Source organism: Capricornis sumatraensis, chromosome 16, assembly GCF_032405125.1.
Source record: "Capricornis sumatraensis isolate serow.1 chromosome 16, serow.2, whole genome shotgun sequence".
Taxonomy (NCBI): domain Eukaryota; kingdom Metazoa; phylum Chordata; class Mammalia; order Artiodactyla; family Bovidae; genus Capricornis; species Capricornis sumatraensis.
Window position 1 is genome coordinate 80864374 of NC_091084.1, and position 68408 is coordinate 80932781.

The 68408-nt window shown below is 53.5% G+C and overlaps 3 protein-coding genes, 1 non-coding gene and 1 pseudogene across 8 annotated transcripts; 3 read left to right on the top strand and 2 right to left on the bottom strand.

Moving 5' to 3' along the window:
- Positions 1-1655: 1655 nt before the first annotated feature.
- TRNAC-GCA (transfer RNA cysteine (anticodon GCA)) lies at positions 1656-1727 on the top strand. The gene has a single exon. It is a non-coding gene; the product is annotated as a tRNA-Cys (tRNA).
- Positions 1728-4022: 2295 nt separating this feature from the next.
- Positions 4023-7120, bottom strand: TIMM10 (translocase of inner mitochondrial membrane 10). 3 transcript variants are annotated; one of them, XM_068989194.1, is made up of 3 exons: positions 7075-7120; positions 6475-6591; positions 4023-4405 (listed from the first exon to the last, which is right to left on the bottom strand). In XM_068989194.1, exons 2-3 carry the CDS (start codon positions 6543-6545, stop codon positions 4204-4206), a joined length of 273 nt encoding a protein of 90 aa, XP_068845295.1. In that variant the 5' UTR covers positions 6546-6591; positions 7075-7120; the 3' UTR covers positions 4023-4203. The 3 variants fall into 3 exon arrangements, with proteins under 3 accessions (XP_068845295.1, XP_068845297.1, XP_068845296.1); XM_068989196.1 differs by lacking the exon at positions 7075-7120 and adding an exon at positions 6714-6762; XM_068989195.1 differs by lacking the exon at positions 7075-7120 and having other exon boundaries at positions 6475-6658.
- A 6570-nt stretch (positions 7121-13690) lies between these two features.
- LOC138092287 (large ribosomal subunit protein uL4 pseudogene) lies at positions 13691-14955 on the top strand (annotated as a pseudogene).
- Positions 14956-21806: 6851 nt separating this feature from the next.
- On the top strand, positions 21807-31363 carry SMTNL1 (smoothelin like 1). The gene is made up of 7 exons (XM_068989424.1): positions 21807-22397; positions 22691-22823; positions 23023-23074; positions 24736-24894; positions 25045-25159; positions 26190-26341; positions 31219-31363. Exons 1-7 carry the CDS (start codon positions 21807-21809, stop codon positions 31361-31363), a joined length of 1347 nt encoding a protein of 448 aa, XP_068845525.1.
- A 2295-nt stretch (positions 31364-33658) lies between these two features.
- Positions 33659-47068, bottom strand: UBE2L6 (ubiquitin conjugating enzyme E2 L6). Of its 3 annotated transcripts, none has more exons than XM_068988419.1 (4): positions 46119-46212; positions 40934-41029; positions 37448-37634; positions 33659-34295 (listed from the first exon to the last, which is right to left on the bottom strand). In XM_068988419.1, the coding sequence occupies exons 1-4, from the start codon at positions 46119-46121 to the stop codon at positions 34144-34146; spliced, it is 438 nt and encodes a 145-aa protein (XP_068844520.1). In that variant the 5' UTR covers positions 46122-46212; the 3' UTR covers positions 33659-34143. The 3 variants fall into 3 exon arrangements, with proteins under 3 accessions (XP_068844520.1, XP_068844522.1, XP_068844519.1); XM_068988418.1 differs by lacking the exon at positions 46119-46212 and adding an exon at positions 47004-47068 and having other exon boundaries at positions 33660-34295; XM_068988421.1 differs by lacking the exons at positions 40934-41029; positions 46119-46212 and adding an exon at positions 47004-47032.
- Between the last annotated feature and the right edge of the window lie 21340 nt (positions 47069-68408).

A 68408-nucleotide genomic window follows, 5' to 3' on the forward strand; every position in this document is an offset into this window, starting at 1 on the left:
CATCTCCTGCATAGGCAGGCGGATTCTTAATCAGCTATACTCCAATGCAAAATAAAAAGTTTAAAAAAGGAAAAAAAAATCCAACAATCGAAAGCCTCTCTGGAGGTTGGGTGCACAGTGGAAGGAGATCACACAGGGGGTGAACAGCAGTGAGCAGAGTGGGTGGGTGGTTAGGAGCCACCCTGGAGACCGCCCGCTCCCGCTCCCGGACAGGACGATGTGTTTTCTCATTCAGCGTCCGGCTCGGCTGAAAACCCAGGGAGCGCAGGGTGCAGCGCAAAGGCCTCCAGGGCAAGCAGCTGCCGAGGAGGGGAGACACGGGCGCGGGAAGGCTCGCTGGGCGGCAGAGGCCCTGCCCATCCTCCAGCAGACCCCAGCCGCGCAGGAAAGCAGGCGGACATGTCAGCTCTTCTAACCTTTCAAAAGAAGCCGAAGTCCTGGTTTTTCACGAGACACTCCTCGCTTTGTAAACCTGACAGTCTAGCGAGCGCGCATGAGGATTGAGTTTTTGACCCTTCTCTTCGTCTGAGAAGGCGGGCCTCACCTATCCCACCACCCTTCACAGGTCTGTCCACCTCTCCACGCCTCCCCTCCCACCCCTACACTGTTCACTGAAGGCAGCGTGCGTGCCAGCTCATTCAGTTGTGTCCCACTCTTTGCGACCCCGTGGACTGTAGCCCGCCAGGCTCCTCTGTCCGTGGGATTCTCCAGGCAGGGATACTGGAGAGGGTTGCCATTCCCTCCTCCAGGGGATTGAACCCACATCTCTTACTGGGATTCCTTACCTCTAGCATCACTTGGGAAGCCCTCACTGAAGGCAGGGACCTAGCTAATTCACTTTGTACACTTTTCTATAGCTCTCTACACGTGGCAAGGCAACGGTAGATACTGTTGAATGAAATATGACTTTGCTGGCATACACTGCATTAAGGAAGACTCCCCAAGTCCACCCTCACCTCTACCCAAGAGGAGTGGGTAAAAGTGGGCTCTGAATTAGCTGCAATCCTGCCACTTGCTTGTTCTAGGACCCTTAGCAAGTTACTTACTTTTTGGAGCCTCAGCTTCTTCATCTATGAGAACCACAGTACCTGCTTCAGAGCTGTTATCAGATCCTAATGAAATAATACAGTCACTAGCACAATGCGCAACAATAGGTTGTTGTTTTAATTTCTTGCTTTTTCTGGCTACGCTGGCTCTTCGTCGCCCTGTCGCCCCGTGCAGGCGCTCTCCAGCCGCGGCCGGTGGGGGCTCCTCTCTGCTCGCAGCGCCCGTGCAGGCGCGCTCGTAGCGCGTGGGCGTCTCCTCACAGTGGCTCCGTGAGGGCTCTTGGTGCCCCATGGCATGGGGGATCTTCCTGGACCAGGGATCGAACTAGCGTCCCCCGCATTGCAAGGTGGACGCTAAACCTCTGGACCCCCAGGGAAGCCCTCACCGGGTACTTGTACTCGAATCCGCACACACACCCATTTTCTCACTGGACCCTTGGCATGCCTCCCCCGAATCCTCGTCATCCATCTACCGCCATCCACCTGGCTGGCAGCTGGAGGGAACCTGTAAAATGCAGACCTGTCGTTTTCACCGCCAGGGTTCACCTCCTTCCAGTTTGCTGATGCCCTTCGGAGAACACCCAGCCTTTTAACACAGCTCTTTAGGCTTCCCTGGTGGCTCAGAGGTTAAAGCGTCTGCCTGCAATGCAGGAGACCCAGGTTCGATCCCTGGGTCGGGAAGATCCCCTGGAGAAGGAAATGGCAACCTGGCAACCCACTCCAGTATTGCTTTGAGAATCCCATGGATGGAGGAGCCTGGTGTTCTACAGCCCACGGGGTCACAAAGAGTCCGACACCACTGAGCGACTCCACTTTCACTTCCAGGCTTTGGAGCTGCGCTGGCCGGGCCTCGGACAGGGCTCTTCACCACCCACCTCCCATCCCATCCCACTCCAACATGAGCTTATCTGTAGCTGGAACCTCTTCTCTCCACCCCTACAGCCCCTGCTTCTAATATACGTTTCAGCGATGCACCCTGGGAACTCCCGACACTGCTGCTAGACCTGAAGGCAGGCACAGTCTGTTTTCCTCACCACTGACCCTTCCCAGCACAGGCCCCGCTGAGCACCCGAGGAACGCCCGCGGACCGGCCCCGGCGGGCGGACTCCCATGGGCGGACGGCGCCACCTGCTGGCCCACACCGCCACTGCAGCACCTGGACGCGGGCTCTCAGCCCACCATGCAGGTGATTTTTTAACAATGATTTTTTAACTTTTCTGGGGCTGTTATCTCATGTCTCCTTACACCCAAGTTAACAATTTTTTTAAAAAGTTAACATTATGAGTATTTAACATGGGAAAGGGAGGCACTTTCCCAAGTGCCTTAGTTATTATTAACACATTTAATCTTAACGACGACTCGATGAACTGGCTTTATCACTTGATAGGGTAACTGAGCTGGTTGCTGGCCGGGAAGAACCTGCCTGCCAGTGCAGGAGATGGAAGAGACGAAGGTGCAATCCCTGGATCACGCGATCCCTGGATCGCATGATCCCTGGAAAAAGGGCATAGCAACCTACTCGTCTCCTTGCCTGTAGAAGCCCGTGGACAGAGGAGCGTGGTGGGCTGCCGTCCATGGGGTCGCCAAGAGCCGGACATGGCTGAGCGTGCACTCAGCTGAGGCAGAGCGGTCAGATGCCTCCCCAGGAGCACACAGGCTGGAACTTTCACCCCAGGTGGTCTGACCTGAACCTGTTTTTTCCCAGATGCTCCGTGCAGTTTGTGGGATACTAGTTATCCAACCAGGAAACGAACCTGGGCCCTTGGCAGTGAAAGTGACGTGGCCCAACCACCGGGTGGCCAGGGAATCCCTGAGCCTGTCCTCTGTAAGCCTGACACGTGCTGCCACTACTTGTCCTGCACGCCCAGGGGCCTGGTGAGGTTACATGCCGGACGCCAACCTCTGCTACCACGGCGGCATTGGGGTCACCGAAGCTCCCAGTGCAGAGAGCCGCCCTTTCTGAGCTGCAGTTCTCCAAGGGCACCGTCAGGACAGGAGTCACTGCGGCCTCTCCTCTGTGAGGCAGCACGTGCGGCAGTCCGTCCTGGCCTCCAGGCTACCGCTCCTCTCCTGTGACCCAGAAACCACCACCTTTTGGAGGCCCCGTTTCCAAAGAGGGCCTCTAGCCTGCTGGGTGGATCAGACCGCAAGATCCCACCAAGGGTGAGGAGTGCGGTCCCCAGGGTGAACTCAGATGGACCCCGGATGGCTAACAGCGGTTATCACTCAGGCCCTTCCCTGGATCACACACCGTGCGTGACGCTGGGTCCCTTCACAGGTTCCGCTATGGCCGTTTAGCACCAAGACGTTGTGGCTACTTAAGTTCCATCTCCTTCCCACCCGCTCCTCTAAATAATTTCTTTTCCATCATTTGGGAAAATGATGTGCCGGCCTGCACTTTAGTTGTTAAACATAAGAGGCTGGGCTTCCCTGCTGGTACAGTGGCGAAGCAGCCACCTGCTGGTGCAGGAGACGCGGGCTTGATCCCTGGTCTGGCAAGATTACACCTGTCGTGGAGCAACTGGGACCATGAGCTGCAGCTGCTGAAGCCCCCGTGCCCACAGCCTGCACTCCACGAGAACCCCACACGCCGCAGCCAGAGAAAGCCCGCTCCCAGCAACGAAGACCCAGCGCATCCAAACCAGACAAAGCGCATGCTCGCTACAGAAACAGAAGTATCTCGGGAAGCTTCTCTGGCCCAGTCACACTATAAGGGGTTTATTCACGTGAACTCTCGCTACCTTCCCCCAGCCCTATGACCGTCCCCCACTTTACACATGAGGAAGCCAAGCACGGTGAAGTCAGGCTCACGCAGCGAGCGGCTGACAGGGACTGCCCGCTTAAGCCCCAGGACCGGTCTCTGCTTTAAACACGTCAGACTCCCTCTGCCGGTAGAGGGCTGTGCCTGCCGCCTTCACTCCCAAGTGCCAGGCACACTGCTTTGCACACCGTGGGTGTCAACAAATTTGTTTTAATATATAATATATATATACACACACAGTCACAGGGCCCGCCTGGGAAAGGGCTCCATCACACTCCAGCTCCTGGAGACTCTCCAGAAGGAGTCCAGGCCGGGCAGTCTTCACAGATGCCCAACGTGGGCGCTTTCAGTAGACGGGTGGAGGGTGGGGTGCACCTCAGGGTGCGCCGCCGCGCCTCACACAGGCCCAGAGCTCTGCTGCGCCCTCTTCATCAGCTCCTCATCCTGCATAGACAGCTCTGTCAGCTTCTTGCCCATCCGCTCGTGGATGTCCAGGTACTTGGAGACACAGCGGTCCAGGCACACGGACTCGCCCTTGGACAGCTCTGCTTCCCTGTAGTGGGGAGGCACGCACTTCCGGTGGCAGGCGCTGGTCATTCTAGAAAGAAGGGTAAGGCTGGATCAGCAGCCTGCTGTGGCAAACCAGGAACTCGCGACCACTCCTGCCCTGCTACCCTGATCTCACCTGCCAGGAAGGCAGTGTAAACCCCCCGTCTGCGCCTCCGCCGTCCAGGGAGGCCCTTGTCTGGCCCATGGTCACCCCGTGTTTCTGACTCATCAGACAGGAACCATTAGGTGAGTACTGGCTACGTTCCAGACGTCATGCTAAGCGCGTGACGTGGATTCCGCCATGCAGTCCTCGGGATGACTCCATGCAGTCGGCACGATCGTTACCCCCATTTTACAGATGAGGGAGTGAAGGAACAGAGAGCCTCAGGATGACATAAAGCTGGGCTACGAGCCCAGGGGGCCTGACTGGGGGCTCCCAGGGGGCGCAGTGGTAAAGAACCCACCTGCCAACGCAGGAGACCTAAGAGGCGTGGGTTCGATCCCTGGGTGGGGAACATCACCTGGAAGAGGGCATGGCAAGCCACTCCAGTATCCCTGCCTCGAGAATCCCACAGACAGAGGAGCCTGGTGGGCTACAGTGCATGAGGTCGCAGAGTCGGACGCGACCGAAGCAACTCACACGCACGCATGGAGCCTGACTCCACAGCTCACTCTAGAAAATCATTCTCACAGACAGCCTCCAAGACAAACCCAACTAATCGATGGAGGATACCAGACAGTTTTAGCCAATAAAAATAGCAAATATGGGAGGGGGATTCAGGATTGGGAGCTTGTATACACCCGTGGTGGATTCATGTCAATGTATGGCAAAACCAATACAGTATTGTAAAGTAAAATAAAGTAAAAATAAAATTAAAAAAAATAAAAAATATAAAAATATAAAATATAAAAAAAAATTTTTTTTTAAGCAAATAATTGTTGACTGCCTACTTGTGTTGGGCTTGATAAGTCTTATATTTTAACATTTAATATTTATAATGTCTTTATGAGGAAGGTACTATTCAGTTCAGTCGCTCAGTCGTGTCCGACTCTTTGCGACCCCATGAATCGCAGCACGCCAGGCCTCCCTGTCCATCACCAACTCCCGGAGTTCACTCAGACTCGCATCCATCAAGTCAGTGATGCCATCCAGCCATCTCATCCTCTGTCGTCCCCTTCTCCTCCTACTCCCAATCCCTCCCAGCATCAAAGTCTTTTCCAATGAGTCAACCCTTCGCATGAGGTGGCCAAAGTACTGGAGTTTCAGCTTTAGCATCATTCCTTCCAAAGAAATCCCAGGGTTGATCTCCTTCAGAATGGACTGGTTGGATCTCCTTGCAGTCCAAGGGACTCCCAAGAGTCCTCTCCAACATTACGCACCCCATTTTATAGCTGGGATAACCACCAGTCTGCAAGTCCAAGTAACTTGCCCAAGGCCAGAGTAGTAGTGGTTGACGTGGCTGTGATTTGTTCCCAAATCTGCCCAATGACCCGTTAGGAGTCAGACTGAAGTCCTGGTCCTGGCACTGCTACCGATGAGCTGTGGACCCTGAGAAAGCTGTTGAACCTCTACAAGCTTCAATGTCCTCACCTTAAAAATGGGACAAGGGAACTCAGTGGAGATTATAAAAAGATAATGCCTACAAAGTGCTCAACACTGCTAAACGGGTTATGCCGGATCTGTCAAAAGGCAACTGCTCTGCTGTCCCCAGAACCCAACCAGAGCCTGGTCTCTCTTCCTGCACAGCTCCTCCATCATCAATTCCATCCCAATCCCAATGTCCAAGTCATTCTAGTGAGTCCACACTGCGGCTGCATTAGCCCTTAACCACGGAGGTGGGTGGAGAAGGAAACGCAACCCACTCCAGTCTTACCTGGGAAATCCCATGACAGAGGAGCCTGGCCGGCTGCAGTCCAAGGGGTGGGAAAGAGTCAGACACGACTCAGCCACTGGGCATGCATGCATGCTTGCATGGGGGTGGAGGTGGGTGCTGGGAAGTATGGACCTCAGTTTATCCTAGATTGAGACGAAGATTTTTCGGAAGTCGCCCACCTCTGCCCTTGGAGAGGATGACTTGGGAGCAGTCTCTAAGACGTGAGCAGCAGGACCGGCCTTACCTGTTGTACATGTCGGCCATCATCTCTACCTCCAGCTCTGCGGCCAGCTGCTGGGCCCTGAGGGGGTCCATCTCAGCCCTGCGCCCCGGAAGAGATCTCCAGCGGGCCTCCTAGTTCCTGGGTTTGGGGGTGGGGGTAGACATCACGGTCAGCACCCAGCCCGCCCAGCCGCTTTCCCGTCCAGGGGCTGCAGGACGTGGAGGAATCGCAAGGGCATCCGACCAGGAGGGGCCGCTGACCTCGGCAAGCTCAAGCACTCAGCGTCAGACCTGGGAACCGAGGCCCCGCCCAAGGTCGCAGAGCCGGCGACGGCAGGCCTGCAGAGCGGGTCCCGGCGCCCTGACGCCCAGCCCCTCAAGGTGGCGTCTCTCCGGGAGAAGAAGCGGGGGTCCGGGACGGGGCCCCGAACGGCCTGCACGAACGCGCGGGGCCCTGCGGATCCGATGCGACGCGGCCCTGCGGGGCCGGGCCCGGGGCCACAGCCCTGGAGCGGCGGCGCCGTCGTCGGGGTCGCCGCGCGCTCCGAGTCTCTCCCCGAGGCCCGGGCCTCCCCCTCACGCCCCCAGGGCCCCCGGCCTCAGGCACACGCCACAAACTCACCGTGCGCGCTGCTGCGGCAGGGCGGAAGCACGTGGGGCGCGGCAGGCGGGAAGTCCCGCCTCCCTTCCGCTCAGGCCGCGCTTCCGGCGTGAAGGCCCCCGCCGCGGGCGGCGCCGGGAAATCCGCCACCATAGAGAGGGAGCGGCTGGCTCCGGCCGGAGGCGAGGGAGTCCTCCAGGTGCTAGAGAGGACTGCAGGGTACCATAGAGGCTGCGGCGGGGCGTAGAGCGCCCGCAGCAGGTAGTGTCAGGGTCCCTAGCGGGGATGGCTGAGCGGCTTGAGTTTATGGGTTCTGTCAGAGCGGGCAGGGGTACCGAGCTCGGTGAACCTCACCCTCCGCGGAGGTCGGAGTGCAGGTCTGGTGCAGAGAAGGAAGGACGTCCTCAAACTGCAGCTCTTAGATGCATGTAACCCCACCTGGGCCGCCTAAAATCACCCCAGTGTCCAGGGCCCACTTCGCACCAAATAAATCAGAATCCCTGGGGCTAGGACCCAGGCATCAGTATGTCGTGGGAGTGTGTAATTTCCTCGGTTCTGTCTCGTCACAGCAAGAATTTGAAGCGACGGAGGTTAAAACCCTTGGATAGCTCCGTGTTACAGCTCTGTTGTATTTAGAAAATAAAGGAAAGCCAACCCAAACGGCGCGAAAAGGGGGGAGAGAGCGCCCTGGCCCTTGGGCCCCTGTTTGTGTGTGTTTTTCCTCCCCTGGGCCTGCCCTGTGTAAATTGGGCTCGCCAGGACTGCTGTCGGTGCTGCCTGAGGCCCTCTGGTCCTCGCACCTTCCTTTGTTCTATTTTCTTGGCCTTTTCCGTTCCTTGTCTTTTAGCCACTGCCATCCTGGGCTCCTTTTTCCTGTTCTAACTACTTAACATGTCCATTGTAGAATTCCCCTGCGATTCCCCTGTGCAGGCAGGTTTGAGAGCCAGAGTTCAGGAGGGCTTTCCGGTGAATACAGCTGTGAGGAGATCCCTGAATTGTCTCTGGGGTTGCAGAGACCAGCGAGGCGCCTTCTTATAGAAACAGAAGTCCAGTATACAGTATGTTTTATTCAGCTTCTGTTAGACCACCCCCCCCCCAATCACAGACAACTACCCAATCTGATCACACCGACCACAGCCTTGTCTAAATGAAACTAAGCCATGCCCTGTGGGACCACCCAAGACGGATGGGTCATGGTGGAGAGGTCTGACAGAATGTGGTCCATTGGAGAAGGGAATGGCAAACCACTTCAGTATTCTTGCCTTGAGAACCCCATGAACCGTATGAAAAGACAAAAAGAGGACACTGAAAGATGAACTCTCAAGGTCAGTAGGTACCCAGTATGCTACTGGAGATCAGTGGAGAAATAACTCCAGAGAGAATGAAGAGATGGAGCCAAAGCAAAAGCAACACCCAATTGTGGATAGGACTGGTTATAGAAGTAAGGTTCGATGCTGTAAAGGGCAATATTGCATAAGAACCTGGAATGTTATGTCCATGAATCAAGGCAAATTGGAAGTGGTCAAACAGATGACAAGAGTGAATGTCGACATTTTAGGAATCAGCGAACTTAAATGGACTGGAATAGGTGAATTTAACTCAGATGACCATGATATCTACTACTGTGGGTAGGAATCCTGTAGAAGAAATGGAGTAGCCATCATAGTCAATAAAAGAGTCCAAAATGGAATACTTAGATGCAATGTCAAAAACGACAGAATGATCTCTGTTCGTTTCCAAAGCAAACAATTCAATATCACAGTAATCCAAGTCTATGCCTCAAAAAGTAACACTGAAGAAGCTGAAGTTAAACAGTTCTATGAAGACCTACCAGACCTTCTAGAGCTAACACCCACAAAAGATGTCCTTTTCATTACAGGGGACTGGATGCAAAAGTAGGAAGTCAAGAATCACCTGGAATAACAGGCAATTTTGTCCTTGGAGTACAGAATGGAGCAGAGCAAAGGCTAATAGACTTTTGCCAAGAGAATGCACTCGTTATAGCAAACACCCTCTTCCAACAACACAAGAGAAGACTACACCTGGACATCACCAGATGGTTGACACCAAAATCAGACTGATTATATTCTTTGCAGCCAAAAATGGAGATGCTCTATACAGTCAGCAAAAACAAGACCGGGAGCTGACTGTGGCTCAGATCATGAACTCCTTCTTGCCAAATTCAGACTGAAACTGAAGAAAGTGGAGAAAACCACTAGACCATTCAGGTATGACCTAAATCAAATCCCCTATGACTTGGGAGTGGGAGTGAGAAATAGATTTAAGGGCCTGGATCTGACAGACAGAGGGCCTGATGAACTATGGACGGAGGCTCGTGACATTGTACAGGAGACACGGATCAAGACCATCCCCAAGAAGAAGAAATGCAATAAACCAAAATGGCTGTCTGAGAAGGCCTTCCAAATAGCTGTGAAAAGAAGGAAAGAAAAAGCAAAGAAGAAAGGAAAGATATACCCATTTGAATGCAGAGTTCCAAAGAATAGCAAGGAGAGATAAGAAAGCCTTCCTCAGCAATCAATGCAAAGAAATAGAGGAAAACAACAGAATGGGAAAGACTAGAGATCGCTTCAAGAAAATTCGAGATACCAAGGGAACATTTCATGCAAAGATGGGCTCGATAAAGGGCAGAAATGGTATGGACCTAACAGAAGCAGAAGATTTTAAGAAGAGGTGGCAAGAATACACAGAAGAACTATACAAAAAAGATCTTCACGACCCAGATAACCACGATGGTGTGATCAGTCACCTAGAGCCAGACATCCTGGAATTCGAAGTCAAGTGGGCCTTAGGAAGCATCACTACGAACAAAGCTAGTGGAGGTGATGAATTCCAGTTGAGCTATTTCAAATCCTAAAAGATGATGCTGTGAAAGTGCTGCACCAATATGCCAGCAAGTTTGGAAAACTCAGCAGTGGCCACAGGACTGGAAAAGGTCAGTTTTCATTCCAATCCCAAAGAAAGACAATGCCAAAGAATGCTCAAACTACCGCACAATTGCACTCATCTCATACGCTAGTAAAGTAATGCTCAAAATTCTCCAAGCCAGGCTTCAGCAATACGTGAACCGTGAACTTCCACATGTTTAAGCTGGATTTAGAAAAGGCAGAGGAATCAGAGATCAAATTACCAACATCCGCTGAATCATGGAAAAAGCAAGAGAGTTCCAGAAAAACATCTATTTCTGCTTTATTGACTATGCCAAAGCCTTTGACTGTGTGGATCACAAGAAACTGTGGAAAATTCTTCAAGAGATGGGAATACCAGACCACCCCACCTGCCTCTTGAGAAATCTGTATGCAGGTCAGGAAGCAACAGTTAGAACTGGACATGGAAAAACAGACTGGTTCCAAATAGGAAAAGGAGCACATCAAGGCTGTATATTATCACCCTGCTTATTTAACTTCTATGCAGAGAACATCATGAGAAACGCTGGGCTGGAGGAAGCACAAGCTGGAATCGAGATTGCCGGGGGAAATATCCATGACCTCAGATATGCAGATGACACCGCCCTTATGGCAGAAAGTGAAGAACTAAAAAGCCTCTTGATGAAAGTGAAAGAGGAGAGTGGAAAAGTTGGCTTAAAGCTCAACATTCAGAAAACGAAGATCATGGCATCCTGTCCCATCACTTCATGGCAAATAGATGGGGAAACAGTGGAAACAGTGTTAGACTTTATTTTTCTGGTCTCCAAAATCACTGCAGATGGTAACTGCAGCCATGAAATTAAAAGACGCTTACTCTTTGGAAGGAAAGTTATGACCAACCTAGATAGCATATTCAAAAGCAGAGACATTACTTTGCCAACAAAGGTCTGTCTAGTCAAGGCTATGATTTTTCCAGTGGGTATGTATGGATGTGAGAGTTGGACTATAAAGAAAGCTGAGCACTAAAGAATTGATGCTTTTGAAGTGTGGTGTTGGAGAAGACTCTTGAGAGTCCCTTGGACTGCAAGGAGATCCAACCAGTCCATCCTAAAGGAGATCAGTCCTGGGTGTTCATCGGAAGGACTGATGTTGAAGCTGAAACTCCAATACTTTGGCCACCTGATGGGAAGAGCTGACTCACTGAAAAAGACCCTGATACTGGGCAAGATTGAGGGCAGGAGCAGAAGGGGACGACAGAGGATGAAATGGTTGGATGGCATCACCAACTCAATGAACATGGGTTTGGGTGGACTCTGGGAGTTGGTGACAGACAGGGAGGCCCGGCGTGCTGTGGTTCATGGGGTCGCAAAGAGTCGGACATGACTGAGCGATTGAACTGAACTGAACTAGACACCCCAGGCCATCTCTCCATAAAGATGATTAGGCAGCCATTGCGGCTGCCAGCAGAGCCATGCTAGCATGTCTGGGTGAAGAAGAAGGGCGTTTGTGAGTGTGTGTGAGTGTGAAGGGTGTTTGTGAGTGTGTGAGTGTGAAGGGCATTTGTGAGTGTGTGTGAGTGTGAAGGGCGTTTGTGAGTGTGTGAGTGTGAAGGGCGTTTGTGAGTGTGTGAGTGTGAAGGGCGTTTGTAAGTGTGTGTGAGTGTGAAGGGTATTAGTTGCTCAGTCATGTCCAGCGCTTGGCTACCCCATGAACTGTAGCCCATCAGGCTCCTCTGTCCATGGGGATTCTCCAGGCAAGAATACTGGAGAGCATTGTCATGCCCTCCTTTAGGGGATCTTCCCAACCTAGGGTCAAACCCAGGTCTCCCACCCTGCAGGCAGATTCTTTACCATCTGATCCAGCAGGGAAACACAAGAATACTGGAGTGGGTAGTGGGTAGACTATCTGCTCTCCAGGGGATCTTCCCAACCCCGGGATCGAATCCGGGTCTCCTGCATTGCAGGCAGACTCATTATTGTCTGAGCCACCAGGGAACCAGAGAATGTGCTTCTCTGCACGCCTGTCTCCTGCTCCCCACCCTCCTGCCCCCACCCGAAGAAAAAGCCCACTTCAATCCTGGATTTTTCAAGGGACAGCCCAGTAAACGAAATTTAAGGATGCAAGTTAATGATGCAAGGGTACACTGCCCCCAGGAGAAGGTGGGCCAGACACTTTATATGGTTGGTCACGGTGTACTTCCCTGGGAAAGCCACGATTCTAAACATTGGGTCTCATTACAGCAGTGCTGTAAGGACTCAACCCCTGTGCCAAACCCTGTGCCCTGACACTTTAAAATTGAGGGACAGGACTTCCCTGGAGGCACAGTGGATAAGAATCTGCCTGCCACCGCAGATAGCTCGGGTTCAATTCCTGGTCCAGGAAGATTCCACATGCCTTGGAGCAGATAAGCCCTGAGCCAGGACTACAGAGCCTGAACACCTACAGCAGGTGCTCTGCAGCAAGAGAAGCCACGCAATGAAGCCCGCACAGTGCGATGGGCAGGAGCCTCCCCGCTCTGCAGCTGGAGAGAGCCGCATGCAGCAGCAAAGACCCAGGCAACCAAACATGAACAGATTCTTTAAACAGAGGTACAAAATTCAGACAGTGAAGTGGTAACATGCAGAATCCTAAGCTTAATTTTTAAACAGATATTCATTTTTATAACCGTTACCCAGATCAAGATAGAAAATACTTCTGGCACCCTAAAAAGTTATCTCGTGTCTCTTCCCAGTCGAAATCTCCTCTCCTGCAGTGAACCTCTATTCTGACTCCTATCAGCATTGGTTAGTTCTGCCCACTCTTGAACTTCATGTAAGTGAAATTATGCGTTATTTTCTGTTTGTGCCTCACCTCTTTAGCTCAGCGTAGCATCAGTGGGATTTCAGCCAGACCGTCGTGCGTATCTCTTAGCACTTTTCTTTATTGTTGTCCAGTGTTTGACTGTATAAATCAGCCATAATGCATTTATCTGTGCTCCTGTTGATGAACTTGTGGGTTGTTTCCAGTTTGGGCTACTATGATAATACTGCAATGTACATTATTGTACATATGTTATCCTGGTTTTTGCTTTTGAAAACATTATAAATATATGGAATATTAAGAAATTACATGGAAAAGGAGACGGGTTCTTGCAAGAAGAATCTGCTTCCTAGACGGGATTTTTAAAATTAGATTTCATGAATGATTGTGTAACTGTATAATTCCATTTAAATCACATTCTGAAAGTGACAAAACTACAGCGATGAGGGAAAGGATTAATGAGGTTGCCTAGGGTCAGAGTTGGTGGCGAGAGGGAGGGAAGCGTGCCTAGGGGAGTAACACACGGCAGATCTTTGTGTGGGTGAAATGGTTCCGTGTCCTGATTGTGGGTGGAGGTTTTATACAAATCTAAGCTGTCATAATGCCATACAAGCCATCATATCAAGGCCAACTTCCTTGTTTTGATATTGCATATAGTTATGTAAGATTCAGCTTTCAGTGGATAAATCTTCAGCAAAATGTAACCTTCAGTTCCCTTTCTGTACTACTTATGTAACTTCCTGTAAACCTATAATTATTTCAAAATAAAGTTTTAAAAATCATTACAAAACAAACAGAAAAAATAACGTATCTAATCCATGACAGTTGCTCAGTAACGATAAAGTGTTGTTTTCTTTTTGGACTTTCATTTATTTGGGCAAAGTTTAAAAGTACGGAAAACGTTTCCTGTGGGAGCCGCCGGGTTGAGAGGAGCATGGCCTTCTCTCCCCACCATGGCGTGTGCTCGTCCACTGACCCCAGTGTGCTCCGAAAAGGGGGGGGGGTCCTCTGGCAAAAATGTCACTTTGCCTGCTGTGTTCAAGGCTCCCACAAGACCAGATAGTGTGAACTTGGTTCACACCAACTTGTGCAAAAGCAACAGACAGCCCTCTGCTGCCAGTGGGTCAGCAGGCCATCGAACCGGTGCCGAGTCTCGGGGTACCGGCAGAGCTGTGGCTCGAATTCCCAGGGTTCCAGGAGGCAGGACTCCCCGTTCTGGCCAGGGTGCTTCTGGAAATATGTGTCGTGGGGGCCGCCTGTTTGCGCCAACCAGGACCTGATGACGCTGGAGCCGCAGAGCGAGTATAGCGCAGCAGTGATGAGCCATCTCCTCTGCGCCAGCTGCCTCGGCCTCGCCACCGCTGGCCATGCCCAGAGGTCATCGTGCAGAGGAAGCTCCCGAACTTCCTTTGGTGGCTGAAGATAAAGTTGAAGGCTACAAGAAGACCAAGCAGGCTGTTTTGCTTCTGAAGAAACGGAAGGCCTGGAATGATATCAAAAAGGTCTATGCCTCTCAGCGAATGAGAGCTGGCAAAGGCAAAATGAGAAACCATCGCCGTATCCAGCGCAGGGGACCCAGCCTCATCTATAACGAAGACAATGGTATCATCAGGGCCTTCAGAAACATCCCTGGAATTCCTCTGCTTAATGGAAGCAAGCTGAACATTTTGAAACTTGCTCCTGGCGGTCATGTGGGGCGTTTCTGCATTCGGGCTGAAAGCACTCTCAGAAAGTCAGATGAGCTGTGTGGCACTCAGCATCAAGCAGCCTCCCTGAAGAGTAACTACAACCTCCCCATGCACAAGATGCTCAATGCAGACCTCAGCAGACTCGAAAAGCCCAGAAATCCAAAGAGCATTCTGAGCACCACCCAAGAAGATTCATTGCAGTGTCCTGAGAAAGAATGCACTGGAAAACCTGAGGCTCGCTTTGAAGCTGAACCCACACGCCAAGACCACGCGCCGGAATGCCATTCTTTGACAGGCCAAGAACCGCAAAGTCCGCCTGGATAAGGCAGCGGCAGCGCTAGAAGCCAAATCAGATGAGAAGGGGGCTCGGGGCAAGAAGCCTGCAGTGGGAAGAAAGGCCACAGGGCACCAAGAAACCAGCAGCTGAGAAGCAGCCCGCGGGAAAGAAGGCCGCCCCAGAGGAAAAGGAGGCTGTTGCGCACACGTACACTGGCTTACTCCGTAAGTGCCAGCTCATTTTGGGTAGCTGATTTTGAATAAAGACCTGAACAGACAGGCAAGGAGAAACATGAAAAATAAGTAAGTAAAAGCCCAGAAGAGTGGCAAGCACGGTGTACTGAATTTTCAGATACGAATCACCCATCACCAGGACTTGACAGTTGTCAGCATTTAGCCGTATTTTCTCCATCGAACTGTATCTCTAACAGATGAAATCTTTTTTCCACAATGCAGTCTTCAGGCCCTTAAAGTTATAGACGTCTTCACGCTAAGTACGGCTGGCAGTGAACAACATTGCACCATTCAACCACTGGTGCCCAAATCGGGCTCTCAGATCATGCCAGGCAGAAGCCCCCAAGTGTTCATTCCATATTTAGGCTAGCTAAAGTATTTCTTATCTAATGCCTATCTGGTGAGCACCCCCTCTGACCCAGGCAATTTGCTGGGCCCCGGGCATATAGCCTTGAGCAGGAAGGTAGAGCCTACCTACTGGAGCTTAGAGTCCAGAGAGAAACTCCAGCGACACATGAATAAAGTGACTTCGGATTTCAAGAAATATACAAGAAGGAAATAAAGTATGCGGAGTTGATGGAGAGGAACTCAAGGTCACGGGAGGCCTCCAGGAGGAAATGAAATTTGAGAACAGAAGACAGTCTTGCACAGAGCAGGAGCGGAAAGGTGGTAGCCCTGAGTACAGAGAGCAATCGACTTATTGAAGGAATTAAGGAGGCCAGGACGGCTGAAGTGGTGGGGACGGTGGGGGGGTGGGGGGAGTCCCAGCTTTGTAAGTCACAGCCCCCCTCACCCATTCTCCGAAAGCAGTTCCCTTCTTAGACCACAGGACCCCTGGAGAAGGTAAAGAAAGATGTTCTGTTTTTCGGAGCAAAAATCTCAATTCAGCACAAAAATTTGCTCCAAGTCTACTGTGTCCCCGGTCACTTTGGCTCAAAATAGAGCTCGGTTTGTATCAGCTGGACTCGCAAGCCGTGAGCTTGGACCCTCTCCCTTCTCGCTGCCCCTCCCCCACCCCACCCATCGGGGGCCCCCGAGACAGGTCCCGATGGCAGCTGTCCACTCACCCCCTCCCTCACCAACCTCCCGCAGCAGCTTTAGTCCGAGGGCGGGTAAAGGGACTGTTTAATGGAGCGTGGAGGGCAGGGAGGTGCGGGACCTGGGCTCTGGGTGGGCAGGGGAGGCCGGACAGCTGGCAACCATGCTCCACAGGGGCCTTGGGGGCCACCCGGGCCGGGCGAGGACGCGGGGAAGGAATCGGGCCCAGGGTGGATGCGGGCCCGGGCAGGCGGGAGGGCCCGGCAGTGATTGAAAGGTGCCACCTGTCAGCGCTCCACGGGAAACCCGAGCCTCCCCGTCCAGGGGGAGTGTTGTACCAACAGGGTAGTAAACAATGCTAGTCCGTGGCCCCGCGCCCTTGCAGTGGGGGGGTCGGGGGAAAGGTGGGGGGAAGGTGGGGGCTAGAAGCCCGGGGGCTTAAAGACAGCCCGGGAGAGACACCACTCAGCTCGAGGAAGGAGACGGCTCCGGGACCCCAGACAGAGGCCCCGCAGGTAGGCGAAGCCCTGCGCCCCTTTCCAAGCAGCCCCTCCGTCTGCCAACCCCTCTGCCCACCTCCAAGCGCAGGAGCCTCTGAGCAGCGGCCCCGGTTGGAGAAATCCTCTCTGACTCTCTCCATCACTATGCCAACTCTTTTGAGCTCCCATTTCTTCTGTCCTGATGGGCAGAGAGGGCCTCGGAGACTTCCGAGTCCAGTTGGGGTGGGAGGCGGCATCTCTGAGCAGCTGAGGGGGCATCTCCGAGGGATGTGGCTGGCTGGAGGACCACCGGAAGACAGACCGAGCGGCAGAGGTTGTGGAGGTGTCAGCAGAGCCTCCCAGCACCGTCTCCACTACGTGGGGCTTGGAACTCGGGCTCCCGGCTGCTTTGCCTTCCCGTCTGCCAAGGCAAACAGGAAGAGACAGGAGCTGCCCCAGCGGGCACAAAGCCGGGGCAGAATGAAGGCTTCCCGGGCAGGGCAGGCGGACGGAGGCTACCGCGCGCTTGGAAGCGAGAGCCGACCTCCTCAGCCACATCTGACGGCCCTCCTGGGGCCCCCCTCACCCTGGCCGAGCTCCTTCCATGGGACCCTGGGTGAGGAGCCAAGGGGGACAGCGTCTCTGGCAGAAGCTCTGGGCTGATCGTCAGGAGACCAGGGTTCTACGTACAGTTTGGCCATTTAATTGTCCTAAGCACCACTATAGTCAAGGGATTTCCACTCCTCGATCCTCAAATCCCTCCATCTGTAAAACGGGGCCAATAACGCCTATTCCTAGGGGTTAGAGTGCGGAAGCGGGGAGGTATGGGAGGGCGCCCGCGGTGCAAGCTGTAGAATTGTTAGTGCTGGAGTGTGTGTGTGTGTTAGTCATGCCTGATGCTTTGTGACCCCGTGGACTGTAGCCCACCAGGCTCCTCTGTCCATGGGATTTTCCAGGCAAGAATACTGGAGTGGGTTGCTGTTCCCTTCTCCAGGGGATCTTCCTGACCCAGGGATCAAACCCAGGTCTCCTGCCCCGCAGGCAGATTCCTTTCCATCTGAGCCACAGGGAAGCCACTGCTGGGGTGGGTGGTGGTATCCTAGCAGCTCAGTGTTCTGTGTTTCTGCACTTCTTGGCTATTTCCGACAGGCCTGGAGGGTGGAGAGCTGAGGTGAGAAACACGCAGGATGGCTGAGGGGTGTGTGTGTGTGTGTGTGTGTGTACACGCCTGCCCTTCCCCTCCACAGTGCTGTGTGTGTGACATGTGGATGTAGGGTAAGACGGCTGCAGGGCTCAGCTATGTCTTAGCTTATCACTGCCACACTTTGAGGCATAAAAACGGCTCATCATCTTACCGGTGTTCAGTTCTTTTGCCTTGTCTTACCAACTAAATGCCCTCCTGGCTGAGTCAGGACCTTAATCTGGCCCAGGGCAGGGCAGGAGCCAACCTACGCCACACAAGCTGATGTATGCCGAGTCCTCCTTCCGTGCCAGGAGCACCCCCAACTACGCTCTATGCATTGGCTTTCTTAGCCCTCCACCATCCCTATGAGCTGAGACCTATTTTTATCTCCAGAACTCAAAACCCAGGCAGGGTAAGAAGCTTGCTCAAGGTCGCAGTGGGAGCTGGGAATCCCCTCATAGTGAGCTGAAGAATCAGTGATGTTCACCAGTGCGCCATACCACCTTCCAAACGAGCACAAGGCAGGGATGGGGCGTGTGGACCATTTAGACCAGCGTTCACTATAGTTTTTCTGCTAGAGGTGGCATTGCTCAAGAGGGCGGTAGAGGCGCCTCAGCGTTGCTGTTCAGTCGCTCAGTCGTGTCCATCTCTCTGCGACCCCATGGACTGCAGCACGCCAGGCCTCCCTGTCCTTCACCATCTCCCAGAGTTTACTCAAACTCATGTCCATTGAGTCAGTGATGCCATCCAACCATCTCATCCTCTGTCGTCCCCTTCTCCTGCCCCCAATCCCTCCCAGTATCAGGGTCTTTTCCAATGAGTCAGCTCTTCACATCAGGTGGCCAAAGTATTGGAGCTTCAGCTTGAGCATCAGTCCTTCCAATGAACAGCCAGGACTGATTTCCTTTAGGATGGACTGGTTGGATCTCCTTGCAGTCCAAGGGACTCTCAAGCGTCTTCTCCAACCCCACAGTTCAAAAGCATCAGTTCTTCGGTACTCAGCCTTCTTTGTGGTTCAACTCTCACATCTGTACCAGGGAAGCCTGTGGAAACTAGGGCCTCCTAAGACATTAATAGGGCTTCCCAAGTGGTGCCAGTGGTGAAGAACCTGCCTGCCCACGCAGGAGGCGAAAGAGACTCGGGGCAGAAACTACCTCAGGGTAGATAAAGCAAAATGGAAAGAAAGCGTGAAAAAGAAAACCCAAGGCCAAATATGTCTGGAGAAAAATGAGTTAAAGGAAGCTAAACAAAGTTAAGATTTCTTTACCATGGGGTATCTGGACTCTAAGTGCTAACGAAGCTGTAAGACTCTAAAACGGTTAAGAGTAGGCTGTTTCTGGAACAATCTTAGCCAGTGAACACCCTCCTGTACCCGACGCATCCTTCATTAATGTCTTGTTCTCTCACTCGGTCGTGTCCGACTCTGTGACCCCATGGACTGCAGCCCACCAGGCTCCTCCGCCTGTGGAATTTTCCAGGCAAGAATACTGCAGTGGGGTGCCAGTTCCTTCTCCAGGGGATCTTCCAGACCCAGGGATCGAACCCGAGTCTCTTTCGCCTCCTGCCTGGGCAGGCGGGTTCTTTACCACTGGCACCAGCTGGAAAGCCCTATTAATGTCTTAGGAGGCCCTAGTTTTCCACAGGCTTCCCTGGTAGCTCAGGGGGTAAAGAATCCACCCATAATGCTGCAGACCCTAGTTCAATTTCCTGCATCAGGAAGATTCCCTGGAGGAGAGAATGGCTGCCCACTCCAGTATTCTTGGGCTTCCCTGGTGGCTCAGCTGGTGAAGAATCCTCCTGTAAGGTGGGAGACCTGGGTTTGACCCCTGGGTTGGGAGGATTCCCTGGAGAAGGGTTAGGCTACCCACTCCAGTATTCTTGAGCTTCCCTGGTGGCTCAGCTGGTAAAGAGTCTGCCTGCAATGCGGGAGACCTGGGTTGGGAAGATCCCTTGGAGGAGGGCGTGGCAACCCACTCCAGTATTTTTGCCTGGAGAATCCCCACGGACAGGAGCCTGGTGGGTTACAGTCCATGGGGTTGCAAAGAGTCAGACACGACTGAGCGACTGAGCACAGCACGGTTTTCCACAGAACACAGTTTGCCAACTTGATCCAGACCAGCCCCGGCTGTGTTGGAAGTGAAGACTCTCCAGAGAGGCAAGGAGCCTCACTCCGGTCCCAGGCTCGGGGCTGAGGTCAGGGCAAGCTCCTAGCTCCCTGCCAATGGGCATTCCATCTCCCGGCTTCATTGATTTCCCTCCAGCTTTAATTCACTGCCAGAGCTGTGAACCATGGGCTGTAACGGGAGCGATGGAATTGAAGGGCAGCGGGAGCATCTTTGAAAGTTCCAGCCCGCTTCCTGGGGAAACTGTGGGCGACTGAACCAGGGACCCCCAGGACCCGAATGGCTAGCAGGAACAGGGCCCTGGCCCTCGTATGCCTGTCTTCCTGCCTCTGTCCCAACTGCCCAGGTGCTGGGGTACTGTACCCAGAGTGACGGCCCTGCAGGGGGCAGGAGGTATTTTTAGCCAGTGACAGCAACGTCTGCTTCTTTTACTGCCTGAGTCATGCCCTGAACATTATTCGGGGATTATTTTCTCGTAAACAGACCCCCCAAGAAGGGCAGAAGGAGCTGGCTCTGCCCCCCCACCCAGCTATTTTCATAGCTGGGACAGCACAACCATCCCTCAGTGTCAGTGGGGAAGCAGTCCCAGCCTCTCTGGTGGACACTAAGATCTGCAGATGCTCTCGTCTCTCACATGAAACAGGGCAGCGTCTGCTTATAACCTACACGGTCCTTCCTGATACTGTAAGTCAGCTCGAGATCACTTGTAATACCCAGTACAATGAAAATGTTATGTAAACAATTGTTAATGACAGTGTAAATGCTACGTAAGTAGTTGGAGCGGCTGCAGATTCAAGTTTTGCCTTTTGGAATTTTCTGGATTTTTTTTCCAAATATTTTCCATCTGAGGTTGGTTCAATCCACTGAGCCCGAGGACATGAAGGCTGACTGTACATACAGTGCTTGAGGAGGAAACCTCACATTGAAGCAGCATGCGCTCCGTTTCCTCCCACCCCCGGCAGCTGGAGGATCAGACTTCCCTGCGGAGGTTAATCAGGGAGAGCACATATCTATTCTTCACCAAAGGGAACTCTGCCAGGCCCAGGGCCAGCTCTTCAGAGACTCACACACAGCCTGGCAGAGACCCAGACCCCATGCAGGCCCAGGGCTCCCCAAATCTCAGGCATCCTTACGCCATCTCTGCGGCTTAGGTATCTTATATCCTGCTTTCCTGAACGGTCTTCCTTCGAATTAGCTGATTTTAACTTCAATAAGTGCATTTATAAAAGAAACTTTATATCACTATTGGAAATGGAAACTCCACGTCACTGGCCAGAAATAGAACGTAACTGTAAAAATAAATCCAACTGGAATCAAAGCAGTCTTATTTGATTCTATCTAGAGACTCCTGTCTGCTTTGGGCTCTGAGCCTGCGGGCCCTGCGGACAGCTACCTCCATCAACAGGGAGGAGGAACGACCGTCCAGGGATGCGAGTGTCAAACTGTAACCACCTCACTGACTTATTCCAAGAGGGGCCAAATCATTGAAAAGGCATTATGTGACTCTGGTTTTTTTTTTTTAAGTGTTTTTGTTTATTTATTTGCCTTTAGCTGTGCCCGGTCTCTGCTGCTGTGCCCAGGCTTTCTCTAGTGGCAGCGAGTGGGGGTACCCTTCCCTGCGGTGCCCACGGCTTCTCTTGTGATGGCTCTGGGGCCCCAGAGTGTGGGCTCGGTAGTCGTGGTCCAAGGGCTTAACTGCCCCTCCGCATGTGGAATCATCTCCTACCAGGCATCAACCCGTGTCCCCTGCATTGGCAGGCGGGTTCTTAACCACTGGACCACCAAGTCCTGACCCAGTGTTCTTTAAAGCCCAAGTCACAACCTGCAGAGGACCGTTCCGTGGACATCAAGAAAACAGAGCTGGCCCAACACCCCATTTCGGGGGAAGTGGTGCCCTCCCCCTTCATTTAACCCGGCGGAAAGTGGGTGCTGGTGTCTCATATCCAAGCAATGGGGGCCCCAGGACTGAAGTGCAGGCGTCTGGACTCCAGGGCCTTCACCTGGAGAGAGGGGGCATGACCGGGTGTGTCTGTCTTCTCTTTCCAGAGATGGAGAAGAAGGCGGGGAAGGCCTCTGAGGACGGGGCCACTGTCCCCCCAGCCGCAGACGCTCCGGAGACCGCGGGAGGTGGCGGCTCTGCGGAGGAGGAGGCCGCAGGCCCCGCTGAGAGCGCCGCCAGAGCAGGGCCGGCTGCGGAGGGACAGCAGGAGCGGGCCCCGGCTGAGGACGGCGCCTCCGCTGAATGCCCGGCAGACGGGCTGGGTGAGGCCGAGGCGGAATCCCAAGGCGAGGCTGAGCTTCAGCAGGAAGACCGGGGGCAGGGAGCGACCACCGCGGCCCCTCGGAAGACCGCCAGGAAAGAGCAGGCCGCCTCTGAGCCCGCGGGGGCTGCAGCCGACGGGGAGGGCGCGTCGGCCGCTGGGAAGCGGAGCGCTGATGAGAAAGCGGCCAGGCCCGGGTCTAGGGAGACAGTCGACGCGAGCGGAGAGGCCCGGGCTGAGCTGAAGCAGGCTTCCGGGGCGCAGGAGGCCGAGGCTGGAGGCGGGGAGGCCGAAGGGCCGGGCGAGGCCGCCGCGGCCCCTCAGGAGGAGGGCGGCCAGACGGAGGAGCCCCAGGCTGAAGCCCAGGAGGAGGCCGGCGCGCCAGCGGCCCAGCTGGACTCTCCAAAGGCCGCCGCGGTGGACGTGGCCAAGCCCGAGCCACAGGAGGAGGCGACGGAGCGGGTGGTGAGTGAGGGAGCGGAGAGGAGGGAGGGGGCCCCACGGCGGTCCAGAGCCCCCCAAGCAAGCCCCTGTCCCGCTTTACTCCTCGGGGAAAGTCCGAGGGCCTGGGTGGGGGCAGGTGGTGGAAGCCGTGCTGGGCCCGGGCTGCCTTCCAGATCTTTCTGAAGCCTCGGGCAGGCACGAGCCCACCCAGGGCGCGTTCGTTCCAGGAGCCGGGCGGTCCTGATGACGAGCAGGACCAGGGTGCGGGGGCAGAGGCTGAGGACGGGGCAGGGGGGCCTCCCAGCTCCCCAGAGGGATGGCCCGAGAGCCCCACGGAGGAAGGCGGCAGCGCCAGCCCAGGTGAGGGGGCGCCTGAAACCCACCTGCTGCAGGGCCGGCCCGGGGGGGTGTGGGGGGCGTGGCCAGGAGCCCACCTGCTGCAGGGCCGGCCCGGGGGGGGGTGTGGGGGGCGTGGCCAGGAGCCCACCTGCTGTAGGGCCTGCCTGGGGGGGCACGCGGCAGTCGCCCCGCTTCCCTCCTTCCTGTTCCTCTCCCTCAGAGGGGCTGAGCCCAGACACTGCCGCTTCTGAAGAACCCGGTCCTTCAGCCAGGTAATGTCAAACGCTGGAGCCCCAGCTCCCCTCCACACCACAACCTGCTCCCTTCAAAGCCTGGTGTCCCCTGAGACTGGGCCTCCAGCATCTAGTCTCGAGATATGCCAGGAATATTGCTGCCCCCTAGCTCAGGGCAACCCACTCCAGTGTTCTTGCTTGGAGAATCCCGGGGACGGGGGAGCCTGGTGGACTGCCATCTATAGGGTCGCACAGAGTCAGACATGACTGAAGCGACTTAGCAGCAGTAGCAGCAGCTCAGGGCAGAGCCTGGGAAATGAGAAGAGCTGGAGCGGGGAGCAAAGGGCAGTGGAGCATCCCTGGTTGGCCTCCCCCGCAGTGCTGAAGAAGCCTCCTCTCCAGCACCCCTAGGACTCTTCATGGGAGCCCCCAGTCTTGTCTGTCTCCACAGTCTCAGCATCACCAGTCGTGTGTGAGCAGAAAGCCTGAGTCTGGACAGCGACGCTGCCACTTGCTGTCTTAGTCGTAGGTTGGTCCTGTCTGACTCTTTGGGACTCCATGGACTGTAGCCCACCAGGCGCCTTTGTCCATGGGATTTCCCAGGAAAGAGTACTGGAGTGGGTTTGCCATCTCCTCTTCCAGGGGATCTTCCCAACCCAGGGATGGCACTCGAGTCTCCTGCCTCGGCAGCCGGTTTTTCTTTTTTTTTTTAACCGCTGAGCCCCCGGGGAAGCCCCACTGTCTGACCGTGGCTGTATCGCTTCCCCCTTCTCCCCTGGGAAGTGGACACAGTCAGGGCACCTGCCTCAAAGGCTTCTCATGAGGCTCAGATGATGTCTGTGTATAAAACACTCAGCCTGACGCCTGGGGCCTGAAAGGTGCTGGGTAACACGAGAGCCTTCCTCTTGCCAGGACACAAATTTTGTCGTTAAAAAAGCCTGCCTTTATTTTGAGCTGAAAGTCACCTCCATGTGACCTTCTTAGGGAAAGGTGCCTGGTGAGTGTTCACATTCCCCTTCTTACAGAGGCCTTAGACCCACCTTGTCAGGTACCTATGCCTACTATACAGATGAGGAAGCTGAGGCTCAGAGAAGTGACGTGACAGTCCCAAGTTGTTGTTCAGTCACCAAGTCGCACCCGACTCTTTGTGACCCCATGGAAATCAGCACGCCAGGCCTCCCTGTCCATCACCAACTCGTGGAGTTTTCCCAAACTCATGTCCATTGAGTCGGTGATGCCATCCAGCCATCTCATCGTCTTCCGTCCCCTTCTGCTCCTGTCCTCAGTCTTTCCCAGCAGCAGGGTCTTTTCCAATGAGTCGGCTCTTTGCATCAGGTGGCCAAAGTATTGGAGTTTCAGCTTCAGCATCAGTCCTCCCAGTGAATATCCAGGGTTGATTTCCTTTAGGATGGACTGGTTTGACAGTCCCAATGGCAAGTAAGTCACATGGCAAATAAGAGGCCTAGGCAGGATTGGAACTCAGGTCAGACTTCAGATGTGCGCTAGTTCTAACCTACGCAGTCAGACTGGACTTCTCTTCCTTCCCAGCGCCTCCCAGTGCTGGGCCTGGAGGCACGTGTGTGAGGCGGGACAGTAGCTCTGTAGCCTCTTGGGCCTGCAGGGACCACTGCCCAGCCAACCTCCTCCCTGCAGAGGCGCGTCCCAGCCCCCCTCACACTCCTCTGAACGTTTCCAAGCAGTGACTCTTCGCCCAGCGATGTGCCCCAGAGCCCCACGGAGCCCCCTCCGTCAGAGGAGAAGAAGAAAGAGAAGGCTCCAGAGCGCAGAGTGTCCGCTCCTACCCGGCCCCGGGGACCCCGAGCTCAGAACCGCAAGGCCATCGTGGACAAGTTTGGGGGGTAGGATTTGGGCAAGGGGCTGGCGGGGCTGACTTGGTGGAAGGGTGGGGCGGGGGAGCAGCCCCAGCCCCAGAGGGACATCTGATGGGTCCCCCCCCCCCCGGGAAGACTGCCGTCTGATGGGACCCCCCTTCCCGCCCCGGCGCACAGGGCGGCTGCGGGCCCCACGGCCCTGTTCCGGAACACCAAGGCGGCGGGCGCGGCGGTGGGCGGCGTTCGGAACATGCTGCTGGAGTGGTGCCGCGCCATGACCAGGAACTATGAGGTGCGCGGGCGGCGGCCGGGCGGGGGGTCCGGCTGCGCTGGGCGCGGGCGACAGTGCCTGGGGGGTCCGGCGGCGCTGGGCGCGGGCGACAGTGCCTGGGGGGTCCGGGGGTGCCGGGCGCGGGCGACAGTGCCTGGGGGGTCCGGCGGGGCCGGGCGCGGGCGACAGTGCCTGGGGGGTCCGGCGGGGCCGGGCGCGGGCGACAGTGCCTGGGGGGTCCGGCGGGGCCGGGCGCGGGCGACAGTGCCTGGGGGGTCCGGCGGGGCCGGGCGCGGGCGACAGTGCCTGGGGGTTCCGGCGGCGCCGGGCGCGGGCGACAGTGCCTGGGGGGTCCGGGGGTGCCGGGCGCGGGCGACAGTGCCTGGGGGGTCCGGGGGTGCCGGGCGCGGGCGACAGTGCCTGGGGGGTCCGGGGGTGCCGGGCGCGGGCGACAGTGCCTGGGGGGTCCGGCGGCGCCGGGCGCGGGCGACAGTGCCTGGGGGGTCTGGGGGCGCCGGGCGCGGGCGACAGTGCCTGGGGGGTCTGGGGGCGCCGGGCGCGGGCGACAGTGCCTGGGGGGTCCAGCGGGGCTGGGCACGGGCGACAGTGCCTGGGGGTTCCGGGGGCGCCGGGCGCGGGCGACAGTGCCTGGGGGGTCCGGGGGCGCCGGGCGCGGGCGACAGTGCCTGGGGGGTCCGGCGGCGCCGGGCGCGGGCGACAGTGCCTGGGGGGGTCCGGCGGGGCCGGGCGCGGGCGACAGTGCCTGGGGGGTCCGGGGGTGCCGGGCGCGGGCGACAGTGCCTGGGGGGTCCGGCGGCGCTGGGCGCGGGCGACAGTGCCTGGGGGGTCCGGGGGTGCCGGGCGCGGGCGACAGTGCCTCGGGGGTCCGGCGGCGCTGGGCGCGGGCGACAGTGCCTGGGGGGTCCGGGGGCGCCGGGCGCGGGCGACAGTGCCTGGGGGGTCCGGCGGGGCTGGGCACGGGCGACCGTGCCTGGGGGGTCCGGGGGTGCCGGGCGCAGGGCCCCTGACGCGGCTCCCGGCCGCCCCGCAGCACGTGGACATCCAGAACTTCTCCTCGAGCTGGGGCAGCGGCATGGCCTTCTGCGCGCTCATCCACAAGTTTTTCCCCGACGCCTTTGACTATGCGGCGCTGGACCCCGCGCAGCGCCGCCACAACTTCACGCTGGCCTTCTCCACCGCAGAGTAAGCCGGGCTGGGGGCGCCGAGCGGCGGGGACCCGGGCCGGGGTCCGAGAGGGACGGTCGGGCCGAGCCCGTGGCCACACCTTGAATCCGACAGATTTCCTATTGTTTTATATTATTTTAGTTTTTGGCCCTTCCCAGTTGCATGCGGAATCTTAGCTCCTCACCCAGGGATCAAACCTTCACTCTTGGCGCTGGAAGCACAGAGTCTAAATCACTGGCCCACCAGGAAAGTCCCGGGACTCACCCTCTAAAGAGAGAGACAGCAAATACACATACATGCGGAATAAAATGTGAGGGGACAGGCGGACAAAATGCAGGCCGGTGAGAGATAAAGGAGGGGAAGGCTGGGAGTTTGCAGAGATCTGGGGCCAGATTCTGACCCTGACTTTTGTCAGCTGTGTGATCTTGGGTAGTCTCCTTTACCTCTCTGAGCCTCTATATTCTGACCTTTAAAATGGGCATGACATTCGGCAGGGCTGTGATGAGAATTAATAATTAAAGTCCCTATCACAGTGCCTAACCCACGGCAAACATTTCAAAAACAAAAGTCCTAGCTGCTGTTGCTGTACTGAAATGAATGATATCACAATTGATACACATTTTAAAAATTAATTTATTTTTGGCTGCAAGGACTTTCTCCAGTTGCGATGAGCAGCGGCGACTCTTCTTCGTGTGGCGCTCAAGCTTCTCTTGTCCAGACTCTAGGCTCTTGGGCTTCAGCAGTTGTGGCTGGCCCACAGACTTAGTTGCCCGGAGGCATGTGGAATCACCCCAGACCAGGGACTGACCCCATGGTCCCTGCCCTGGTGGGCGGATTCCCAACCACAGGACGGCCAGGGAAGCCCCTGTGATGATACTCGTTATCCGCTGTGGGATCCGGAGGGAGATTTATTGCTGAGGTTCACACAGCTGGGTGCTGGGGCCGCAGAGGGATGGGAAAGGGGTGGACTAGACAGACAGGAGGGGCGTGAGAAGCAGCAGGGCCCAGGGAAGACCCTGAGAGGCGAACGCAAGGCTGCCAGGCGGTGGGGAGTGGAGGCATTCTCCCCACCAAAGCCTCAAAGCCGGACTGGGCCAAAGGCTTCCACCTCTACCCCCAGCGAGGCCGGCCGGTCCCACGATGGCCTTGAGGCTCTCCAGGGGCTCATGCCTGGCTCACGCATCCTTTCCTGCCTGGGGGAGGCTTCTGAGCCACCCGGTCTGGGCAGAGGGTGTCTTCCACAAGGACAGCTCTGAGGCCTGGGAAGGGACAGCTGAGGGCACTTCTGCAGGCCCAGAGAAGGGAGCAAGTCACTGGGGATGCTGGCAGCATCTTGGTCCGGGAGGCCGAGCCCTCTGAGCGAGTTCAGGCCTGGCCACCAACCCGTGGGGAAGCCTGGGGCAGCCACCCTCCCCTCTCTGGGTCTCCGTGTTCCCATCGGCAAAACCAGTTGGCTGACACTGACCGGTGCTTCTCAGATGGGTCCCCCACCCCACCGGCAGCTTCTTCAAACGAAACAGTAAGTGGATGCCCAACACAGTCAACAGATGTCAGGGTGGCTTTTGTAGGCTGGGAGGGGCTCCCGGGGCACCCCAGATCAGTGTCTAACCCTGCTCCTAAGATGGTCCTGAAGCATGTCTCCCGGACCCTTGGGCACTGGCTGCCTCTGTAGGCTGAGAGGGGCTCCCAGAGCACCCCAGATCAGCGTCCAACCCCCCTCCTAGGATGGTCCTGAAGCATGTCTCCTGGGCCCTCAGGCACTGGATGCCTCTGTAGGCTGAGAGGGGCTCCCGGAGCACCCCAGATCAGCATCTAACCCCCCTCCTAGGATGGTCCTGAAGCATGTCTCCTGGGCCCTTGGGCACCAAGGATGCCATCTGAAAACTCCCAGACTTGGTGCTCCAGAAGCGCTTCCCAAGTGGCTCAGTGATTTTTTTTAAAAAAACCTGCCTGCCAATGCAGGAGACACCAAGAGACCCGGGTTCAGTCCCTGGGTCAGGAAGATCTCCTGGAGGTGGTGGTTTAGTCTCTAAGTCGTGTCAGACTCTTGAGACCCATGGACTATAGCCTGCCAAGCTCCTCTGTCCACGGGATTTTCCAGGCAAGAATACTGGAGTGGATTGTGGCTTCCTTCTCCAGGGGATCTTTTCGACCCAGGGACTGAACCCGAGCCTCCTGCACTGCAGGCAGATTCTTTACTGAAATGGCATCCAGCTCCAGTGTTCTTGCCTGGAGAATCCCATGGACAGAGGAGCCTGGCGGGCTACAGTCCGTGGGGTCACAAAGAGCCAGACTCGATGGAGTACACGTGCACGCATGCGGAGTTGGTGCTCCAGAAAGCCCCTTCCGGTTTCACAGTATCCTGCCCTGGGGTGGGGGCAGTGCCCTGGGGTGGGGGTGAAGGGGTCGGGAGCCCCGTGTCCTGCTCTGAGCTCGGAAGCACCTTTAAGGGCCATGACAAGCCACGTGAACCAAGCGTGATCAGATGCCAGGCGTCCTGCTAAGCGCTTTCCTTGGATTGTCTGATTTGACCGTCACAACGATGCTTGTGTGGCTCCCAGCAGGGAGTTATGGGAGGTTGGAGCAGGAGGACAGTGGCCAACCCGGCCCTGGAAAGGGAAACTCCTGGCCGGGGGTGTGAGCTCTTGGTCACCATCAGAAGGGTGTGTGGCTTGGCCCTGACCAGGCGTCCCTGGCCTGTGGCCACGGGTCATTGTCCTGCAGCTGCCAGGCTGTGCGTGTGTGGCCGTGCCATCAGGCATGCAGGATCTTAGTTCTCTGCCCACGGGAGACCGGGGATCACACGCGCAGCCCGGCCAGTGGGGGCTCCAAGCCCTGACCACTGGACCACGCGGGAAGTCCCCCTCCCTCGCTCTCTGACCCTCGGCAGCTGACGGAACATCTCCTAGGGCTGGGTATGAAGACGAAGAGTGCAAAGTAAGGGGCCCGGCCACAGCTGGCTCCCTTCTAGAAGGCTCCTCTGGTTCCCCGGGAGCCCAGCGCTGGGCCCCTGGGGGGCTTGATTAGTGAGCTGCTGGAGGAGCCCGCCCCGGCTCCCCAGGCCCGGTGGGAATGAAGCGTCCGCCTCTCCTGGGTGCAAACCGCACCTCGACCCACACCCAGGAGCTGACAGCACGGCGTCGGTTGCGGGGAGCTCGTCCCGGGCCTCAAAGCCCTTCAGTCCATGCTCCTCACCTGCCCCCAGGCCCGTCTGGCTCGGCTCTTGGCCCAGCTGACTCAGCTCTGAGAGGATGCCCTCCGGGACCCTGGTGGCCCCGCTCGCTGGCACCCTGTGCAGTTGGGCGTCCGGCCAGGTGTGTCCGGCAGGCCCGCGGTGGAGTCCCAGCTGAACTGCTCGCTTTGGGCAAACCACCAAGATGCTGTGAGTCTCCGGCTCCCCTTCTGCCGGTTGAACACAGAGGAGTGGAGTGAATGAGAGCATTCAGGAGAAGGCATTCAGAAGCTCCTTGCTGGCCTAGTGGTCCGGATTCCAGGCTTTGACTGCCCTGGGCTGGGCCGGGTCAGTCCCTGTCAGGGAGCTGAGATCCTGTAAGCTGTGCAGCGTGGCCAAAAAAAAAAAGAGGGGAGAGGGAAACACTTGATAAGGCTCCCGGCACGTGGTGGCAAGGCCCCAACAGTGCTTAGATCAGATGGTTGGCCTCGGCGAGGCCAGGAGTAGCCCGTGCTCCCAAAGAGCAGCTGGGAAGTTAGGGAAACAGGACTTGCTGCTAAGTTCCATGCAGTTGCTCAAGCACTCCTGCCTCAGGACATTTGCACCTGCTGTTTTCTGGAACCCCCTTCTTGCAAACATGTACCCGATTTATTTTCCTGAGCTTAAAAGTACTCTTTAAGAGAACTTCTCCTATTAAAAATCCCTTAGGGGAACTCTGGGCTTCCCTGGTGGCTCAGATGATAAAGAGTCTGCCTGCAGTGTGGGAGACCCGGGTTCGATCCCTGGATTGGGAAGATCCCCTGGAGAAGGAAATGGCAACCCATTCCAGTATTTTTGTCTGGAAAATCCCATGGATGGAGGAGCCTGGTCAGCTACAGCCCATGGGGTCACAAAGATTTGGACACGACTGAGCGACTTGTTTCTCTCTCTCTTTTCGGGAAACTCCCTGGTGGTCCAGTGGTTAGGACTCTGCGCGCTCACTGATGAGGGCCCAGGTTCAGTTCTCGGTGAGGGAACTAAAATCCCAGAAGCTGTGAGGCACTGACAATAAATAAATAAATAAAGGCCACCACCAACATATTACAAAAGCAAATCCCCCTGAACACAAACATGTCCTGTCCTTCCCTGCCTTATTTTTCTCTGTAGCATCTCTCATCCTCTGACGTACCGTCAATTTCTGTTTGACGACTGCCTGTGTTCTGCCACGAGAACATTGATGAGAATGGGGGGTTCTTATTCTGTTCAGTGTTGAACTCCCCGGAAGAACGCCTAGCACGTGGCGCCCCTCAGTGCACGCACAGAGCCTGGCTGAGGCGGAGAGTTGAGGCTGCAAGCCCACACTGCAGCCAGGGTTAGCGTTCTGTGCTGTTCACGCCTCCTGCGGGGCCTGTCCTCCCAGAGGACGGACACAGGGGCACACAGACGGGTGGGTTACCGCAGAACCCCAGACCGGAGGGCCCCGCTCCCACGTGACGACACGTGGGGCATAAACACACAGGTTTTGGAATCAAGCCACGCTGAGTCTGAGTCTTGACTCCGCTGGGCCTCAGCTGTCTCATCTGTACAATGGGATAGTTGCGCCAGACGAAGTCCCAGCGCTGCCGCACACAGTCCTGCGGGCTTCATCCTCGGGGGGCTGCCCCACCCCGTCCCTTAGACCCCCACCTCTTTCCCTGTCGGCTCTCTGAACCCCACCTCTCATCCCTCCCCGTCTGCCCCTCAGGAAACTGGCCGACTGCGCCCAGCTGCTGGAGGTGGACGACATGGTGCGGCTGGCAGTGCCCGACTCCAAGTGTGTCTACACCTACATCCAGGAGCTGTACCGCAGCCTCGTGCAGAAGGGGCTGGTGAAGACCAAGAAGAAATGAGGGGCTGGCCGGTGCTGGCCCGGAGGCCCCCTTCAGCTCCACGGAGGCGGCGGCCCCAGTCTTAACTGCATTAAAGGCTCTTTTGTAAAATCCCGTCTGGCTCCCCGGGGCTCCCTCCCTACCCCGCCAGGGACCTCTCTCACTCTCGGATAAGCAGCCCCGGCTGCCCGCTTTCCTCACCTGAGGTGATTTTCTCAACAACCGTGACAGGCATCTGTGCCAAGAAGCTGTGTGTCCCTGGGCAGTGAGCAAAGCTCTCTGAGCTTCAGCTCACCATCTGAATGGGGATAATAGCAGCTCAAAATCCCGCAGGTGCTGTGAAGGTTAAATGGGGTTACGTAGGCAGTATCACTGGCCCAGTGGTCATGATTTTGAGCAAACTCTGGGAGACAGTGGGGGACGGAGGAGCCTGGCGTGCTGCAGTCCATGGGGTCAAAGAGAGTCAGACGCGACTTAGCAATCTAGCGACAAACAACGACAACAGAGGACAAAAGGCCTGGCCTGGGGCCTGCCACCTATACGTTCTCTAAGGAGGCCTGGCGTGCTGCGATTCATGGGGTCGCAGAGTCGGACACGGCTGAGCGACTGGACTGAACTGAAGCAGTGACCCAAAGGAGCGACACCCTCACGTTTCCGGCCACGGGCAGCACTTTCCCACATTTCCCCTCTTTCCACACTTCTCCTGCATTAGGGGATTGAGGACAGGGACTGGAGAAAAAGATTCTCTAGAACCCTCACTCAGACTCGGCTCGTGGCGCCTGGAGGTGATTTCTTTGACCCTAAGATACTCCATGTTCTGTCTCTGCAGGGCCAGTGGTTGGGGATTTCCCTGGCAGTCCAGTAGCTAAGAACCCACACTTCTACTGCAGGGGGCATGCATTCAATCCCAAGTCAGGGGACTAATATCCTGCATGCTGTGTGGTGCGGCCAAAAAAATGGAAAAAAAAAAAAAAAGGCCAGTGGCTTTAGAAGCTCCTCCAGAAGCTCCTCCTTTGTGCCAAGATAATCCCTGAACTCTGGCTGAGGTTTTGTTTCTGTTTTCCACTGCTCACTAGAGATGAGCCCTAGAGCTGAGTACGCTGCTGCAGCTGCTTGCTTAGTTATTTCTGTCGCGCCCGACTCAGTGCGACCCCGTGGACTTCAGCCCGCCAGGCTCCTCTGTCCATGGGATTCTCCAGGCAAGGATACTGGAGTGGGTTGCCATGCCCTCCTCCAGCGAGACCTCCTGCCTTGCAGGCAGATTCTTTACCGCTGAGCCACCAGGGAAGGCCAGAGCTGACTCTAATTTCCTAACAATCCTGTCTGGCTTTATCAGCCGTTGGGAGCATGTGCGCTGATGAGACCGGCTCAGGAGAAACACAGAAATGAAAGCTGCCAGCCCGGCTCTGTGGCAGAGGTGCGGACTCCGCCCAGGTCAGCGGAGGGGATGTGGCAACCCAAAGGAGGGCTCGGTTAGCCTTGGTTGCCTGCTGTATAAAACAGGGGGCGTTACTCCTGTGGGTGGGTCGACGACCCCTCTGGCTGAGGGTGGCCGGGTCCCTCACAGTCAGCTTTCCCCACAGCGCTTGGGGTCACACAAGGACCCGTGCCCCGCGAGCCCTCCGTTGATCCGGAAGCAAGCATCTTTCATTCGACTGCAGCTAAACAAGCCTCCTCCTGATGAACCACTTGCCCCCTCAGTGAACGCTCAGGGGTGGACCCTTGTGTTTAACAGCTGAGCAAACTCACGGTCTCCATGGCTCCCCCTTGGACTCAAGCTGGAAGGGAAACCCCTCCCGGCGTAAAGCCTGACGCTAGGAACCGGCCACCGAACGGGACAGCAGTGGTTTAAAACCCATGCACTCGGCGCTCCCCTGGTGGCCCAGGGTTAAGACTCCACCTTGCAGTGCAAGGGACGCCAGTTTGATCCCTCGTCGGGGAAGATTGCACAGGCCGCGGGGCAACTAAGCCCACGTGCGACAACTACCGAGCCCATGAGCTGCAGCTGCTGAGTCCGTGAGCCTGGAGTCCGCGCTCGGCAAGAGGGGACGTGCGATGGGAAGCCCGGGGCTGCAACGAGCGAGGAGCTCCCCCTTGCCGAGACTCCAGGAACTGCAACTAGCGTGTCGCTCCCCCTTGCCGAGACTCCAGGAAACCCAGCAGTGACGGTCCCAGCTCGGCCAAAAAACGAAATACATAAGTAAATCTTTAAAAACAAAACGAAAGACCGTACAGTCAGATTTCTGGGGTGGAGAGGAGATTCTTCACTTTATGATTCATCAGTGGAAACAGAAAGGTTTTGCACCTAAATCCATACAGGTCTACGATGCAACCGCTCCATCCCCAGAGCACTTGGTTTTAAGAGTCCCTCCTCCCCCCTGGCCCCCTCCTGGTATGCATCCCACCTGACCTGCTGCCCCCAAGCAGGGCTCTGTGGGCGGCGGGCATTCGGGTCGGCTGCTTATCTGGCTGGGAAGGTGGCCTGAGTTTCTAAGATGGACCAACCGGTGGGACCAGGAACCCCATCACGGAGCGCTGGAGAGCTGGATTTTGAGTCTGCAAACCTAAATGCCTCTGGCTCTGGGGCAGAGAAAGGGGCTGGGGAAAGCACATCTGTGGCCAGTGGGGCCACACTCGTAACGGCAGTCCCCTCCCTGTAAACACACACACACACACACACAAAACCTAAGAAGGAAATCTTGGAAGACACGAGCAAGTGCAAAATCGCGAAGAGGCTCTGGCCCCCCGTCCATGAGGGGCGTCCATCCATCACACAGAAAGCAGGCGGGTCAGAAGCCGGGTTAGGAGGGCCGGTCCACTCCAAACTGGAGGGTGAACTCTTGGGCCATCCGGTCAAACAGCTCTGGGTCCTGCGTCAGCTGCTCCGCGAGCTCTAGCCGAACGGGCTCTCCCGGCTCCGGCTGATTCACCAGCACGTTGAGGGCCTCCAGGACTGGGGAGAGAAGTCAGATCAGGACATCAGGAGGGAGAGAAAAAACTCCTGGGAAGGAAGCGATGCTGCCCACTCCCAGATCCTCCCGGAACCCACACCAACCTACGCCTTAGGACGGCTCTACTAGGATTTGCTCTCTACGAGCAAATCAGATGCCACTCAGGGTCCCCAATGACGGCATCCGAAGCTCTCACGAGCAGTTATCTCAGTGGTTTCCAACCTGTGTTCCACGGTGTCACAGAAGCTGTTCACATGGTGCCCCAAGGGTCGCGAGGGTCAGTGAAATCAATGCAGTGTCTGAGTTCTGTTCCCTTTTCAGCCAGAACTCTGCTTTTGTTGCGTCTTGACTCTGAGACCCTGAGGACTGCAGCACGCAGCCTCCTCTGTCTTCCACTATCTCCTGGAGTTTGCTCAAATTCATGTCCACGGAGGTGGTAACAGGACTCCAAAACTTTTTATTTGGGGAAAAAAGGGTTCCGAGGCTCAAGACTGGAAACCACTCCTGCCTTGTGGCTTGAAATCTTTCACGGGTGACTTTGGGAACCGGGAAGGCAGTGCCCCCCTTTGTGCCCGTAGGCATGCACACAAGCGTGCGGCCCTGGGCTCGGGGCGCTCTGCAGAGCTCTGGTGCTCACCAAGGACCATGCCTCTGCCTCTCCCCAGCACTTGTTTCCAGGGTTAAGAACTCCCGAGCTGATCCAGAGGTGGGATATTTTTAAAAAGCATTTATTTATTTATTTGGCCTCCCTGGGTCTTCATTCTGGATCTTTAGTTGCAGCCTGTGGGATCTAGTCCCCTGATCAGGGATCAAATCGAGGCCCCCTGCATTGGGAGTGTGGAGTCTTAGCCACTAGACCACCAGGGAAGCCCCCAGAAACAGGACTGATCACATACTGATTACGTCCACGACTAGGGCCACAGTGCCTGACATGTCGCTGCAGCCATGTGTGGTCGTCTTGATTTAAATTAATTGAAATTCACGACAATTAGGAAAGCAGTTCATAGCCACAACAGCCACACTTCAAGTGCTTGAAAGCTACATGGGGCCAGTGTCTGTGGCATTGGACAGGGTCGCTATAGACTGACTCCATCACTGAAGAAAGTTCTGCTGAGCCGCGTGGTTCAGAGCTGGCCAAGGGAGGCCTTGAATCCCAGCTCTGCCGTCTGCCAGCTCAGGTAAGAGCTCAGCTCTCACAGGCCCGTGTCCTGATGGGGCCGATGAGAGCACTATTTCAAGGGGCTTCTGGGGGACTGAATGAGGCTGGCGTGTTAAAAATGGCTGATTGCCCTGGGTTAGAAAGTTCAGGTTCTCAGTGGTGCAGGGACGTATGTGAGACCAAGTCCTCAAGGGCCATCAGCTCCGTTTTTGTATTCCTGAATTATGATTAATCCAGTATAATTCCAATTTGTCATCCATGGATGTATACCAAAAATACCATATGGAAGAAAAAAGTGACTTTTTATGCTGGAGAGGGTGGGTGGAAGAGAAAACCCTCTTACTTTGTTGGTGGGATATGTAAATTGGCGAAGCCACTATGGAGACCAGTATGAGGTTCCTTAAAAAAATAAAAGTAGAGTTGCCGAACGATCCAGCAATCGCACCCGAGCATATACCCAGAGAAAACGCCAAATCAAAAAGCTACGCACACCCCAATGTCCGCAGCAGCACTACTTATAATAGACAAGACATGAGTGCGACCTAAATGCCCATCGATAGACAAGTGGGTAAAGAAGACGTGGTAGACACGCACAGGGAAATAGTACTCAGCCACAAACAACAGTGAAAGGACGCCATCTGCAGCAACGTACGGATGGACCTGGAGATCACCGTATCAAGCGAAGGAAGTCAGGCAGAGAAGGACAGATACCGTATGGTATCCCTTACATGTGGAATCGTAAAAAGATACACGTGAACTCACTTACAAAGCAGAAACACTCATAGACCTAGGGGAAGCAGGAGAGGAGGGCGACACCAGGAGCTAGAGGTGAGCAGATACGAACTGCCGCGTGTAAAGACAGTCAGCGAGGCCCTGCTGTGTCGCCCGGGAAACCACTCAGCACCTGTGACAGACGCAGTGGGAAAGAGCGTGGAAGGGACACACGTTCACGCGGATCCCCAGATCACTCTGCTGTGTGCCGTAAACCCGCCCGACACTGTAAACGAACCGTGAAAGTAAAGTGAAGTCGCTCAGTCGCGTCCGACTCTTTGCGACCCCATGGACTATAGTAGCCTGCCAGGCTCCTCTGTCCATGGGGTTTTCCAGGCAAGAATACAGGAGTGGGTAGCCATTTCCTTCCCTCAAAATTAACCATCCTTCAGTTTAAAAAAAAAGTGAACTAAAAAGACACCGTGTGAAGCTTTCAGCGCAGTGTCAGAGTGCCTGCTGAAGCGACGCACGGCATCACTAGGCCCGCCCTGCGGCTGTGCCTACAGCACCGGACCTTGCGTCCACCGCCAGTCCCATCCGCAGCTGGGGACGGCTTCTGCTTTGGCTCTGGCCCTTCGTTCTTTCCGGAGTTATCTCCCCACTGACCTCCAGTTCATGCTGGGCACCTCCCCACCTGGGGCGTTCCTCTTTCGGTGCCCTGTCTTTTTGCCTTTTCATACTGTTCCTGGGGTTCTCAAGGCAAGAATACTGAAGTGGTTTGCCATTCCCTTCTCCAGTGGCCCACATCCTATCAGACCTCTTCACCACGACCCTTCCGTCTTGGGTGGCCTCACACGGCATGGCTCAGTTTCATTGAGTCAAACAAGGGAATTCAGCGAATTCAGTCACTCGCTCACGTCTGACTCTTTGCAGCCCCATGGACTACAGGCTCCTCCGTCCATGGAATTTTCCAAGCAGGGATCGTGGAGTGGGCGGCCATTCCCTTCTCCAGGGGATCTTCCTGACCCAGGGATCAGACCCGGGTCTCCTGCGCTGCGGGCAGACTCTTTACCATCTGAGCCCCCAGCGAAGCCCCGGTAGCTTCTTGCCTAGGAAACTCCACGGACAGAGGAGCCTGGGGGCTACAGTCCCTGGGGTCACAAAGTCTGGCGTAACTTAGCGACTGAACGACAGTAAACAGGAGCCACCGACACGAAAGTGGCCCCGTGACCCCACCGTGCCCCGACTCGGTCCGGGGCCCCGTCCCGGCAGGACCCAGCCCACCTTGGCAGGTCTTGGTGCTGGCTTTCCAGTTCTTCTTGTTGATGAGGGGCAGGCACACCCTCCCGTCCCTGTCCACGTTGGGGTGGTAGATCCTGGTGGTGAATTTCACCGTGGGGGGCTGGAACGGGTACTCCCTCGGGAAGCTGATGCATAGCCTGAAGGCCTTGAGGTTGTAGGGTGGCCTCTCCTGTGCGAGAGAAGGAGTCACGCTCTGGGCAGAGGCACAGCTGCCCTCCTCCCCCCAGGACCCGGGCCTGGCTTCCCCCTCCCCGCCCTGCCCCAGCGTCCCAGGCTTCCTCTGCTCCACTCTGAGGAAGGACCGCGAATGCGGACACAGACGGCACGTGCACTCACGTAGCAACTGGACTGTGGGTCAGAGCCCCCTGGCCTGGCACTCCCACGAGTCAGATCCTGGCTTCTGCTGTGCGCCCGAGGGCCAGCTGCCTCCCACCCCTAAGCCTCAGCTTCCTCCCTTGAAAAATGGGTGCAGTTTGACTGGAGACATCCTCAGGACCACCTCAGCTTCTTTTTATTATATTGGTATTAACATCTTTCCAGTTTTATGGAAAAATAACTGATACACATCACTAAGCTTAAGGCGTCGAGCATGATGGTTAGATTCACATATGCTGTGAAAGAATTACCACAATAGGTTCAGCTGACACCCATCTTCTCATATAAAAAAACGAAGAAAGAATAAGGAAAAAAAATTTTATCCTCGTGGTGAGAGTTTTTAGGATTTACTTTCTTGACCATTTTTCTAGGACTTGTCTGGTGGCCCAGTGGTGAGGAATCTGCCTGCAGACATGGGTTCGATCCCTGGTCCAGAAAGATCCCATATGTCCCAGAGCAACTAAGCCCATGAAAGTGAAGTTGCTCAGTCGTCTCTGACTGTGTGATCCCATGAACTGTAGCCCACCAGGCTCCTCCATCCATGGGATATCCAGGGCAAGAATGGGTTGCCATTTCCTTCTCCAGAGGATCTTCCTGACCCAGGGATCGAACCTGGGTCTCCCGAATTGCAGGCAGACGCTTTACCATCTGAGCCACCAGGGAAGTCAGCTAAGCCCAGGCGCCACAAGTACTGGGTCTGTGCCCTAGAGCCCGGGAGTGCATATCCCGAAGCCGTCTCGCCCTAGAGCCATGCTGCACAAGAGAAGCCGCTGCAGCGAGAAGCTGGAACGCTGCAACCGAGAGTAGCCGGCGCTCACTGTGACTAGGGGAAAGCCTCTGCAGCGACAGAGACCCAGCAGAGCGAAAAACAGCTAGGGCAGTGCATACTATTATGGGTATTTTACCATCTTAAAACAACATTTTGGAACCGGAGTGCCTAAGCGTTGCCAGGAGCCAGCAGAAGACCCTCTGCTGCTGCTGCTGCTGCTGCTACTAAGTCGCTTCAGTCGTGTCCAACTCTGTGCGACCTCAGAGATGGCAGCCCACCAGGCTCCCCCGTCCCTGGGATTCTCCAGGCAAGAACACTGGAGTGGGTTGCCATTTCCTTCTCCAATGCACAGAAGTGAAAAGTGAAAGTGAAGTCGCTCAGTCGAGTCCGACTCTTAGCGACCCCATGGACCGCAGCCTTCCAGGCTCCTCCGTCCATTGGATCTTTAGCAAGTGGAAGGCTTTCCTGCACCCGTTCTGTGCTGCCTGCTGCTAAGGGCTTGACATGCATTAGCCCATGCAGCAGGGTGTAGGGGTTACGTGGGCTTCAGGCCACGTGGCTGGAGTGTGAGCCATCGCTCTGTCAACCCCATGCCTGTGCGACCTTAGGCGAGCAGCCGAACATCTCTGTGCTCTCCTTACAGAAAGAGTCACAGCCTCCTCCACAGGGCTCGCACGACAATTAAATGAGTCGATTCACTTTTCTTTTAAGGTAGAGAAGAGTGCACCAGCTTTTTTTTTTTTTTTTTTACTATTTATTTATGCATTTGGCTGCACTGAGTCTTAGTTGCAACATGTGGAATCTAGTTCCCTGACCAGGGATGGAACCCAGGTGCCCTGCGCTGGGAGCACAGAGTCTTGGCCACCGGGCCCCCAGGGCAGTCCTGTGCTAATTCACATCAGGGATGTAGAATATGGCCAGGCACATGGCAAGCACTCATGTGTCAGCTATTAGGGTACGTACTTTGAGAACTCATAGTATTAGCATCAGGATTTCCAGATGAAACAAGTTCAGTGCACACAAGTGACCTGCCCAGGGTCACAACAACAGTGCCCGATGGGGACTCAGCACGGTCGACTGGACTGTTCCACATGGGAGCAGTAACCCACACCCCTAGTGGGGGGACCCCGGGGCTCGGATGAGCCCAGCACAGCACACAGGGGCCTCCAGGCTGCTGCGAAAGCTCCAAACCCTTTCAGAACCTTCGTGGCAGAGAAGGCAGGAGAATGACCGTCAGGACGACACACGTGGGACTTCCCCGGCGGCCTGGAGGCTAAGACTCCGTGGTCCCAGTGCACGGGCCCGCGTTCGCTCCCCGGTCAGGGAGCCGGATCCCACAGGCCGCAACTAAGACCTGGCACAGCCAAATAAATAAGCCTTTTGAAAAAAGAATGACATACGCGAGTTCGGAGTCAAGGTTTTAAGAAATTTCCTCTTCCTGAGCAGAAGGCAGAAAGGAAGCTGTGGTAGTCATGGGTGTGTCCGAGCAAATGCTGGGCAGATAAAGAACATGTGTTCTCGATAACGTGCAGAGGCTGGGGCTGGGGCACAGACCCAAGACCAGGGGTGAGGCCTCAGCAAAGGGGGGGCTCTAGGGCTTCAGCAGGCGTGGCAGGTGGGCTCCGGCACTGTGGGCCCAGGCTCTGGACCACAGGCTGAACGCTTGGTTGCTACGGGTGTGTGGGATCTTCCCGGGTCGGGGATTGAACCCATGTCTCCCGCACTGGCAGGCGGATTCTTTACCACTTAGTCAACAAGGAAGCCTTTGGTTGTTGTTGTTTTTGATGCTCTTTGTCTGCCGAAGCTTCCATGACGGGCTCGGTAGCTACTGGCTTGAAGAAGGGGTCTCCGACTAAGCCCCAAAGCCTCTTAGCCTCTTCATCAGTTGGCCTGGACCTCAGAAGCAATCAGTGTAGAGAGAGACACCCCCTGCTGCCAACGATCATCTCCAGTGAAAAAAGGGCTCTCTGACTTCCCTGATGGGCTAGTGGCTAGGACTCCACCCGCCAGGGCAGGGCACACGGGTTCCTCACTGGCCCGGGAAGACCCCACATGCTGTGGGGCAGCTAAGGCGGTGTGCCGGTTAGTGAGCCTGTGCTCTGAAACGAGAGAAGCCACCCCAGTGAGAAGCCTCGGCACCCAACTAGAGATTGGGGCCCAGTCGCCGCAGCTAGAGAGAGCCCGCGTGCAGCAGCGAAGTCCCAGTGCAGCCAAAACCAAGAAGAAAGGACTCTCAGGCAGGAAAGTCCTTGCCCAGTCTAGCCCTCGCTGCCCCGGCCCCTGCCCTAAGTGGTCCAGTCCCAGCAGGGCCCGCAGACGCTCACAGGCAGCAGCAGCGCGTGCCACACCAGCACGTTGTCCTCCTCGCTACACAGGTGCCGCAGGTACTTGGGAAGCTCCTTCTGCAAGTCTTCCAGCTCCTGCAGGGGCACAGAGCGGGCAGCTGGCCGAGTCTCCCCTCCTCCGGCACCCTCCCCCCCGCCCCCCACAGCAGACCGTCCCCAGTTCCAAGCAGGACAGAAGCCGGCATTCACTGCGCACTCAGTGTGTCCGGCCCAGTGCTCAGGGCCTTAAGTGAATCGCCGGGTCTTTAGCTTCACTCCAGCTCTGTGGGTACCAGGTGGAGGATGATGCAAATCACCAGGTCTAGATATTATAACCTGGGAGTAAACCTCTTAGGGCTCAGTGGTAAAGAATCAGCCTTGGAATGCAAGGGACACCAGTTCGATCCCTGGGTGGGAAAGGTCCTCTGGAGAAAGAAATGGCCACCCGCTCCACTATTCTTGCCTGGAGAATCCCGTGGACAGAGGAGCCTGGCAGGATACAGTCCACGGGGTCGCAAAGAGTCGGACACGACTGAGCGACTAAATAACAGCAACGCAGCTCTCTGAGGAGCCTTTCCTGCAGAAACCGAGGCGCTTCACGTCTGTCCTCTGGTTCTCCTCCTGGGGAGCCACGACGCCCTGCCTCCCTCTACCCACTGGTGAGCAGGATGGCGACGCGCCCTGACCGTGCCCGGGGCGGGGCGGGGGCGGCAGAGACGTCAGCCTGCCCCTGTCAGACTGCCCCAGAGCAGGCCTGGGGAGGGGCACCGCTCAGGCAGACCGCACCCGAGGAGAATGCCACACGGCGAGCAGGGAAACCAGAGGACGAGCAACGACTCGCCTGCCCAGGAAGGCGGCCCGTCCCCTGAGCACCACTGAGCTCTCCCAACAGCGTCTTCCATGGACCCGCCACTAGGGCACGGGCCCCTCGAGAGCTTCACTGGAGTGGTGGAAGGAAGACGCTGTGATTCTGTGAATAAAGTGTGGACACATCATAGGAGGGGAAAGGAAACGGCGGTCGCTGAGTCGTGAAAGACGCCGGGATTCTTGGCCTCCGGAGGAGACGAGTTCAATCCCGGGCCTGTGATGAGGCTTGGTTGCGCAGAGCTTTTGTGTCATGAAGTTTTATTAAAGCATGAAGAGATAGAGAAAGCTTCTGACATAGACATCAGAAGAGGGCAGAAAGAGTGCCACCCTGCTAGCCTTTAGCAGCACGTTATATACTATCAGCAGGCTGCTAACTGGGGACAGGAGATGTCTCAACCCTCAGAGCAGCACCAGGCCCCTCACCCGCAGGATGCCTTCTGAGATGACCCTGGCACCAGATGAGTCATCCTGGGCCATAAAGCGACTGATATGAATCCTGAAGAAAGACAGGTTTCAAGGAAATACATAGTTTCATTAACATCGATGAGGAGAACACTGTATGAGTAAAACATACAGGTTTGTTGAGCCTTTGATCGGTCTGAGTCTTAAGCTGAACCGACTGGAAGAAAGACAGAGTCCAGGGTAAATGCATAGTTCATTAACATAGCTTAAGACAAACATTTCCATAAGAAAAAGCGCTGGTAAACTCAAGGTTTGCGAAAAGTTAACTTCAGGTGGAGCCAGGGGTCGTCTTGGCAACACAGAATTTTAAGAAAAACCTCCTTTTAAATTTAGAGAAGGGAAAATATAGAGAAAAATATAGAGAAGGGGAAAAAAATCTCACACTTGTTTGTTTCCTCCTGCCGCTTAAGAGAGAGCCAAAAAACGCCTGACACTTGCAGCCTGTCTCCTCCATTTGGAGACCCCTGGCCTTCTTGCCTGTTACCCTCTCAAAAGGAGAAGAGAGGAGAGGGCAGGGGAGGGGAGCAGGAGGGCGTCACACGGGTGACCCTGAGCTGGGCCCTGCAGCATGAACAGGAGTCCGCCAGGCAGGGAGCTGGCGAAGCCCCAGGGCAGAGGACCCAGTTAGAGCAGATGTGTACAGCGTGTCCCGTGCAAAGTTCACAGTTGTTACGGGAAAAGGATTCCACGGTCAAGCACATTGGGAAACACTAGGCTAAACCGAGTTCTTCCCTGCAGGACTTTCCAAAGCCTTTAACACTCTGCTACCCAAGTGTGCAACACATCTCAAATTTAGTATTAGACCAAGGAACCCCGCTCTCCACTTGGGGTTCTTTTCGTGAGACAACAGACCTTTTTAAAAATGTATTTTCATTTCTTTAAAAAAACCATTTTAAATTGAAGTATAGTTGCTGGGCAATATTATATGTTATGATATAGTGATTCACAATTTCTAAAGGTTACACTCTGTCTACAGTTATTATAAAATATTGGCTATATTCCCCATGTTGTACAGTATATGTATCCTTGGGGCTTATCTTATACCTAATAGTTTGTACCTCTCACCCCCTACTCAATGCTGGCCCCTCCCTTCTCCCTCTCTCCTCAGCAATACACCTTAAAAAAAAAAAAAGATAAAAAGACATTTAGGGAATTCTCTGGCTGCCCAGTGCTTACGACTCCACGCCTTCGCTGAGTGTGATCCTTGGCGGGGGAGCTGAGCTCCTGTAAGCCACATGACACAGCCAAAATATAAGTAAATGTATTTAAAAAGAGACAGTCAAGGGCCGGTCATATTTTCCTGAAACACTCAGTTCCGTTCAGTTCAGTTCCGTCGCTCAGTCGTGTCCGACTCTTTGCGACCCCATGAATCGCAGTATGCCAGGCTTCTGGGTGTAAACCAGAAGTTCTCAACCAGGGCGTTCCTTTATCTACCTGCCCCCAGCACTTTCGGCAATGTCTAGACCCAGAAAAACATCTATTTCTGCTTTATTGACGATGCCAAAGCCTTTGACTGTGTGGATCACAGCAAACTGTGGAAAATTCTGAAGGAGATGGGAATATCAGAGCACCTGACCTGCCTCTTGAGAAACCTATATGCAGGTCAGGAAGCAACAGTTAGAACTGAACATGGAACAACAGACTGGTTCCAAATAGGAAAAGGAGTACGTTAAGGCTGTATATTGTCACCCTGCTTATTTAACTTCTATGCAGAGTACATCATGAGAAACGCTGGGCTGGAGGAAGCACAAGCCTGGAGAAATATCAATGACCTCAGATATACAGATGACCCCACCCTTATGGCAGAAAGTGAAGAGGAGCTAAAAAGCCTCTTGATAAAGTTAAAGAGGAGAGTGAAAAAGTTGGCTTAAAGCTCAACATTCAGAAAACGAAGATCATGGCATCTGGTCCCATCACTTCATGGGAAATTGGTGGGGAAACAGTGTCGGACTTTATTTTGGGGGGCTCCAAAATCACTGCAGATGATGACTGCAGCCGTGAAATTAAAAGACGCTTACTCCTTGGAAGAAAAGTTATGACCAACCTAGATAGTATATTCAAAAGCAGAGACATTACTTTGCCGACTAAGGTCCGTCTAGTCAAGGCTATGGTTTTTCCAGTGGTCATGTATGGATGTGAGAGTTGGACTGTGAAGAAAGCTGAGCACTGAAGAATTGAAGCTTTTGAACTGTGGTGTTGGAGAAGACTCTTGAGAGTCCCTTGGACTGCAAGGAGATCCAACCAGTCCTGGGATTTCTTTGGAAGGAATGATGCTAAAGCTGAAACTCCAGTACTATGGCCACCTCATGCGAAGAGTTGACTCGATGGAAAAGATTCTGATGCTGGGAGGGATTGGGGGCAGGAGGAGAAGGGGACGACAGAGGATGAGATGGTTGGATGGCATCACCGACTCGATGGACGTGAGTCTGAGTGAACTCCGGGAGTTGGTGATGGACAGGGAGGCCTGGCGTGCTGTGGTTCATGGGGTCCCTGAGAGTCGGACACGACTGAGCGACTGAGCTGGACTGAGACCCATTTCTGGCTACCACATGTGGAGGAGTGCTGCTCCATCCAGAGGGTAGAGACCAGGGCTGTGATAAACATCCTCGAGAAAATGATCCAACCTCAAATATCAGTGGCGACAAAGTTGTGAAACTCTGGCATAAACAAAGGCAGAGAGAAAGGTCCCCAAAGACGGTCCACAGCTGGGGGAACCCTTCACACTGTGCCCCTGCTAAACTTTCTCTGAGCCCCAAAATACAAGCACACCCTTATCCCCTGTTTCTTATCTTTCTACACTCCACCTCTGTTCATGCCAGCAAAGGGCCCAGAGTCTATGACCCCTCATTGATCTGTTACCCCAAACTAGAAGCATCTGCTGCTACCAGTTCCAGGATCGTCTGTGACTCCTGGGCAAGAAGGAAGCCCCACGCTACACAGAAAAGCCCTGGAAGAGACATTTTCTCAACTTTACCAAAACTGAAGGAACTTGGACTTTACCTGTCATACATGAGTTCTGCCAAGACTTTTGCAAAGCCTGGAGATGTTGAAACCCACAGCTGTTCCCCGAGGCCTGCTCAGAAATCATCTGACTCAGAGGAACAGAAAATGAAAGTAGAGAAGCCACTGAAAGAACCTCTGGGTTGGAGCCTCACCAACCCGGGCTCAAATCCCAGCCCCACCACTGCCTGCCAGGTACCCAGCACAATCAATTTAGTCTTTGTGAGCCTCAACTTCCCCATCTGTAAAATGGGGTAGAGGACTCATCTCACAGGGTTGCTGAAACGACCACTGTAAACTAGCTGCCATTTAATGGTGCCGGGGAGACAAATGCTGGCTCCCAGCTTTCCTGCTTGGTGGGAAAAACTCTCTGCCTCATTTTGCGCCCAACCTCCAGAGTTCAGTCCTTCTGGCTGAGCCTTCTCTGGGTGCCCCAACCTGTGATCATTTTGTTCCCAGAGGCTGAGGGTAGCACCTCCTGTTCACCCTCCTCATGCCTGCACAGAGGAGGGGCACTTCTGAGAGACTCACAGCCTCAGGGGTGTCAGACCCACCTCCCCAGAATTGCTCCACCGTCAGGAAGATTCTTTACCATCTGAGCCGCCAGGGACTACTCCCCCACCTTCCCCATCTATCTCCAATCCCAGCCACACCCCAGTCCCCCAAACACCTTGGGTTTTCCCACCTCCTGGGGAAAATCCCCCTCTCGCCATCCTTCCCGACCTCACTTCAAAATTGTGTCCCTGATCAGAATGAAGATAGACTTTTTTCATTTTTTCTGCCTCCCTACTTCCTAGAGCAGGAACCAGCGTATGGGAGGCATTCAACAACATCTGTAGACCAAATGAACTCACACCATTTACTCCAGGTAACCTTCTGGGTTCGTCCTGGCAGCTTTTCTTCTGGAGAAAACCCTGAGAACTTTGCTCTCAACTCCTACTCAGCATCCCATACTTCTCGGGACTTTTTTTTTTTTTTTTTTCTGAGCGCGGCGGGCGGGGCGGGGCTGGGCGGGCGCTGGGGTGTCGCTGCACGACTTGAGGGATCTTAGGTCCCCGACTGGGGATCCAACTGTGCCCCGGCCAGTGGAAGTCCTGACCACTGGACCACCAGGGACGTCCCCCTTCTCGGGGCTCTAATGTGGGCACCAGAGCACGGGGGTCCTGGTTATCTCTGTTTAAAAGGCAGCTGCCACCACTGCCAACAGAGCGCCTGGCTCCAGGAAGACGCCAGGAACCAACCGATCCTTCCCGCACCTGAACGTGAAAGCCACTCAGTCGTGTCCGACTCTTTGCGACCCCATGGGCTATACAGTCCACGGGATTCTCCAGGCCAGAAGACTGCAGTGGGTAGCCTTTCCCTCCTCCAGGGGATCTTCCCAACCCAGGAGTCGAACGCAGGTCTCCCGCTTTGCTGGCGGACTCTCCCAGCTGAGCCACCGGGGAAGCCCGCACCCGGGACGCAGGTGACTCAGAGTTTCTGGCCGAGAAATGAAACTGAAACCGATTCGGGGGAGGCGGCTCACGCCCCAGCACAGCTCAGGGAGCCGGCGACACCCCCGTCCATGTCCTCCCACCCCCCGAAACTGCAGACCCTCTCGCAGCCCCACCGGTCCTCGGGGAGGGGGCAGGGCCGCAGGGACTCAGCGGGCCTGGGTCCCCCAAAGGCGCTCGGGGAGCAGAGGGCGGGATGCGGGGAGCGGGGCCCGGGCAGGCGCGCGGAGCCGCGCGAGAGGGGTTACCTTCGCCACCCGCTTGCTCGCCGTCATCTTGGGACCGAGAGCGGGGCTCCGGGGGACGAGCCAGCCTGGGGAGCGGCCTGCGGGCTCGGCGCGCCCCGCCCCTGGGCCGCGCCCCCACGGGCCCCGCCCGCGCTCCGCTCCGCCCGCCGCGGCCGCGCGGCCACCGAGGACGGGGGCGCGCCCGGGCCCCGATGGGCTCCGGAGCCTGGGAGCTCGAGCGCTTTCTTGTCCGGAGCCCGGCGGGCCTGGGAGCGCGCGGCATCGCGGGGCGCCGGGCACCCGGCAGCGAGCACTCGGGGGGCGCGGGGCCGGGGCCCGCCCATCCGGGGTCTCCGGCAGGCCTGCCGCCCGAGGCCGCGCCGGGGGCTCCAACCCCGTCTTCAGCCCCCGCTGCTCCAGACGCGCGCGCCCCGAGTAAACACGCGATGCTCGCCGTGCACGCGCGGCTCTGGGACCGGCCGCCTGGGGTCCACACCGTCAGACCGGCGCCCTGAGCCCCTCCAGCGGATTCCCGGAGTCCACCCCGGCCCTCCCCGCCCCCGCCCCGGGCCAACCATTAACCCTCTCTGGCCCGGTGTCCCCACTCTACAAATGGCTGGGAGACACCGGAGACGATGTCCGCCCCCAGGCCCCTCCCCTGGGAGCATGGGGTCCTTTGTGCTGTCGGGCACTGGGTGGGGAAGGCAAAGACGCCTCCTCCACGTGACCGCTGGGTACAGAGCACCCCGAGGGGCGCCCTCAGACCCGTTCTCTAGCTCCAGGGGTCTGGTGGGCCTTTCAGTCCTTTTCTAGGTTTAGTATTTGGTAGTCATGTGTGGAGAAGGCAATGGCAACCCACTCCAGTACTTTTGCCTGGAGAACCCCGTGGACAGGGGAGCCTGGTAGGCTACAGTCCATGGGGCCACAAAGAGTGGGACAGACTGAGCAACTGAACTGACTGACTGACTGAGTGAAGTACCTACCCGGCAGGAGGGCGTGGGCTAACCACTCCAGTCTTCTTGCCTGGAGAATCCCACGGACAGAGGAGCCTGGTGGGCTACAGTCCATGGGGTCACACAGAGTCGGACACAACTGAGCGACTAAGGACGCTCACAAGCACCTATTACACGCAGATCTGGGAGACAGCTGGGTGGTGGCACCCCAGCATAGACTTGGGTCCTCCCTTATGTTACCATCCGTCCAGTACACACTGCAGGCCTACTGTGTGCCCCAGAACGCAGGCAGGGATCTCTGCCCTTGTGCAAGGCCAGGGCCTCTTTCCCCCAGCATGAAGGGGAGGCCCTCGTGGGCTTGAAGCCCGGGAGCACCGGGCAGCATCTGGGGAGTAATCGCCTAGTAACGATGAGACTGGGTAAACCTGTTTCCCTTACCCTCATCTCCTTCAGCTCAGAGGAGGAGGAAAACCAGAAAACATTTTGGGCACGTATTTTGAGTTCTGAATTCACTGCCTCACTTACTGTTTATCTAGGTGTCTTGATGCCAAACAACTTCTCTGCTGGTGTGTAGGATGTGTTTGCAGAATGATTTATTCTCTGTTTCATTGAATTCAATGAGTTTTAACTGGGAATCTTCTTGTTTTCTCTCTCTCTCTCTCTCTTTTTTTTTTTAATGTAGTTCCCTGAGCAGGGATCAAACCGAGCCCACAACAGTGAAAGCATGGTCTTACCCACTGGACAGCCAGGGAATTCCCAAACAGGGCGTCTTCTCTCTGCCAGAAATGAATGGGACACCGTCCACAAGCTCTTAGCATAGGTAGAAATGAAGAACTGAGGCCTTTGAGCCCATCTCTGGTTGTTCATCTCAGTTAATAAGCATTTACTAGGGAGCGCCAGGCAGTGACCACAGCGAGAACGTGGGGTCCTTGTACTTGAGAAGTTTACGGCTGTTGAGATGGAGAAAGAATACAGTCCCTGCATTTTTAATGCAAAGTGATAAGCATTAGGCTACAGAGCGTGCAGGAGGGTCGCTGGATCCAGCCTCAGACAGGGGCAATGGTTTCCTGGAAGAGACAAAGTGAATTACAAGTGAATTGCAGACATTAGCCTGTGAAATTACTCAGCCCATAAAAACTAACCACACCAGGTTTCAGGGCCTCTCTCTTCTGAGATGGCTTCCACTCTATCTGCGGAGTGTGTTGCTCTCTAAATAAATCCACTTCCTACCTATCACCTTGTCTCCCAAAATTCTCTCTGTGATTAGACATCGAGCGCTTCATTAAGTCTTGAAATCAAGGTGTGTGATCTCAGCTAAAAGACCATGGGTTCAAGTCCAAGTCTGAGTCACAAGGTTTCAGAAGAACCGTTTTTACTTTTCTCTCATGTAGTTGGCTTGCATTCGTTTCTTCCACAAAATTTATTCAGCGCCTGCTTCTGTGAGGCCTGTGCTGAGCTCTCTGCAGGACATGGAGAGGGCTGAGGTCAACCTCTGTCTTTACCATTGAATCAGAGACGCGTGTCTGTACAGACAGCAAAAGGTTGCGGGAGAAAGGCCTCTAAGTCACCTCTCTGTGGAATCTAAACAAGCACACTGAAAACCAAGCGCATAGATATAGAGAAGAGGTGGGTTGGGAGAGGTAAGGGGTGGGAGGTGGGGGAAGTAGGTACCAACTTCCATTATAAGTAAGTCTTGTAGAAGTAATGTACAGCCTAGTGACTAATAGCTAATGATACTGCATTTTACATTTGAAAGTTGCTTAGAGAGTGGATGCTGTTGTTCAGTCGCTCAGTCGTGTCCGACTCTTTGCGACCCCACGGACTGCAGCACACCATCACCAACTCCCGGAGTTTACTCAAACTCACGTCCATTGAGTCGGTGATGCCATCCAACCCTCTGGTCCTGTGTTGCTCCTTTCTCCTCTTGCCTTCAATCTTTCCCAGCATCAGGGTCTTTTCCAATGAGTTGGCTCTTCGCATCAGGTGGCCAAAGTATTAGAGCTTCAGCTTCAGCATCAGTCCTTCCTATGAATATTCAGGGTTGACTTCCTTCAGGATGGACTGACTCCTTGCTGTCCAAGGGACTCTCAAGAGTCTTCTCCAGCACCACAATTCATTTATTCGGTGCTCAGCCTTCTTTGTGGTCCAGCTTTCACATCCATACATGACTACTGGAAAAAACACAGCTTTGACTAGACACGCTTTTGTCGGCAAAGTAATGTCTCTGCTTTTTAATAAGCTGTCTAGGTTGGCCATAGCTTTTCTTCCAAGGAGCAAGCGTCTTTTAATTTCATGGCTGCAGTCACCATCTGCAGTGATTTTGGAGCCCAAGAAAGTAAAGGCTGTCACTGTTTCCACTGTTTCCCCTGTTTATTTGCCATGAAGAGATGGGACCAGATGGCATGAATGTTGAGCTTAAAGCTAACTTTTTCACTCTCCTCTTTCACTTTCATCAAGAGGCTTTTTAGTTCCTCTTCACTTTCTGCCATAAGGGCGGTGTCATCTGCGTATCTGAGGTCATTGATATTTCCCCCGGCAATCTTGATTCCAGCTTGTGCTTCCTCCAGCCCAGCGTTTCTCATGATGTACTCTGCATATAAGTTAAATAAGCAGGGTGACAATATATAGCCTTGACGTACTCCTTTTTCTATTTGAAACCAGTCTGTTGTTCCATGTCTGGTTCTAACTGTTGCTTCTTGACCTGTAGAGGTTTCTCAGGAGACGGGCAAGGTGGTCTTCCCATCTATTTAAGAATTTTCCGCGGTTTGTTGTGATCCACTCAAAGGCTTTAGTGTAGTCAATGAAGCAGAAATAGATGTTTTTCTGGAATTCCCTTGCTTCATCTATGATCCAACAGATGTTGGCATTTTGATCTCTGGTTCTTCTGCCTTTTCCAAATCCAGCTTGTACATCTGGAATTTCTCAGTTCATGTACGGCTGAAGCCTAATTTGGAAGATTTTGAGCATTACCTTGCTAGCATGCAAAATGAACACAATTGTACAGTAGTCTGAGCATTCTTTGGCAGTGCTCTTCTTTGGGATTAGAATGAAAACTGACCTTTTCCAGTTCTGTGGCCACTGCTGAGTTTTCCAAATTTGCTGGCGTATTGAGTGCAGCACTTTAACAGCATCATCCTTTAGGATTTTAAATAGCTCAGCTGGAACTCTGTCACCTCCACTAGCTTTGTTCACAGTAATGCTTTCTAAGGCCCGCTTGACTTCACACGTCCAGATATCTGACTCTAGGCGAGTGACCACACCATCATGGTTATCTGGGTCTTTAAGACCTTTTTTGTACAGCTCTTCTGTGTATTCTTGCCACCTCTTCTTAATCTCTCCTGCTTCTGTTAGGTCCTTACTGTTTCTGTCCTTTATCATGCATGATGAAATGCTCCCGTGGCATCTCCGATTTTCTTGAAGAGATCTCTTTCTTTCTTGAAGAGAGGGCTTTCCCATTGTAGTGTTTTCCTCTATCTCTTTGGTCTTCTTTGATATAAATGAGAATATACTCAAGGGACTTCCCTTTGGTCCAGGTCTTAAGAATCCTGCTTGCAATGTTGGGGACTTGAGTTTGATCTCTGATCAGGGAACTAAGACCCCACAAGCTGCACCAACTCAGAGCATGCACCACAGCTGCTGAGCTGGAGCGCTCCGGGGCCCGTTTGCCACAGCTAGAGAGTCCGTGTTGGGCAACAAAGCGTCCCACATGATGCAATGAAGATCCTGCAAACTAAAAAAAAAAGAATATAATCAAGACTGGATTTGTTATTGTATTTATTTTTTCTTTTGATTAAAAAAACATTATCAGAGTATAGCTGATTCACAAAGTTGCATTAGTTTCTTCTGTACAGCAAAGTGTATCAATTATCCATATACATATATCCACTATTTTTTAAGGTTCTTTTCCAATATAGGTTATTACAGAATATTGAGAAGAGATCCCCGTGCTATACAGTAGGCCCTTATTAGTTATATGTTTTATGTACAGCAGTGTGTGTAGGTCGATCTCGAGCTCCCAATTTATCCACCCCCCAACCCAGCTTCCCCCCTTGGGAACCATAAGTTTGTTTCCTACATCCGTGATTCTATTTCTGTTTTTTCCTTCTGATTTTAAAAGAAATTAAAATTAAAGCTTTTTCACAGGCTCCTGAAAGTATTCTGGGCTCAAGGTCCTGTGTCTGGTTGGCCCTGATTCATTCTATCTTTGGTGAGGGCTACTGAGTTTCCATGTACAGAGGCAAAGTCAAATTTCCTTTTTATATACGTGTATTCAAGTAAGCAAAATGAGTCCCTCAGTCAACTCAGGCTGCCATAACAAAATGCCCTCTTCTAGGTGGCTTAAACAATATAAATTAATTTTCTTACCGTTCTGGAGGCTGGAAGTTCAAGATCAGGGTGCCAGCATAGGAGATGCTTAGGGAGGTTCCTCTCCTCTGTGTCCTTAGCGGGAGGAGGTGTGTGTGTGTCTCTCTCTCTCTGCCTCTTCTTAGAAGGCCTTTGTCCTATTGAACTAAGACCTCCCCCTTAGGGCCTCACTGAACTTTTTTTTGGCCTCGAGACATGTGGGATCTTAGTTTCCTGAGCAGGAATCAAACTCGAGCCCCCTGCATTAGAAGCAAAGTGTCTTAACCACTGCACAGCCAGGGAAGTCCCTCACTGAACTTATTGTTGCTGTTTAGTCACTAAGCAACCCCACGGACTGTAGCCCACCAGGCTCCTCTGTCTGTGGGATTTTCCAGGCAAGAATGCTGGACTGGGTCATGGAACTTTACTTACCTCCTAAAGATTATCTCCAGATTCAGCCACACTGGGGGTTAGGGCTTCAACATATGAATTTGGAGGGCACACGGGGGAGAAACAACTCGGTCCACAGCAAATATGGAAGTACATACTATGCAGCAGTGAGAGAATATAGCGAAAAAATATGTCCACTGCTTTACAGATGAGAGGTCTGGGAATAAACCTTGTGGGCCAGGACTGGCATTCCTAAGCCTTCTCAGTTTGTGGCAAGGCACCTGGTGGCTCAGCTGGGAAAGAGTCCCCCTTCAACGAGGGGGACCTGGGTTCAACCCCTGGGTTGGGAAGACGCCCTGGAGAAGGGAAAGGCTACCCACTCCAGTATTCTGGCCTGGAGAATTCCATGGACTGTATGGCCTGTAGCCTACTAGGCTTCTCCGTCCATGGGATTTCCTGGAATAGGATGATCCCTGAGGTTTAGACATTCAGCACAGGAGTTGGGGGCTTACCCCACAGCCTGTTCTGCCCAAGCCCTTGGGACTGGGGAGTCTGCTGTGCAGAGGACCCTACAAGGAAATTACATCCGAAATGGGTTTTGTTTCCATCAGAACACTGCTTTAAATACTATTCTGAAAGGCCAACAAAAGACAAAGCCTCTTGAAATCCAGCTGGCAGCCCCTTGTTAAGAATAATAATAATAATAATAAAGCAATGAGGGGGCTTTGAAGAAAAGTGAATTAGCATTCTGGCCCGACCTGACTGGTCACCCAGGGAACCACATCCTGATCCGGGGACACTTCCAGAGCTACCCCCCAGGGTTTTGTCCGCTCTTCTTTCTCCATTTCGGCCCACAAGAGAAGCGGCAAGGGCAGAGTCCAGAGACATAACGGGAGACGCAGAGCCCAGCCATGGCGCCAGCTTTCTGGGTCAGCCCTCTGGATGGTAACTAGAACTGACGGTGGGAGATGAGACCATCATCTCTGAAATGCAGGCAGGACCAGCGGCCTTTGAGCTGGGAGCGTTTGCCACCAGTCCGAGCTGCTCTGTGGTCTGAAGCCTGGCCGGAAAGGCCCTGCGGAGCTTCTGACGGAATGAAAAGACGCAGCCAGATTTGGATCCTCAGCAAACACCAGTAAGACCTGGATGAGGTGAAGGGACGCCGGAATGCGTTTGGGTTGGCTAGGAAGCATTGCGTTTGGGTTGGCTAGGAAGCATCAGTCTAGCCCTATCTGTGACATTAAATTTTTTTTTTTTTTTACCAAAAGGTCATTTTATTGTAGCCCACATGTAAACGGATGCGATTCATGTTAATGTTTAAATGTCTACGCGTTCGGCAAGGGAGGAAAATGAGAGTAAATCAGGGCTTGCGATCACAAGCAAAGCATGAGTGGTGTGTATCGGGGTTGTGCGTGCGCACTTAGGCATGTCCGAGTCTTTGCGACCCCCTGGACTTAAAGCCCACCAGGCTCCTCTGTCCATGGAGTTTCACAGGTGCAGATGCTGGAGCGGGTTGCCATTTCCTTCTCCCGGAGGCAGTACCGAGGCTGGGGTAGGATAGAAATTACGCCTTGGCCTTGAATTGTTACAGCGCCTGGTGCAGCCGTTTCTCTGGAATTTGGGGGAGGGCGTGCTCTCCCCACTCCACCCCTACCTCCATGTAATGTCTTTGCGTCTCCCCTCTCTTAGTGGCATCAGTTCTTGCGAGGAGGCAACAGGCTTCGCCAGCCTCCCTAAGTAGCAGCTGCCAAAAGTGCCTCTTGGGGTGTGTGTGGGAGGATGTAGCCGCTAGACGCCGTCGTGGGCCACTTTCCTCTCTGTCCTTGATGGCCAGTGTCCAGCCACCTTGCTCATCCAGTCATTCAAGGAACATCTGGTGAGTTTCTTCTGTGCACCAGCGGGTGAAAGGAAATCGCGTGGACCAGGAATGGAATCAGAGCTTCTCACAGGTGGGGGAGAAGTCCGATTCTGAACCATGAGAATGTACCACATTAGCCCCCAGCCGCAGCAGAAGTTAGCAGCAGTCACCAGTGCGCCACTGGCGCGCTTTAACGCTCATTCTTCCTGTTCATGGGTGGTTGTCTTCCTGTAACTCACGTGAGGATGGGGAGGGATCAGAAAGATGGAATTGTTAAGGTCCAGCAGGTGGAATCCCCTGGTCAGTGGGAAAAAAATGCGCAATGTGAGTTGCGAGTTAAGCTTTTTAACTTACTTTTCTTTCTTTCTTTATTTGGCTGTATCAGATGGCATGGGGACTCTCTAGGCGTGGCTTAATTGCCCCAGGGCGTGCGGGGTCTTCGTTCCGATCAGGGATTGAACCTGGGTCCCCTGCATCGCAAGGAGAATTCAAAGAGAATTCTTAAGTCACTGGACCAGCAGGGAAATCCCATGAGTTCAGTTTTATTCCGGAAAAAATGAGGACTATAGCCTGAAAGATGGAATTTCATACAGAAACAGCTCTGAAGAGGTAGGTGTTGACAGAAAAAAAAAAAAAAAGAAAACAAACCACAGCCTAAAAGTTGAGAGTTATGTTTTATTCAGCAGACATTCTGAGGACTTCAAGCCCAGAGACAAGACTCTCAGATCACTGTGAGGGACCGCTTCGAAGAGGCAAGGGGGAGATAGGAAGGGTATACAGGAGTTTTTGTGACAAAGACCAGATAGTTGGGACATCAAAAGGTTATTGTTATTTAAAGGAAATGAGATATCTCAAACTAATTTAGTGCTTTTCTATGTATGAAAGAAAGTGAAAGTGAAATCTCTCAGTCGTGTCCGACTCTTTGTGACCCGGTGGACTGTAGCCCACCAGGCTCCTCCATTCATGGGATTTCCCAGGCAAGAGTACTGGAGTGGGTTGCCATTTCCTTCTCCAGGGGATCTTCCTGACCCAGGGACTGAACCCGGGTCTCCCGCGTTGTAGGCAGACGCTTTGCCATCTGAGCCACCAGGGAAGCCGTTTCTGTGTTTGGAAAGATGCACAATCTGGGCCCACAGAAGTCATTCCTTTGAAGCGCACCTGGCTACCTGGGGCCAGTACCCTGCGTTTTCTCCGAGCCTCCTCAGGGTGCACTCTCAGGTGTGGGGGCTGCTGGCAGGACCCTGAGCTCCCTCAGAGCTCACGGTTCAGGTAGCTCTAACGATGGGGTCACGGCTGCCACATCCTGTTTCCTGATATTTTTAACTCACAGAGGGAAAGCCAGTATTCTCCGTGATTTCGGTGAAGGGAGCATTGCCATCAAGCACACACTTTGGCAAAGGCTTGCTCCTGGCCACGAAGAGCAGAGGTTCCCCCCACCTTTTTTTTTCTTTTGTTAATTGGAGTATAATGGCTTTACCGCGTGGTGTTAGTGAGTCGGCCATGTGTGCACACATGTCCCCCCTTCTTGAGCCCCCCCCCCCCCCGCCACAGCTCCCGGTGATAACGGGGCCCCGAGCTGAGCGCCTGTGCTGCGCGCAGCTCCCCGCCAGTTCTGTTTTGCACACGGTGGCGTGTATATTGATGCTGCTCTCGAAATTCGCCCCGCCCTCTCCTTCCCCGCTGTGTCCCCGTGTCCACCCTCTACATCTGCGTCTGTTCCCACCCTGCAAACAGGCTCAGCAGCACCGTTTTTCTAATTTCCTATATATGTGTTAATATGCAATATGTTTTTTTCTCTTGAGTATGTCAGACTCTAGGTTCATCCCCTTTGCTACAGATGGCCCAATTTCACTTCTTTTTATGGCTGAGTAATATTCCATTATGTACATGTACCACCAGACGCCACCTGTAATGATTTCAGTGCTTTTCTGAATAGGAGGAGACGCAGGAATAACTGGGCTCATAAAATCTCCTGAAAACATGAAACTATCTGAAAGCCTGTGCTGCCAGTTTTTCCCGGAGCACAGAGTGCCTCGTTCCTGACCTCCTCCCTGAACCCCTTTCAGGGGGTGTTGAAAGCCAGTGGCCCAGCGGCTGTGCCTCCATCCTTGTGGAGGCCAGTGCCAGGCGAGTTTATAGTTGGCATCCCCTCCCTGGGTGGGGAACATTTCCACGAGACAGTGACCCAGTTCTTCTCCCAGACAGACAGACACACACACACACACACACACACACACACACACACACACACACACACACACACACACGAGGCTGTCCCTGATGGTTACACATGATCCCTCGAGGTTCTCAGCAGCTCATCAACTTCCCACGAGCAGTCCCCACGCTCAGGACGTCTGCTTTTCACTCAGGCAAGACACATCAAGTACAGTGAAAACCAACACAACACTGTAAAACAGGTTTCCTCCAATTAAAAAATAAATTAAAAAGATTAACTGTCCCTCGTGATAAACGCAGTGAGAAAACCAGAGGACACGGTGGTAGAGAACAACAGCGAAGCTTGTGAGGAAGCTCACTCTGAGAGCGATCCAAAAGCTTGCGGGGGGCGCTCCGCAGAAAGAGAGAGGCAGTGGAAGCTCCCCCAGCAAAGCCGAAGGGTCCCGAGGAGAGGTGAGCCTGCTGTCCGCCAACCTGGCCCCTCGGCGAGCGAGACACAATCATACGCGACAGAGGTTCTGCCTAAGCAGTTCCGCTTTCTTGCCCCAAACTCTTGGTTTATATAGGCAAGCAAGGGGGTTTTGCGAAGGACTTTCTATAGTTGCACCAATCACGTTAAAGGTCAAATTGTAATATGCCATAGTTGCACCAATCACATTAAAGGTCAAATTGTAATATGCCATAGTTGCACCAATCTTGGTAAAGGTCAAATCGTCATGTGCCTTCATTATAACAGGAGTCTATGGTGATCACGCACTGTCCACGTGCACGGAAATCAAGAGAGCCAATCAAAAGTTTTGACAAACAACTTAGGCCGCGCCCTCATCTCTTCCGCCAGGCGCCATCTTAGCTCTAAACCGCAAAGTTAGCCCTTCTTTTTTAAGGTTTCCCGTTTAGGGCCCCACAAAGGCTCACACGCAGGACTTCCCTAGTGGTCCAGGGGCGAAGTCTCTGAGCTCCCAATGCAGGGCGCCTCCCAAGGAACTAGATCCCACCTGCTGCAACTAAGACCCAGTGCAGCCAAATAAATAGATAAAATATTTAAAAGAATAGTTATAAAGGCTCAGATCCGAAGGATGAACCAGCCGCGCAGAAAGTCAGTGAAGGAAAAGTCCTGTCCCAGGAACAGAAAGGACAGAGGCAGCAAGAGTGTGCACGTTCTAGAAGGCGGGGACTCGATGGGATGGGGGAGCTGAGCAATACCAGGGGAGACTGGACAGGAAGGCAGAAGTCAGCTGGGCCCAGCTTCTCATGCTAGACAGGCTAGAGAGCTGACATCTTATTATGAGTGCAGAAAGAAAGTCGTTCGTGTGACTTCCCATCAGAATGGTCTTCTGTGGAAGATCAACTGCTGTTTTTCACAATTCTGGCTGCCAAATGCAGAATGCATGGAAGAGGCAGCTTGGAAGCATGGAAACCAGTTAGGAAGCTGTTCAGTGGTCCAGGTGACGAAGGACTGTCGGGGGACTGGGGTCATGCCCCAGAGGAGAGAGGTGAGTGGATTCAGGATACGTTCTGGTGATGTTACTGCAAGGCTTGCTGATGGACTGGATGGAGGCAAAGCTCCAGACCCTCTGGGTGAGAGGTTAGTCAGTCTCCTTCTACCTTCCAGCCTTATACAGAGAGCCCGAGGTGGAGGTCAATGTTATGCTCCGAGCCCGTATCTCCGAACCGACCGAGAGAGCAAGTCCACCACAGTAATGCAAAAGCAAGAAGAGAGTTTGTGTATTCCTAGCGCACTAGGGCCCAAGTCTCATCCCACACAAGGGAATCCGACAAGAGCCCCGAACAAAGGAGTATGGCAGCTTATATACAGGCAGTTCTTTGTCTCAGTTACAGGAGTAGCTGGCGTTACGTGATTGGCCAGGCAGGATGAGCGCATATCCTGTCTCTTTCTGGTAAACATGACTTAGGTCCTAGAGACCGTCGTTTGGTCCCTAACAGTCAAGGGTTCAAATTAGGATAGAAAATTTTTTTTAATATTTATTTATTTATTTGGCTGCACCTGACCTTGGCTGAGGCATGCAGGGTCAAACTTGGAACATCTGCACTGGGTGTGCAGAATCTCATATATATACGGTGTGGGTTGTATGTGTGTGTTCTGGATGTTTTGACAGACAAGGAGAGAGAGAGAGAGAAGTTTATTTTGAGGAACTGATTCACGTGATTATGGAGGCTTGGTGAGTCGTAAACCTGATGGGGTAGGCTGGCAGGCTGGACTCAGGAAAGAGTCGTTTTTAGAGTCCACAGGCTGTCTGCTGGCAGAATTTCTCCTTGTTTAGGGGCAGTCAGTCTTTGTTCAGTTAAGACCCATCAGCTGATTGGATGAGGCCCGTCCACATTATAAGGGGTGATCTATTCTACTCAGAGTCCACTGATTTATTTTTTTTTTAATAAATAAATAGCCTTTTATTTATTTATTTATTTTTATGTCCCAGTTCACTTTATTTTTTAAAATTTTTTTTTCCTTTATTTTAATTTACAATACTGTATTGGTTTTGCCATACATTGACATGAATCCACCACGGGTATACATGCGTTCCCAAACATGAACCCCCCACCCACCTCCCTCCCCATAACGTCTCTCTGGGTCATCACCGTGCACCAGCCCCAAGCATGCTGTATCCTGCGTCGGACATAGACTGCTGATTCGATTCCTACATGATAGTATACATGTTACAATGCCATTCTCCCAAATCATCCCACCCTCTCCCTCTCCCTCTGAGTCCAAAAGTCCATTATACACATCTGTGTCTTTTTTGCTGTCTTGCATACAGGGTCGTCATTGCCATCTTTCTAAATTCCATATATATGTGTTAGTATACTGTATTGGTGTTTTTCTTTCTGGCTTACTTCACTCTGTATAATCGGCTCCAGTTTCATCCATCTCATCAGAACTGATTCAAATGTATTCTTTCTAACAGCTGAGTAATACTCCATTGTGTATATGTACCACAGCTTTCTTATCCATTCATCTGCTGATGGACATCTAGGTTGTTTCCATGTCCTGGCTATTATAAACAGTGCTGCGATGAACATTGGGGTACATGTGTCTCTTTCAGTTCTGGTTTCCTCGGTGTGTATGCCCAGCAGTGGGATTGCTGGGTCATAAGGTAGTTCTATTTGCAACTTTTTAAGGAATCTCCACACTGTTCTCCAAAGTGGCTGTACTAGTTTGCATTCCCACCAACAGTGTAGGAGGGTTCCCTTTTCTCCACACCCTCTCCAGCATTTATTGCTTGCAGATTTTTGGATCGCAGACATTCAAAAATTGATTTAAATATTAATATCTTATGAAAAAAATGCTCCAGAGAAATATCAAAACTTCCAGAATAATGTTCAACCAAATACCTGGGCACGATGGCCCAGTCCATTTGATTCATAAAGTTCACCATCCCAAGGTCTAACACAACGGTTTGATAAATTGCTAAGAGAGTTTAAACCGCAAACTGACTTTGGAAGTGGTAGAGAAAATGAAGGTGCTCACACCGTCTGACTCAGCAATGACCGTCCTGGGGACAGACCCTAGAGAAACTGGCCACATACACAGGTATATTCATGGCTGCCGTGTACAGAGCTGGAAACAAGTGCCCATCCGTGCTAGAGCCGACGACACTGTGGTGTGTTCACACAGCGGAACTCTGCAGGACAACAGAAATGGACGCACCATAGCTACATGCCACGATATGGACAGATCATAAAAGCACACTGCTAGTGAGGGAACGCGGATGCTCAAGAACGCACACTGGTGACATAGGAGGCAAGTACATAAAGAAAAGTAAGGAAGCGATGACTGCAGCGTTCCAGCCGTGGCTTCCTGTAGGGAAATGGGCTTGTGATTAAGAGGCGAGCAGAGGATGCTTGTAGCGTGACGATAATAACCTAGTTTTTGAGCAGGGTGGTGGTTACATGGCTGTGAACTTTATAATATTTGTTAAACTGAACATTTACTTTGTGTAATTTTCTCTATGAATCACTAGTTTTTTAATGTTACAAAGACACTGGGCAGCCATTGCAGGTTTCTTTTGCGTTATGTGTTCATCATAAAATGAAATTAGGGGCTTCCTCGATGGCCCAGTGGTGAAGGCTCCATGCCTCCAATGCAAGAGATGTGGGTTCGATCCCTGGCTGGGGAACAAAGGTCCCACAGGCCAGGAGGTGAGATCAAAATATAAAAGTAAATAAAATTAAAAGTCTAGATGGGCTTGCAAGGATGCTTGACTCAAGAATAAACCCCTTTTGATGCAAAACCCCATTCATGAGCACCCAATTTATGACCAGGCTAACGGGAAACAAAAATGACGGCTGTTTCTGGAACTTATGGGAAGGTAGTCATCAGCACTCAAAAGCTACCTTTTCAAATACATTTTAAGTGTTTGTCACCTGTCTTACCTAATCCTCAAAATAACTCTGTAGGGGAGACAGTGCAACCTCCATATCAATCAGATTCTGAAACTATGACTCCTCAGAGAGGTTAACACCCCCCACCTCCCCAAGACAGTCAATAAGTAGAAAAGTAAGGACTTACCCTGTGGTCCAGTGGCTAAGACTCTGGACTCCCAATGCAGGGGGCAGGGGTTCAACCCCTGTTCAGGGAACTGGGTCCCACATTCGAATTCAAAGTTCACACGCCACAACTAAGAATCCTGTGTGCCACTGCTAACAGCCAGCACAGTCAAATAAATTAATGTTTTTTAACAAATAATTTTTTAAGTAGAAAAACAGGATTTGAATCCAAGTCAGGGTAACTCAAAGATACATCTGCTTTCCCTTCTGCCCTGCATCTGATTACAGAGCCTCCGGGGGGAATGTGTAGCCCCTCTTCTATCTGAAAAACTCCCATTTGCAGCAGGTAAATATTTGTACGATGAGATGCTTGCAAGGCTTGTAGAGAAAGGTAATTACATGCTAGAGGATGGAGCGGAGGAGAGTCCTCAGCAGGGCTAGCGAAGTGGGCTTCACATCCACTTCGGGCGGCACCGGGATGTTGGCTCCCTGCCCCCCTTGTCAGGCAGGGATGGATGAGGGCTGGGCAGGCGGGCGGGCCGCTGGGGCTGGGGCAGGCGCTGTCAGGCCGAGGGCGGCAGGCAGGAGCAGCGGGTCAAAAGCAGAAATCCCGGTCCGGGAGTAACCGGATTCACAGCTGAGTAAACTGTCCAGACCTGGGTTTTCTACCCAAAAAGGAGACACAGAGAGTTGGAACCAAAGGTGAGAGGCATAAATGTGGCAGAGAAGCCAGGCAAGCTGCTGAGTAAGGGGAGTAAAAGCAGGCGGGCCAGAGGGGGCCTCCTGGAACCGCAGTGCAGGGACGGGCCCGGCTGGTGTTCAGTTGCCAGGTCATGTCTGACCCCTTTCGACCCCACGGACCGCAGCACGCCAGGCTCCTCTGTCCTTCACCATCTCCCAGAATCTGCTCAAACTCATGTCCATTGAGTCAGTGATGCCATCCAACCGTCTCATCCTCTGTGGTCCCCTTCTCCTCCTGCCCTCAATCTTTCCCAGCATCACGGCCTTTTCCAGTGAGTCAGTGATTCACATCAGGTGGCCAAAGTATTGGAGCTTCAGCTTCAGCATCAGTTCTTCCAGTGAATGTTCAGGACTGATCTCCTTTAGGATAGACTGGTTGGATCTCCTTGCAGTCCAAGGGACTCTCAAGAGTCTTCTATAGCACCACAGTTTAAAAGCATCAATTCTTTGGTGCTCAACCTGGGAATCAACCCAAATGTCTCTCCGTGTGAGATCAAAGAAAGTTAGTGATCAGTTCAGTTCAGTAGCTCAGCTGTGTCCAACTCTGCGACCCCATGAATCACAGCACACCAGGCCTCCCTGTCCATCACCAACTCCCAGAGTTCACTCAGACTCCCGTCCATCGAGTTGGTGATGCCATCCAGCCATCTCATCCTCTGTCATCCCCTTCTCCTCCTGCCCCCAATCCCTCCCAGCATCAGAGTCTTTTCCAATGAGTCAACTCTTCGCATGAGGTGGCCAAAGTACTGGGAGTTTCAGCTTTAGCATCAGTCCTTCCAATGAACACACAGGACTGATCTCCTTTAGGATGGACTGGTGGGACCTCCTTGCAGTCCAAGGGACTCTCAAGAGTCTTCTCCAACACCACAGTTCAAAAGCATCAATTCTTCGGCACTCAGCTATCTTCACATTCCAACTCTCACATCCATACATGACCACAGGAAAAACCATAGCCTTGACTAGACGGACCTTTCTTTGTTGGCAAAGTAATGTCTCTGCTTTTGAATATGCTATCTAGGTTGGTCATAACTTTCCTTCCAAGGGGTAAGTGTCTTTTAATTTCATGGCTGCAATCACCATCTGCAGTGATTTTGGAGCCCCCAAAATAAAGTCTGCCACTGTTTGCCAATCTATTTCCCATGAAGTGATGGGACCAGATGCCATGATCTTTGTTTTCTGAATGTTGAGCTTCAAGTCAACTTTTTCACTCTCCTCTTTCACTTTCATCAAGAAGCTCTTTAGTTCCTCTTCACTTTCTGTCATAAGGGTGGTGTCATCTGCATATCTGAGGTTATTGATATTTCTCCCGGCAGTCTTGATTCCAGCTTGTGCTTCCTCCAGCCCAGTGTTTCTCATGATGTACTCTGCATATAAGTTAAATAAGCAGGGTGACAATATACAGCCTTGACGTACTCCTTTTCCTGTTTGGAACCAGTCTGTTGTTCCATGTTCAGTTCTAACTGTTGCTTCCTGACCTGCATATAAGTTTCTCAAGAGGCAGGTCAGGTGCTCTGGTATTCCCTTTTCTTGAAGAATTTTCCACAGTTTATTGTGATCCACAGAGTCAAAGGCTTTGGCATAGTCAATAAAGCAGAAATAGATGTTTTTCTGGAATTCTCTTCCTTTTTCCATGATCCAGCAGATGTTGGCAATTTGATCTCTGGTTCCTCTGCCTTTTCTGAAACCAGCTTGAACATCAGGAAGTTCATGGTTCACGTATTGCTGAAGCCTGGCTTGGAGAATTTTGAGCATTACTTTACTAGCATGGGAGATGAGTGCAATTGTGCGGTAGTTTGAGCATTCTTTGTCATTGCCTTTCTTTGGGATTGGAATGAAAACTGACCTTTTCCAGTCCTGTGGCCACTGCTGAGTTTTCCAAATTTGCTGGCATTTTGAGTGCAGCACTTTCACAGCATCATTTTTCAGGATTTGAAATAGCTCAACTGGAATTCCATCACCTCCACTAGCTTTGTTCGTAGTGATGCTTTCTAAGGCCCACTTGAGTTCACATTCCAGGATGTCTGGCTCTAGGTGAGTGACCATACCATCGTGATTATCTGGGTCGTGAAGATCTTTTTTGTCCAGTTCTTCTGTTGATTCTTGCCACCTCTTCTTAATATCTTCTGCCTCTGTTAGGTCCATACCATTTCTGTCCTTTATTGAGCCCGTCTTTGCATGAAATGTTCCCTTGGTATCTCTAATTTTCTTGAAGAGATCTCTGGTCTTTCCCATTCTGTTGTTTTCCTCTATTCCTTTGCATTGATCACTGAAGAAGGCTTTCTTCTCTCTCCTTGCTATTCTTTGGAACTCTGCATTCAGATGCTTATATCTTTCCTTTTCTCATTTGCTTTTCGCTTCTCTTCTTTTCACGGCTACTTGTAAGGCTTCCTCAGTGAGCCATTTTGATTTTTTGCATTTCTTTTCCATGGGGATGGTCTTGCTCCCTGTCTCCTGTACAATGTCACGAACCTCCGTCCATAGTTGGTGATACACGCACACAGAGGAACACTAGGCAGCCGTAAGGAAGAATGAGGTACGACTGCCTGCAACGACGTGAAACAGTGTCTGTGACGCTCAGATGAGGAAAGAAATTATGGAAGAGTAATAATGATGTGTGTGAGAGGCAGACGTAACTTCACAATTACAGAGTCTCTAAGAATACACTTGGAACTGTTACCCGAAGCAGTATCTGGAATAACTTTTCATTTTATAAATGTCTGGATTGTTTGAAAATTTTTACAAAGTACACATGTGACACTGTAGTGGTAATTTTGAAAACACAGCTTAAAATTTCCTTGAAAGTGAAAGTGTTACTTGCTCAGTCATCTCAGACTCTTTGCAACTCATGAACTGTAGCCTGCCAGGACGGAGACTTCCTCTGTCCGTGGAATCCTCCAGCAATCCTGGAGTGGGTAGCCACTGCCTTCTCCGACCCAGGAACTGGATCTGGGCCTCCTGCAATGCAGGTGGATTCTTTACTGTCTGAACCACCAGGGAAGCCCATAAAATTTCCTTAGAAAGAAAGAAATGAGTCCATTTAGAACACCCATCAGGAGTCACAGTACATTTTTGTTCCAACCAGAAAAGCTTTATTTTCCTTGACCTTCCAGGGTCTTCAAATAGGTTGTGAGTCAGGGTTTGGTGTGTGCTTCTCAATAATTATTTGGACCTAATCCAAGTCTTTGTCTTCCATTCCTAGCTATGGACTCCCAGTTGACTGACGGAAGATGAAAATAGAGGGTTTTATTTTATTTTATTGTGATAACACTTAACATGAGGTCTAGTCTCTTAAATTTTTTTTAAAATGCACATTGGTGTGGACTGTAAATTCAATGTTGAACAGCAGATCTCCAGAGCTTGTTTACCTTTTTTTTTTTTTTGCTGTGGCTTGTGGGATTTTAATTTCCTGACAAAGGATTGGTCCTGCACGCTCAGCAGTGAAAGCATGGCATTCCCTCGACTGGACCACCGGGGAACTCCCAAGGGCTGTTCTTCTTACCTAACTGAAGTTTTATGCCTATGGATCAATAATTCTCCATCCCCATTTCCCATCCAACTCTGGTAACTACCGTTCCAGTCTCTGATGTCATGGATCTGACTGCTCGAGGTGTCGTGCGTAAGTGGAATCAGGCAATACTTGTCTATGTCTGGCTTCTTTCACTCAGCGTCGTGTCCTCCAAGCCCATTCCTGTCGTCTCGTGTTATAGAATGTCCTTCTTTTTCACGGCTGAACATTTCTCCATTGTATGTCCACACCACATTCCCTGGGAAGTGGAGCAGAAAAGAGCCCACGGGGGACAGCCTGGTGAGAGGATGTGCAGGAGTTCTGGCTGCAGGACCCTCCCCCGGCCGTCACCCGCGGCGGCCAGCCCTGGCCTTCCTGAGAAGACTGCAGGAACTCAGAGACGGGCTCCGCCAGCGCTCCGCCGTCCTCACAAAGCACCAGCCCCACACCAGGGAGAGCTGCGGGTAGGGGCCGGGCGGCCCCGGTGCCGCTGTGGATGTTTCTCCCGGCCCTTCCCCTCCAGAAAAAAAAAAAAAAAGAATTAAAAAAGGAAAGCTAAGACACAGCCCTCAGAAGGGCAGAAACATGATTCCCACACAGATATACAGCGAGACCATTAATGAGGCAACAATCAGATGGACAGAGCAGGTTCAAAGAATGATGCAAGACGCTGGTGTGTGTGGGTGTGTGTGCGCGTGTGTGTGTGTGCGTGCGCACGTGTGTGCATGTGCGTGTGTGTGTGTGCTTGTGTGGTCGATTAGGCGGTGTGTTGCTGCACATACGTAAGAGAGATGGTTGGATCAAGTCACACACGTCCTAGGTAAAGCCGTGCCTCTGGTCTACCTGGCAGGGCTAATATAGAAGAGACGTTTCCACCTCACTCGATTCTCTGGCAGACAGAAAAGATTTGCATCTTATCCTTTTGTGGCAGGTCAACATCTGACATTACAGACCCTGGGCCCTGACCCATAGCAAATAAGAAATGAGGGACTTCCCTGGTGGTCCAGGGGTTAAGACTCTGGGCTCCCAATGCAGGGGACCTGGGTTCAATCCCTGATCAGGGAACTAGATCCCACAGGCTGCAATTAAGGCCTAGTGCAACCAGATAAATTAAAGTAAAAAAAAAAGAAACCAAATCTTATTCTCCTTGGATGGTGCTCCGTACCCAGTCCTCCCTCTGAAGAGAGGACTGCGACTCACGCCCAGGACACTCCTTGTGCATAATCACTCGAGCTCTCTGCGTCTGCACTGATGCTCGTGTGCCCTCTGTGAGTGAAACAAGGAAACGGTCATCCGAGCTATTCTCTGTGTTCTGAGAGTCTGGAGACCCTGAGTCTCCTGCCCTAATCCCAACTTTTGGGTAATTCTTCTTCCGAGGAGACACTGCAGGCGTGTAGGTTGTGAGAAAGCCTTCACCCATAGCAGTTGTTACCTGCGGGTGGACCGGAGATGGAAAAAAGATAAAACGCTTTACAGAAAGAGCTTCCGTGCGAACTGGAATCTATCCAACACTAGGAACCCCACAGGGAGGAGAAGCCATGCACACACGCAGGGGAAGGGCCTCCTGTGAGCTTATCCCTCCTCGCCCATTGGAAGGGAAGGTTCCCATGACAGAGAAACCCTGCACTTGCTGAGCCACAGAAGCCCGGGAGTCCTGGAGTGGGGAGCCGTTTCCTCCAGCGGATCTTCCTGACCCAGGGATCGAACCCAGGTCTCCCGCATTGCGGGTGGATTCTTTACCAGCTGAGCCACAAGGGAAGCCCGAGAATACTGGAGTGGGTAGCCTATGCCTTCTCCAGCGGGTCTTCCCGACCCGGGAATCGAATCAGGATCACCTTCATTGCAGGCGGATTCTTCACCAACTGAGCTGTGAGGGAAGCCATCTGATTGCCCTCACTAAGGCAAACACCCTGATTAAGTCAACCTCAGGCCATTCACAGTGGAAAAGGGCTTCAGCTTGGTTCCCAGTTTCACCGGGCAAGACAGTAGCCACAAAGCAGAGACACCCTTTAAATGTCCAGAAAAGATGCTTTGGCCAAGAGCTGAGAAGTTCGAGGAGCTTGCGAAGACCTCTGCGCCGGTCCTTGTCCGCCCTGAGACCTGGTGCACAGAGCTCCACAGTCCTGCCGCCGGACACGGGATGCTCACTCTGCTGCCAGCTTCAGACCGGCTCATGGCCTGTGCCAGGAATCCACAGGGGCTAACGCCGCGTCTGGAGCTCAGACAGACGGGGGCCACATCCTGGCCCTGTCACTAGCCGTGTGATGTCAGGGGAACCGAGTGACTTCCTGTCGAGTCTCCTTTTCTAAATTAATTGGCTGATTCTTGGTAGCTCTGGGTCTCGGTTGCTGTGCTCAGGCTTTCTCGAGTTGCAGCGAGTGAGGACCACCCCTCATTGTGGTGCATGGATTTCTCACCGCGGGGGCTTTTCCGGCTCTGGGGCACAGGCTCTGGGCACACAGACTTAAGTACCCGCAGCTTGGAGGCGGGGGCGGTGGGGCAGGCCTCAGCAATTGGGGCGCACAGGCCTAGCTGCTCCGAGGCACGTGGACTCTTCCTAGACTGGGGATAGAACCCGGGTCCCCTGCATTGGCAGCTGGGTTCTTATCCACCACCCCACCCAGGAAGTCAGAGTGTCATTTTATAAAATTCGTTTCAGATGGAATTAATGTTAGCACCCATGTCGTAGATGTCATGAGCATTAATGAAAGGATGAAGGAGGTGGCTTTCCACCAGCTTCTCTTTGTTCAGCTGTCTCCTGCGTCCAGGCGGCCCCAGCTCGCGCCCGGGGGCCTGAGGAGTACCACTGTCTGTACAGCTGTTGGCAGCCACGGCACGATGTAGAGGGACTTCCCCCGACTTGGGAGGCTCCCCCGCGGCCCCAAGGAATGAGGACCTGCGAAGCCGGTACCGTCTTTGTGAGTCGTGCCCACAGATGCCCCCAGGAGCCCATA

Excerpts from the sequence above, each read along its gene's own strand:
- TIMM10 (XM_068989194.1), bottom strand. The coding sequence starts at position 6,545 with ATGGACCCCCTCAGGGCCCAGCAGCTGGCCGCAGAGCTGGAGGTAGAG. Across the intron at positions 4,406-6,474 it reads ATGGCCGACATGTACAACAG|AATGACCAGCGCCTGCCACC; the intron begins GTAAGGCCGGTC and ends CCTTCTTTCTAG.
- SMTNL1 (XM_068989424.1), top strand. The coding sequence starts at position 21,807 with ATGGAGAAGAAGGCGGGGAAGGCCTCTGAGGACGGGGCCACTGTCCCC. Across the intron at positions 22,398-22,690 it reads AAGCCCAGGAGGAGGCCGGC|GAGCCGGGCGGTCCTGATGA; the intron begins GCGCCAGCGGCC and ends CGTTCGTTCCAG. Across the intron at positions 23,075-24,735 it reads GAACCCGGTCCTTCAGCCAG|TGACTCTTCGCCCAGCGATG; the intron begins GTAATGTCAAAC and ends GTTTCCAAGCAG.
- UBE2L6 (XM_068988418.1), bottom strand. The coding sequence starts at position 47,030 with ATGACGGCGAGCAAGCGGGTGGCGAAG. Across the intron at positions 41,030-47,003 it reads CGAGCAAGCGGGTGGCGAAG|GAGCTGGAAGACTTGCAGAA; the intron begins GTAACCCCTCTC and ends GTGCCCCTGCAG. Across the intron at positions 34,296-37,447 it reads CAGCACCAAGACCTGCCAAG|TCCTGGAGGCCCTCAACGTG; the intron begins GTGGGCTGGGTC and ends TTCTCTCCCCAG.